Source organism: Trichosurus vulpecula, chromosome 4, assembly GCF_011100635.1.
Source record: "Trichosurus vulpecula isolate mTriVul1 chromosome 4, mTriVul1.pri, whole genome shotgun sequence".
Classification (NCBI taxonomy): domain Eukaryota; kingdom Metazoa; phylum Chordata; class Mammalia; order Diprotodontia; family Phalangeridae; genus Trichosurus; species Trichosurus vulpecula.
This window is the reverse complement of record NC_050576.1, coordinates 174,044,942-174,117,030: the sequence shown is the minus strand read 5'-3', so window position 1 is coordinate 174,117,030 and position 72,089 is coordinate 174,044,942. Positions and strand designations below refer to the sequence as shown.

The following is a 72,089-nucleotide window of genomic DNA, read 5'->3' as shown; positions in this document are numbered from 1 at the left end:
AAATATTTTATGCATTTTGGAGTTATTTTGAATGGAATTTCTATATTATTGTCTCCTGGGTTTTTAAATTAAAATATAAAATGCTATTGATTTTGGTGAGTTTACTTCATTGCCTGCAAGAAAATAATAGACAGCTAATTATGTTAGCACAATTAGCATAGCAGGGGTTAATTGTGTGAGTTTCTTTGTTTTTCCCCTAGAGTTTGCTAAGTAAGCCTTCAGCAAATCAGGATAGTTTTGACTTCTCTTTCTTTATCTTTCTTTTTTTTTTTGTCTTATTGCTATTGCTAGCATTTCTAGAACTATATCAAATAATAATGGGGGAAGAGATATTCTTATTTTATTCCTGTATTTGCTGAGAACACTTCTAGTATATCCCCATTGCATATAATGTTTACTTGTAGTTTTAGGTAGATATTTGTTATCATATTTTAAAAAATCCTTCTATATAAAAGTCCTACATTGTAGGGCTTGTTTTTTTTTGGAAGAAGGAAGGCAAGGCAATTGGGGTTAAGTGACTTACCCAAGGTCACACAGCTAGTAAGTGTCAAGTGTCTGAGGCCAGATTTGAGCTCAGGTCTTCCTGACTCCAGGGCCTATGCTCTATTCACTACTCTACCTAGCTGCCTCTAGGGCTTTTTTTTTTCTTTAGCCTTATCAAGTGCTGTATTTTTGTCAAAAATTTTGCTTCTTTTTTCAGTGAGACAATCATGTGGTTTCTGTTTGTTTTTAATGTGGTTAATAATAATAGGTAACATTTATATAGCATTTTGAGGTTTGCAAAGTACTTCACAAATATTATATCATCTTCTCTCTCGAACAACAACCCTGGGAGGTGGATGTTGTTATTATCTCTATTTTACTAATGAGGAAACTGAGGCAGAAAGAAATTAAATGATTTGTCCAGGGTCACAGAGCTACTAAATGTCTGAAGGAGAATTTGAACTCAGGTCTTTCTGATTCCCAGTTCAGCACTCTATTCACTGAACAACCTAGATGCCCAAGTAATTTTGCGGTTCTTTTTTTTCCTAAATTGAGGCATTTTTTTTTCATCATGGGCATAAATATAATGTGGTCATAATGAATGATTTTTTTAGTTAAAATTCTATAGTCTTTGCCAGAATCTTATTTAAAATTCTTGAAGTAGGATTCATTAATGACATTGTTCTATAGCTCTTTTTTTCTTTATCTTTTCTTCATTTAGGTATTAAGACACTATCACACATAAAGGGCTTAGCAACTAACCCTTCCAATTAATCTCCTGTACCTTCGTTCTCATGTGTCATATGGTGAGGACACTTAAGCAACTGCTGGGAAGGTTGCTTTATTCTCATTCCAAATCTTGTCTCCTCCATGAAGCCTTCTCTGAAATTTCCAGCCTACATTCACTCTCCTTCCTGTTTACCCGGAGTACTTGCTCTTTTGCCATCTATTTTGTTACATGATTATGTCACATAACAATGCTATGAGGGAAGCAGTACAAAGGATAAGTATCCCCGTTTTACTGTTGCCAGTACTAAAGGTCATATAGGCTAAGTGAGCTGCCAAGTGTCGCAGAGCTATTAAGTGGCAGAGTGGGGACTTACCTGAACCTAGTTTTATCCAGTTCCTTAGCCAGGGAACTTTTGAATGTGCTGCGACCTATATGTTGCCATTTGCACTTTCAAATTGTACCATGACCTTGATGTACTGTCAGCAAAGCTGCAAATTGATAAAGCCACCACAAAAAGAGCTGCTATAAATACTTTTGGTACAGCCATTTTGGAAAGCAACATAGAACTATAATTACAAAGTTACTAAACAGTGCCTACCCTTTGGTCTAGCCATGTGCCCCAAAGAGATTAAAGAAAGAAGAAAAGGTCCTATACATACAAAACTATAGTAACTCTTTCCTTAGTAGCCAAGACTCCAAAACTAAAGGAGTACTCTCCTGTTGCAAAATGCCTAAGTAAATATGGTACAGGAACGTAATGGAATAATATTATAGTATAGTAAATGATGAAATGGACTATTTCATAGGAAACTAGGAGAACATCTGTGAACTAATGTTGAAGTGAGTAAAATGAAGAGAACAATTCATACAATAGCAACATTATAAGAAAAAACAACATTGAAAGACTTAAAAATTCTGATCATTGCAATGATAAACTGTGAGTTCAGAGGACTGAAGATGAAACACACTACCTACCTTCTACCAGAGAGGTAATGCACTTAAAATGCAAAATGAAATATACATCTTTGGACATGACTGATGTAGGTATTTATTTTGCTGGATCATGAATATTTGTTATAAGGGTTTTCTTTTTATTTTCTCTTTAAAAATTGTTTAGAGAGGCAGTTGAATAGAAAGATTAGAAATGCATGTAAAACTAAATATAAATATTTTTTAAAAGAAAAATACACAAAAAATTAAGAGGCAAGATCCTTGCCTTAGAAAATAGGGAAAAGAAAATGAAGGAAGGAAGGAAGAGAAAGGAAGGGGAGGGAAGGAAAAGGAAGGGAAGGATCAGCTCAATAGGACACAAAGCAGACAATCGCTTAGAATCAATACATACATTGAATTTCCTTAGTATAAGCTCAAGGATTTAGAGGGAGAATAAGATTGTGTGCCAGGTACTAAATTCCTTGAGAAAGGAAGTGAAAATGACCCAGGAATTTTAAAAAATGTTGATGCTGGTGACTGATGATGATGATAATGATGATGATGTACTTTAAGGTACATTTAAAGTACTTGATGCTAGGGAGTATGAAACCCCTGATTTAATGCAACCTGTTGGTGTCATATCAGTGTGGCATTATGGAGTGAGTGAAAATGCAGAGTTAGAAGAGTCCTGAGAGGCAGGATGGGGTAATGGACAGTCAGGTGGCCTCAGAGAAGGAAAGACCTGTATTCAAGTTTCAGTTCTGACACATTCTAGCTATTTAACCTGGAGAAGTCAGTTCTTGTGACTCAGGCAACACTCTAAAATATATTTTAGACTTGGGTTCCATGGATCCTCAAGGAGGCTGTGAATAGCTTTTGGGGGAGGGGGCTCTGAACTTGAGTAAGGAAAAAAAATCTTTATTTTCATTAACTTTTAATGGAAATTTAGCTTTTCCTTAGTTACTCTGAGAAGGGGTCCACAGGCTTCACCAGACTGCCCATGGGGTCAGTGAGACATAAAAGGTAAAAACAGAAAACAAACAAAACAAAAAACAAAAAAACCTCCTGCTTTAAGACAATAAGTTGTCAGATAGGTGCCATCTGGCTCCTGGTGACAACTAACTGTAACTATTGAAGTCATTTAACCTTTCTGAGCCTCAGGATCTTTATCTGCAGAATGGGCATACTAGTAACTACTTTGCAGGGATATTATTGTGAGGATCCAAAGTGTAAAAGTCCTTGCTCACATTAAAGTGCTAAATAACTTTTGGCTATTATCAACATCGCTGGGATTTCCCACACTTCTGACACCACCAATAACATCAAGTGTATATTTAGTGATTTAAGGCTTACCCTCTACTGGAGTCCTCCTCTGATTCTTTGTTACTGAGGAGAGGATTCTCTAGGGTCATGGCCTGCAGAACATAAACTCTGACAGATCTACATATGTGTCCTTTGCCTCAGTTCCAGCCTGACTAAGTTTAGACAGACTCCTCGGCAGGTTGTCAAAACATCATTATTTTTTCATCCCTGGCAACTCTTGAAGACCATTAAAAGGGGTTGTAACCTATATTGGGGGAGGGGAGCCATGAAATGACAGCTCCTTGAAGTATCTGGAATTTACAAAGTTCCACATAAATTCTGGCTACAGAGACATGACCCTAATGAGATTTGGCCAAGAGCCTGGGGAAGTTCTTCTTTGGGGGAATGGTAGTGGCCCTGAGTTAGGTCCATCGAAGACACTCAGGGCATATTTCACATTCATGAGAAAGCCACTTAGGAATTCTGGCCTTCACCCCAGACTTCTAAGATGACTCAAGGATTTCAGAATAGGGTTGCTGGCATTTATGATGATTAAAATGAAAGGGCAAGTTGCCCTAGGCCAGGTATCATCAACAGAGTGTAACTCAAGACCCTCATTCTGCAGTGCCCTGCTCTGAACTCCTATCCCCTGAGACCGTTAGTTACTGAGACGGAAGGGGGCTGGGTAATATAATAGCTTTCAGCTCATCATTGGAATTCCCTGACTGGAAATGGATGGACCTTATTTGTCAGTCTCTTTCAGGAATCAAACAAGGTTGTGATCCAACCTTTTGATCTCGTTTTATATAGTCCCACCAAACATGCTTTGGAATATGCAAAGTCATCGATGCATCCTTTCCTGGCACTGAGATTTCATAACCAGTGCTCTCTTGTTTCATACTATCATGAATATTTAATACAGTCCAAGATAGCACCAGTGATCCTCAATCAGTTTGGACCTTCAATAGCCTGGGTACTCTTTAGATATACTATGCAATGAAGGGGTTATTTCTCTTTGCTTAAGTCAAATGAGGGGGCTGAACACTATCATCCCTTCCACCCCTCATAATCTAAGATTCCAATGTAATTCTGTCTTATTTCTAGCAGTGCTAAGTGTTATCTAACACAGAGGCAATATGAAAATAGTGATTAATTTGGAGTTAGTGAACTTTGCTTCAGATCCTAGTTCTATCACGTATGTCCGGTGTGAACACGGCCATGACACTTAAACTTTCTAGCCCTAGTTTCCTCATTTGTAAAATGAAAAGGTTTAACTAGTTGGCCTCCAAAGTCCCTTTCAATTCTAAATCCATGATCCTATGTTCCTTGAGTCCTTTGGCCCCTTATCAATAAATAGATATGGTCCTATATTCTCTGAGTCTATACCTTGTCCCTTTATCCATAAGAAATCCTATGTTTCTTGAGTCTGTGCTTTGTCCCTTTGCCAATAAATGGATATGATCTTATGTTCCTATGGTCCTATTTCCCTTGAATTTATATTTTGTCCCCTTATCCACAAATGATACGATCCTGTGTTTCTTGAGTCTATGCTTTGTCCCTTTATCAATAAATGGATATGACCCAATGTTCCTATGGTCCTGTTTTCCTTGAATGTATGCTTTGTCTCTTTATTCATAAATGGAAAGTCCTTGGTGGTGATGGATGGGGATTCAATCTTTTTCTCCTATCACCACCTATATTCTAGCACAGCACTGAATGCAGAATAAATGCTCCACAAATGCTGAAATAAGTAGAATGAAAATGTAAGTGAACCAAAATGAGTCTTGCCTTGAGAATTTATTATGACACCATTGAAAAAACTAGAGACACAAAGCTTGCCATAAAGTCAAGTCAGGAGTGGTTAGGCTACAGTTGTCGAACATCTAGATGAAAAGTGAAAAATTCAGTCTTCGAGACTAATATTTTGTCTATATACCATTCCACTTTATTTCTCATGTTAATCAAGATGGTTGGTGTCTTGCAGACACTGCCAGTTAGTGAGAATAGATTTCCTTTCAGCCTGAAGGACAGGGAGACAGGGACTAGACCTCTAATTTCCTTGTAGGAACTCCTTTTACCGATGAAGTTTGATACCTTTTCTGCAACTTACAGTCTTAGAGGGTTGCCTAGACAGACACAAATAGCCGTCTATGTCAGAGAACAGACTCGAATCCAGATCTTCCTGGTTTCAAAGTAAACACTTTAGCCACAATGCCATGATATTTCTAGCTATAAAGGGGTGTTTGGAACACTGACAAAATACTGAGCTGTTTTCTCTCCTGTGGTGTATGAAAAAGAGAAGGCATAGATAGCAACAATCAATAAACAAAAATACACATTACAAACCCCACCACCACCAAAATGATTATGCTTTAAGCTGTAAACTTTCAGCATTTAATTAAAAAATGTGTATAATTAATTGGTAACAAAAAATCCTGTTTTCTTCTGTCCCACTCTGAATTATTCTTTTTTCTGGATTTTGCCACTCATATTACTAGTTTTAGTCAGTGCTTTGTTTTGTTTCTGTTTTCTCCAGTCTATATTACTTCATTTCAGTCTTTGCTTTCTTTATTTTCCCTTCCTCTTCCCTCCCTTTCACTTTCCCTCTTCTTATTTTATTTCCTTTTTTCTTTTCCTTGACCAATAATTTCACCTGGGTACAGTCCTCCCTGGAAAGGAAACTCCTTTAACTAATACAGATTGTCAACTGTTCTGTAACTTACTAGTTAGGAACTTGCATGGAATTGTTGAGAGGTTAATATTATACACTCGGTATGTCTTTAAGGTAGGATTGAAATACAGGCTTTTCTGCCTCAGAGATGAGCTCTCTATTTACTTACTACACTGCCTCTTTTGCCATTTCTTATGGCCCAATAATATTCCATTATATTCATAAACTGTGTTTTATTCAGCCATTCTTTAATTATTTGACATGGTTTGTTTCCAGGTTTTTTTTGGTTCCTTAGTCTTAGAAAACTGAAAAATCAGTATTTTTGGAATAAAACCTATTTTCTAAATCCAGTGTGGAAGCCCATATTTGAAAAGTACTTTGACAACTCTTTTCTTTCCTTCTGAGAATTTGATAGCCAGGTGGTTCAGAGCATATTGCTGGGCTTTTGGCTTAGAAGACCTGAGTTCATAATCTTGCCTCAGACACCAACCACATGTTGGAACCTGGACAAGCCACTTAACCTATCTCAGCCTCAGTTGTGTCATCTGTAAAATGGAGATAGTAATAACTACCTCACAAAATTGTTGTGAGGATTAAATGGGAGAACATTTGTAAATTACTTTAAAAGCTTTAACACACTATAGAAATTCCAGATATCCATATTTTTCAGTCAAACAAGCCATGGTTTAGAGGGCTTAAATTAGATAGACTATTTTAAATAATTCAGTTATTTTTACTGGATTTTAAAAATGTTATTGTAGTAAGTGTCCTATCCATATCTCCATTTGGGGATCTCATTTTTCCGGTTGAGTGTTCTCATAAAAATTTGACTAAATGTGGAAAAAGCCAAAGGGATAGAGAGAAAATGACATTGGGTACAAACCCCACAGGATGGGGCAGGGTTCGGGAGTCAAAGGGAGGAACTGAAGCTGAAAGCACCTCCGTGCCAGACCCTTCTTTGTCCTCCATTGTTTTACTGGTAATGACAACAAAGTAGATTACCAGACAGGCTAGCCAATGAGGGAGCAAGATTGGAAAATGGTGCCAACAACAGAACTAGCAGTAGAAAATCAGTGCCCTTGTGTGGTAAAGAAGAGGGGAGACATTTACTTGTGCCTACTGGTAATGGCTGACAGGGACATAGAGACTAGATACCTGCACTGTCTCGAGCAACACAGTGTTTGGAGTGTACCCACGGACTGGTTAAGGGCTACCTATGTCTGTAATGAGTCTTGAGTGAGTAGTCTGACTTGTAGGCTTTTTTTAAACATATGAAGTCATGCAAAATATATTTCCATATTAGCCATAGGTTTTAAATTTTCTTTTGCTAATCCATCGTAAGTGGTTTTTAAATTTTACAATCTTAATTAACTTTTTAAAAGCTTTTCTTCAATTTTGAACTTAAATATAAAGAAACAAAAACAACAAAGAACATTTCCATGTATACAGTACAGCGTAAGAAGAGGATTTATTATAAGACCATGAATTTCCATTTCAAACTGTTTTACTTTTTTTTAAACTGTGTAAAAAATTCTACACATTGTTTTCAAAGCTGCCCTGCTTTTTTGTGCTTCCTTCTAAGTTTTTAAGTTGTTTTGATATATTGGGATAGGGACTGGACCGCAATTTGATTGGTATGGAGAACTCCTGGTTCCCTCAACTACTGCAAGTTAGAGCCTTCTCATCACATTTCAAAGCTCTTAGACAATCTCCTATTGCCTTCCTTCTTGGTGGAGGATGTTGGCTCCAACTTTTAAAAGGAAGAAAGAAAGAAAAAAAGAAACAAACAAACAAAAAAACGAAGGAAGGAAGGAGGGAAGAAAGGAAGGGAGGAAGGGAGTAAGGAAGGGAGGAAGGGAGGGAGGAAGAAAGGAAGGGAGGGAGGAAGGAAGACGGGAAGGAGGGAAGGAAGGAAGGAAGGGTCACTCATGGTAAACTCTCCTTTTTATCTACTTCATATTCTATACCTGACAAATCCTTTTAATCATTACTCTCAATTCCCTCCTTCTTTGCTACAACTTCCGATGAAGAGTAAAAATTTAAATAAACCTTGCCCTCCAGGAGCTTATGTTCTTTTAGATGAGAATGTGCATGCACAGGATTTACACAAAACAAATAGAAGATATTTTGGAAGGACTTGAGGAAGACCTCATACAGAAGGTGGTACTTAAATTTAAATTTTAAGAAAACTGGGACTTCTAAGAGGTAGAAGTGAGGAAAGAGTAAATTCCTGGCATGGGGAGTAGCCTGCCCCAAAGCAGAGTGATATGAGATGGAGTATAAAATGTAGGGAAAGGGGATAGTTTGGCTGGACCATGGATTATATGAAAAGGAGGAATGCATAATAATGCTATTCAATTCAATTTAGTAGACGCTTATGAAACACGTACTATGGTGCCAGTCTCTGGGCTAAGTTCTGGGAACACATATAAGAAAAAGAAAGACAGCCCCTGCCCTCAAGAAGCTTACAACCTAAGGAGAGAAGACAGCACACCAAAAGAAGCTGAAAAACCATGGGGGTGGGGAAAGAGACACCAGAGGGTACATGGCCCAGAAGCATGATGCTCTGTAGAGTCAAAACCAAACAGGACTATTGATGGTTAATGGAGAGTTCTGTTGTTCAGTCATTTTAAAGTTATGTCCAACTCTTCATGACCCCAATTGGGATTTCCTTTGCAAAGAAGGTTTGCTTTTCCTTCTCCAGCTCATTTTACAAATGAGGAAACTGAGGCAAACAGGATTAAGTAACTTGCCCAGGGTCACACAACTAGTGTCTGAAGCCAGATTTGAACTCAGGAAGATAACTTCCTTACTCTAGGCCTGTGCTCTACAGATTGGGCTACCTAGCTGAAAGTTCTGAATCCTCTATAAAGAAAGGTTCTGGAAGGGGTTTATTTTGCTTTACCCTCCAGCCACCTGATCAGAGGAGGGAGGCAAGTGAGGGAGTTAAGAAGGATTTGAGTTGTAAGGTTAATGGCAAATAAGATCTTCCTGCCCATCAATAGGCCTCATGTGGAGCCCACTAAGGGAAGCTTGCTTGCTTGTAGGAAGGCTTACACACCTTTTGTTAATTTCTAATTAGGCACTGAGCCTAAGGAGTATATATTCTGAGAGGCAAGCTTTTGTTTTGGTGCTTGCTTATGAAAGAGATATTGCAGTTCCCTGGTCAAGATTTTGAGTGGCCATATGTCCAGCACTCTCCAACTTCACAGAGGTAAAGCCTCTTTCAATTCAGTGGTGGATGTAAGGCTTTGATTCAGGAAGTAGATCCCTGTCTGTTTGTCTTTATTTCTCTTCTCTGTATTTTTTTTCTGTTTAATTAAAGGAGATTGTTGACCCCTGAAACAGCTGTCTTTCCTAGTAAAGCAGATAAAAGACCCAGTACTAGCAGCCATCCTGGGTATGCCAGTGTGGTTGCCCTTACATGAGTATGAAAAACTGAATCTACATACTTTCAGGTGATCAGCTTATCCTAGAAGAGACAAGATGTTCCCCAAAGACAAAGCAGAGAGGCTGATTAAAATTAGGGGCTTCGACTAGAAAGGTAGATTGGAGATGGGTAAATGTGCCACTGCCTGGGGTGCTGATTCAGAGATTTTGTAATCTATGATCTGAAAAAGAGCTGACCCAATCAAGTAGCAGATAGCAAGAAGAACCACAGATAGACAGCTTGATTACACTTGTGTCCATAAAGTATGATAAGGATTAAAGACCTCAAGTGCATTTTATGGGTCCTACACAGAATTTCTGGGATGGTATGGGTAAGAATCGAACAGGACAAGAAGCACTGTGAGTCATCCTGTACTAATAGATGATATCATGAATCCAAAAAAGTACAAAAGTATGATCTTTAACCATTCTCATCTTAAAGGCTCTAAAATATAGACTCATGAAGTCACCTTCAAAACACTGGATTTTAGAATTAAAATATGACGTCCTTTGTGAAATGCTCTTGTAAAAGCTGTGTTCTCATAAATGGGTACATTTCCTCCAATGCTGCAGCTTACAACCCATACATACCTCTTCATCATGGGGCACAGCTGTCCATGTCTTTATATATTCATCACAGTGGCTCCACCAAATGGGCCAATCAATAGACATTTATTAAGTGCCTACTGTGTACCAGGTACTATGCTAAGTGCTGGGGATACAAAAAGAGGCAAAAGACAGACCCTCTTCTCAAGAAGCTTACAATCTAATGTCAGAGACAACATGCAAACAGATACATACAAAGTAAGCTATATACAGAATAAATAGGCAATAGTCAAAAGAGGGAAAGCATTAGAATTAAGAGCGGTAAGGGAAGATTTCCTTGACAAGGTGAGATTTATAGGAAGACAGGGAGGTCAGTAGTCAGAGTGGAGGAGGGAGAGCATTCCAGACAGCCAGAAAAAAAATGCTCAGAGCCACAAAATGGAGTATCTTGTTTGTGGAACAGCCAGCAAGCCAGTGGCACTGGATCAAAGAGTACAATGTGTTGGGGAGTAAGGTGTAAGAATATTGGAAAGGTAGGAGGGGCTAGGTTTTGAATGCCAAACAGAGAATTTTGTATTTGCTCCTGGAGGCAATAGGAACACATTGGAGTTTATTGAGTGTGTGTGTTGAGTGTGTGTAATGTGATCAGATAAGAGTGTTAGGAAAATTACTTTAGTGGCTGAATGAAAGAGAGATTGGAGTAAGGAGAGTCTTGAAGCAGGCAGACCTACCAGTAGGTAATTACAGTAATCAAGGCAGGAGGTGATAAGAACCTGCACTAGAATGGTGACAGTGTCAGAGGTGTTGCCAAGGTGGAGGCCTAGGGAACAGCTTGGATATGGGGGGTAAGAGATAGTGAGGAATCCAGGATGACTCCTAGATTGAAAGCCTGAGGGACCGGGAAGATGCTGCTACCTTCTACAGTAAAAGGGGAGGGTTTAGGGGGAAAGATACTAATTTCTGTTTTGGACAGTTTAAGATGTCTACTGGATGTCCAGTTTGAGGTGTCTGAAAGGTGATTGGAGATGTGAGATTGGATGGCAGAAAAGACATTGGGGCAAGCAAGATAGACTTGAGAATCATCAACATAGAGATGGTAATTAAATTCATGGGAGCTGACAGAATGAAGTAGTAAAGAGGGAGAAGAGAAGAGGACCCAAGACAGAATGATGAGGGACATCTAGGGTTAGAGGTCGTGATCTGGAAGAGGATCCAACAAAGGAAACAGAGAAGGAGCAGTCAGATATGTAGAAGGAAAACCAAGAGAGAGTGGTATCCCAAAAACCTAGACAGAAGAGAGTGTCAAGAAGGAGGAGAGAGTGATCAACAGAGAATTGAGGGAATTTGTTTAGATCAATTATGCACATTTGTTAAAAGATATATATATATATATATGTGTGTGTGTGTATGTGTGTGTGTGTGTGTGTGTGTGTGTATGTATACAGAGAGAGACACACAGAGAGAGGGAGATAGGTATGTGTATACACAATATATTGTATATATATATATTTCTCCCGCCAATGGAGTAGAAGGTAGGAGAGATTAATAATAGATTTCTATTAATTAAAACAACTAAAATAGAATTGGGGGGGTCGCTACAGATGTAGAATGTTGCATGAGATCACTAAGATGTTAGTTTTACTTGTTTCACTTGGTTGAGAAGACCCCTCACAAAATAAGGATAATCTGTGAATATTTATAACATAAAAACAAACACATCAATAAAGCTTTTTTATCTTAAAGACATTCCAATTCTAACCCTACCTTTGCGACTATGGGCCTCGGTTTCCACATCTATAAAATGGAGACAGTAATGGTTGCACTACTTTCTTCACAGGATTGTTTTAGGGAGAGTGTACAATAAACTATTACAGATCTAAGGCACCTTTGTTTAGTAAAAGAAAAATGCATTGCCTATTATTTTATTTGTGAAATCAGTTTTGCTTGAAGATACAGTTTATTCATATGATAAGTATGAATTTGATGGCAGTTGCTTTCAATTTTTTTTTTTATCAGAAGAGCTTTTAGCTACCGAATTTTAAAAATCTGACTTCTCTACATTTGGCCAGTTGATGAGAACTAGACAATAACTTTAGAACAAAAGATGCCGCAAACTTTATAATAAAACAATGAAAGTTATTTGGGAGTTTGTCTTAGTTCCCATCCGTGCTTAAGCAGATTCAGAATGTGCCAGGATAATCAGAGATAAAAAAAATGAGAAAAAAAAAGAACTCCACTTCTCCCCAACTGGACCAAATAAACAAATACAGATCAGAAATGAAAAACAAAATGAGCCAGAAATTTGACTCTGCAAAAATAAAAGTAAAAGATATGTATACATATATGTATGTTCATGTGTATACACATATATGCACATATGTATATTCAGGCATGTATATGCATATATACACATATGAGTGCAAATAAAATATATAACATGTGGTGCATAGGTCAGTCCCTATCCCTATTTTTAGCACACTTAGTAGCTACTTAATACATATTTGCCAAATTGAATTATTTCCTATTCTTTCTTCTATTGTATAGTGCCTTTACTGTAAGTTAAAAGACTGTTGTGCATTAGTCTGAGAACCCAATTACTGTGTGTGATACTCTTGCTTTAGAAAGATGTTTTCTCTCTGTTCCAAACAACCAATTTGCAAATGAACTTTGAAAATCCAACCAATCTTTAAACTGAGAATAGTCATGTTTTCCCTTCTCAGCCACATTCAATGTGCCTTCAGGACAGTGATTAACACTGTTTTTACCAATCTTTGTATTTTTTTTTCAGTGCCTTAACAGACACAGTGCCTTGCCCAGGGGAAGTATATAAAATATATTTGTTGATTACTTGCAAGGCGGGACTCTGGCAGAATTTCAGTTATCATTAGGATGTATTTGTCACAGATGAAAATAACAACTCACTTTAAAAGCTTTCTGCAACAGCTGAACACATGACAATGACTACATAGGGCTCTTTAGGGAGCTTCAAGTAGGAAGGAATTTGTCCTAGGACCAATATATTATTGTTTTGATCCCAAGATATTACATCTTTTGAAAAAATTAAAATCCTATCACAACCCAGAGACATAGAAGGATGTATATGTAAGTACCTCTCAGGGTTCTGTCCTGGGGGCTTTTCTCTTCTCCCTCCATACGATTTCATTTGATGATCTTATCAGTTCCCATAGATTTATTTACCATCTCTCTGTTGATGATTCTCAAGTCTACCTTGCCTGCCCCAATCTCTCAGCTGACCCCCAATCTTACATCTCCAAATGACTTTCAGACATCTCAAACTGAATGTCCAGTAGACATCTTAAGTTCAGTATTATATACACACACACATATACACGTAAAATTATTCTATACATACTTCTATTTACCAATTCTTTCTCTGAATGCCTCTTCATACGTTCTTTATATATTCACTTTAAAATTTAAAGTGAATTTGGGTATTTATAATAGACAAAACAGCATTCACTTGAAGTCGTTCTTAAAACAATATTGCTGTAATCTATACAATGATCTCTTGGTCCTGCTCATTTTGCTCTTCATTATTTTGTGCAAGTCTTTTCATGTATTTCTAAAATCCATCTTTTGTTATCTCTGCTAATTAGGTAGGTGTTAAGTATAACCTCAGAGTTTTGATTTGTTATTCTCTTACAAGTAATATAGAACAATATTTCATGTGGTTGTCAAGGTTTTTTTTTAAGAACTTTTTGTTCATACACCCCCGTTTACCACCTATCCATTGAGGAATTAGACACACACACACACACACACACACACATACACACGCACACATTTGTGTTATTTCCCTATATGTCTTGGACATTATAACATTATCAGAGATCATAGAATGATTGCTTTGGAACTAGAATGGAGTTTAGAGACCATCTGGTCCAGGCCTTTCATTTTACTGAGACCCAAGTAGGTTAAGTAGATTGTCCACAACAGGTAATACGGGTTGGAGGTGGGATTGGAATAAAATCTTCTGACTTCAAATTCAGAGGTCTTCTACCTTCAAAGCCAGCACTCTTTCTACTCTTCCATTCTGCAATATTTGATGAAAAGAGTGACCCTGCCCTATCTAATATACTCTGTGACCTTCCCTAAACTCTCCCTCTCATTCTACTGTCAGTTCACAAATAGCGAAGGAAAAGAAGGGGACAAAGGATAGATAATGCCTGGTTTTCTCTTTCTCTACTTTTATCCCTTTAGACCTCCTTCATTTTCTCTCTCTTCCTTTTGTGCCCTGTCCTCTCTAGACTTTCCTCTTCTTCCTGTTCTTTCCACTTATTTTCCATCCTTCTGTGTCCCTCACTACTGTTTTCTCAGTATGTACCCTCCCTTTTCTCTTACTCTGTCTCTCTTCTCTTTCTATCCATTCCTCTTCAGTATTCCTCTTGCCTCTTCCTTTCTCACACCCTACTTCTTGCCCTTCTTCTAAGGCTCCTTTTCCTTCTTCTCCTAATCCTTCCCTTTCTCTAAACCTCCCCATCCTCATTTCCTCATTATCCCTCCTCCTCTCCATTATTTTCTTTGTTCCTTTTTCCTATCCCTCTATTCTCCCTTTTTATCTATTCCCTCTTCCATCATTCATTTTTCCTATCCCTCTTTTCTTCCTCTTCCATTCTTTATTCTTCCCTCTCTGTCCCACATTTGTTTTCTTTCTCACTCTCCCTTTCCTTCTTCTCCCCAACACTTGACCTTATTTCTCTTTCCTATGCTCTGATCTTTCCATTCTCTTTCTCTGCCACCCCTTCTTTGACTTGGTTCCATCCTCCTTCAACACTCCCCTTTCTCTTTTGTCCCAGCTCCTCTGTGTTCCTCTCCTTTTCCCATTTTATTTTCTCCCCTGTTATCCTTTCTTCCTTATTCTTCTTCCTCAGTTGCTTTCTCCTCTACTTTCCACCTAGCTCCCTATCCTTTTTTCTCCTTACTCTTTACTCCCTGCCTTTCCCCTCTCCTTCCCTTTACCCTTATTTCTCTGACCTTGCTACCTAGCCCCTGTTTCCCATTCTGTCTTTCTCTATTCTTCCTTCAGTCTTCTTCATTCTTTCTCCTTCCTTTTGTCCATTCCCCACTCTAGCCTTCTCCCTGTTCATCCTTACCTTTTCCATCTGTTTCCTTTGTATACGTTCTCTTCCCTATCCCTAGCTTCATCCTCTGTCTCCATCATTCTCTTTTTCTGTCTCTCATTTCTTCCTCTTTTGGTCTTTTAATTTTTTCCTCTAGCCCTCTCCCTCTCACTGTCTCTTCATCCTTTCCTCTTATACATGCCATAATGGATAGCGCATTAGGCCTAGAATCAGAAAAACCTTAGTTCAAATATAGCCTCAGACACTAGCTGAGTGTGACTATGGGCAATTCAGACTTTAATGACTTCAGGTTCCTCATCGGCAAAATGTAAAATGCTTTGTAAACCTTAGAGCGCTATATATATGGTAGCTTTTATCATGACCATTAGTTATTACTACTACTACTACTACTACTACTACTACTACTACTACTACTACTACTACTACTACTAGCCTCCCTGCCCCCCAGGTAATTTCTTCTTCTCTGTCCTGCCCATTTCTTTTCAACTCAGGCCCTTCCTCCTCATTCTCTTTAAACACGACTCCATATAATAAAAATGACAATTTTACCTAAATTAATTTATTTATTCAGCGCCATACCAATCGAACTACCAAAAACTTATTTTACAGAGCTGGATGAAATAATAACAAAATTCATCTGGAAGAACAAGAGGTCTAGAATATCTAGCGAATTAATGAAAAGAAATGCTAGGGAAGGTGGCCTAGCCATACCAGATATGAAACTGTACTATAAAGCAGCAGTCATCAAAACTAGCTGGTACTGGCTGAGAAACAGAGTTGTGGATCAGTGGAATAGGATAGGCACACAAGATGGAGAAGTCAACGACTATAGCAATCTACTCTGATAAATCCAAAGAAGCCAGCTTCTGGGCTAATAATTCACTATTTCACAAAAACTGCTGGGAAAATTGGAAAATGGTAGGGCAGAAACTGGGCATAGACCAATATCTTACACCATATACCAAAATAAACACGATCTCGCTCCCTCCCGGGCCATTTCGATCCCTTCCAGGCTCCTCCCTAGGCCCTCCCCCTTTCACTCTTCTACACTCTCCGCTTCTCAGCCCCGCCCCTCAGCAGCTGAGGTCCCCTCAGCTGCCTCTCTCCCTCCCTCAGCTCAGGCTCTTCCCTGCTGTTGCCCTCCCACCTGGGGCCTCAGCTGCACCCTGACAGGATGCAGCAGGCGGACCACTTCTCCGAGGAGGATTTCCGGGAGGCCTGCGAGGAGCTGGAGGCCCCAGCTCGGACAAGCCGGGGCTGGGAGACACTGGTGGAGGCAGAGGACTGCCATGTCTACCGGCGGCTAGATGAGGTAGGGGCCTGGGCGGGGAGAGTCTGCGACCCTAACAGTGGACCAGGTGAGGAAGTGGAGGGCTGGCTCTGATTGGTCAGGAGGACTGGGCTGGACGGCTAACCGGATGGGGAGCCGGCTTCACCAAGGGGGTGTGAGTCTACTAGCAGGATGAAGCACGGACAGGTACTGGCTGGGCAGGGAGATATATCATTTATATATGGATATGGCAAAAAGTTCGAGACTCAGAATCTTCTTTGACTCTAGCGGGGGAGGGTGGCAGGAGAGTTATCCAGGGACTGACTGTGGATGGTCATGGAGATTGAATAGAGGGTGTGTGTGTGCGTGCGTGTGTGTGTGTGTGCGCGCGCGCGCGTAGGAGTGGAGACTGAAGAAATCCGAGGTGCAGAGAAAGAGGTCAGGGACTGGGGAACGGGTTATACCCTATTCATCTCTCCTGATAAAGGTTATCACTGACCATCTTTGTGACCCTAGGCAAATCACTTCTCTTCCCTGGGTCGCAGCTTCCTCTTCCGTAAAGTAAAAGAGACCAGTTCCTTCAGTAACTTAAAGGTCCCTTCTAGCTCTGGTAGTCTGACTACAGGAGTTCTGTGACTTACTTTGCTCTCTACTTGGCCACCGGTTCTTATAGATACCCTCTGGGTTAGTTGTACTTCTGAAGTTTAGTTAGAAAGATAAGCTGATGGGTTGGGGAGAGGCACTATAGAGTTGAGAAAGGCAGGGTGGTGTAGTGGTAAGTCAGAAGACTGGGTTCCCAGCTTTGCTAATTGTTTACCTGTGTGATTTTAGGTAAGACATCTTTCATCTCTTCCTCCTAATTTCTCCGTCTATAAAATTAGAAAGTTGAATTAGATGATCTCCAAGATCCTTTGCAATTCAAAATAATAGATGTAGGAGGGACTTGGGAAAACAGGTGCCATAGCTAGTGCACTCTTCATGAAGCCCTGAAATGGACCAGCTCTTCTAGAACTAAATTTGGAACTAAACCTAGAAAGTTACCAAATTGTGTGTATCCTTTGACCCAAGTGCAGTATACCAGTAGCAGGTTTTTGCCCAAAAGAGATCAAAGAAAGAGGAAAAGGATGTATACGTTCATAAATATTTATAGCAACTCTTTTCATGAAAACTAAAAATTGGATACAAAGGTGTTAGCCTTCTTTTGGAGAATGGCTAAATAAATCATAGTATATGAATGTAATGGAATATTATTGTGCCTTTCAGAGGAACAGAAGATTTTGATGAATTGATGCAGAGAAAAGTGAGCAGAGCTTGGAGAACAATTTATATAATGATAACAATATTAAAGAGAGAAATATATTTGCAAAAACTTTAGAAATTTGACCAATGTAGTGATAAACCACAACTCTAAAAGAATGAAGATGAAACATACCACTGATTTACTAGGAGGTGTTCAACTTAACATTTTTTTGTCATAACAAATATTGGACTTTGTTTTTCTTTTTTTTTTTTGAGTTTTTTTACTCTTAGTATAATTTTGAGTTCCATGTTTTCTTCCCCACCTCCTCCCCCCCAAGATGGCATGGAATCCGATATATCTTCTATCTTAGGGAAAGTACATAATAAACTATTACAGATTTAAGGCACCTTTGCTTAGTAAAAGAAAAAATGCATTTCCCATTATTTGTTTTACATGTGAAATTAGTTTTACTTGAAGATATAGTTTATTCATATGATAAGTATGAACTTGATGATAGGTGCTTTCAATTTTTACTGGAAGAGCTTTTAGCTGCTGAATTGCACAAATCTGATGTCTCTTCATTTTGGCCAGTTGATGAGAACAAGACAATAACTTTAGAACAAAAGATGCTACCAGCTGTATAATAAAACAATGAAAGTTATTGGTTGGAAGTTTGTCTTAGTTCCCATCTGTGCTTAAGCAGATTCAGAATGTGCCAGGATAATCAGAGATAAAAAAATGAGAAAAAAAGAATTCCACTTTTCCCCAACTGGACCAAATAAACAAATACAAGTTAGAAATGAAAAACCAAATGAGCCAGAAATTTGACTCTGCAAAAAAAAAAGTGTGTGTATACACATGTATATATGTACAGATACATGTGTATATATGTATATGTGTATGTATACACATATGTGTATATATAATGTATAACATATAATAGATAGATGCCCTGGGTTCGAGCCCCAGCTCTGCCACTTGCTACCTGTGTGACTTTGGACAAGTGATTTCATCCCTCTGGGTCTTAGCTTCCTTATTTATAAAATGGCAGTGCCCCTTCAACATAGATAAAACCCATACATTTTCTTTGAGACTTGTGCTATAATTGTAATGCTTATACTCTGTAATCTACATGAGATCTGGCTAGAGCAAAGCAGAGTGGATCATTACGTCCCTTGTCCAGGATGCCATATCTTGCCCAGTACAATGTAAGACTGTATGAACTTTCTTGGCCATCATATCACACTGTTGATTCATGCTGAGTTTGTAGTCTGCTAAAACCACCCAGATCTTTTCTAGCTAATTGCTATCCAGCCACCTCCATATTGTACTTGTGAAATTCATTTTTTAAACTCAAGAGTAAGACTTTAAATTCACTCAAATTAAATTTCATCTTACTAGATTTAATCCAATCCTCTGGTGGCCTGTCAAGATGCTTTTGGGTCCTGACTCTCATCTGGTGTGTTAGCTATCCCACTTAACTTTGTGTGATCTGTAAATGTGATGAGCATGTTTTAGTGCCCTCAACAGTATGCTAACCATCCCCAGGCCAAATACTTGAAGCACTGCAGTAGACCCCTCCCAAGTTGACATTGACCCATTAATAACTGTCCTTTGAATTTGATGGTCATTTCACCACTTCCAAATTCATTTATCTGTACTTTAAATGTGTTGTCATCCCTGCTCATATCCTTCCATCTTAAAAACCAATAGAGACTAAAATACTTTGCTACTAAAATCTAAGTCAATGGTATCTGCAGTATTTCTGTGATCTACCAGCAAAGTGATGCTGTGAAAAATAAAAAGGAGCAGAGTGTCACTGCGTATGCATTTAGTCCTTGCTTCTGCAGAGGCTAGTGGATCACTTGACCTTGGGAATTCTGAGCTGCAACAGGACTAAAGCTGATAAGGTGTCTGTACTGTTTATCATTAATATGGTGAACCCCTTGAAGCAGAGAGGTATGGGGCTACTAAGGAGGGAAAAATGGGCCCAGACTGGAAAAATGGAAGCTTTAACCTGCTCCCTGCTGATTATTATTGGGATTGGGCCTTTGAGTGGCAACTGTACATCCATTCTGGGTAAGACAAAGAGAGATCCAGTTGGAGAAAATAAACAAAAAATAAATGGAGTTAGTCTTGCATGACCATTCTTCATGAAGCCATGCTAGATCTAAACTACATCCTTTCTTAGATGTTCACTCATCATCACTTTATTACTATTATATAGTATGTACTTTTGCTAGAAATCAAAGTCATGCTCACTGGCCCACTTGCTTCCGTTTTTAGAAGATTTTTTAAAATTTTCCTATCCTTTACTATTAGATCAAAGAAAAAATAGATTTACTTCTTTCTCTTCACCCCAATTCCCTTTTAGGGGATTTTCTTATTCCTTGGGAAACTGTCATAACTAAGTCATGAAATGTGGCTCTCTGCTCTTTTGACTCCTTACTTCCATTAGTTATCATCAGCAGCGAGTGTTATATTTACTCAGTCCCCACCAGTAGTGGTAGATTATATCATCTTTGCTGATGCAAGTTTCAAACCTTAATCAGTGAGCACAAATGCTTTTCCCCTGCTCCTGAAGAACTTACAGCCTACTTGGGATAACTAGATATACATGTGGTGACAATACAACATAAAATTATGTGTTAAAAGAAATCTATGAGCAGAATATTCTAGAAGTTTCAAGGAGGAGAAGATCATTTCCTGCTACAGAAACTTTCATTGAAGAGATGGTATGTTGTCTTACTGTAGTAGGGCAGGTAAGATTTCAACAGAGGTATGATGAATTGCAGCAGGGTGTTCCAGATATAGAAAAGAGCATGAGCTGTTTCTCAGAGATGGGAAAGCCTTTTTTAGCAAAGGGTGGGTAGTTTAGCTTGGCTAGGGAAAGCAAAATGTGTAATGGGAGAGTGATGTGATAAGGCTCCATTAGAACCCTCTTACAAGCTCCTGGTGTCAGAGATAACCATGTTTTTGGTACAGCATAATTTTGGCTCCTAGAATATTCTTATTTAAGAGCCTATGATGAAATGAGTAGAAATAAATACATCATTTACAACTTTGGGGGACACAGACACAGTGACAACAATATAAGTGGAAAGAACACCCACCGTAAAATAATGGAAAAAATCTTGGAAAATCATAAAGAAATAAGGTTGTCCCCAAAGAAGAGGTGAGAGAAGACCTATCTTCCCTCTCCTTTTCAGAGGTAGAGAGTTCACAGATATGGAATAGTGCATACAATGTCATCAATTTTTACCTCTTCTTACTCTTTTTCTTTTTAAAATTCTTTGCTATGAAGGAAAGCTCCCTGGGAGGGTGAGGAAATGGGACCCAAAGGGAAATTGAGGTAATCAATTAAAATTTATTTTAAAAAGAAATTGTTGTTCAGTTGTTTATGACTATAACCCCAGTTGGGGTTTTCTTGGCAAAGATACTGGAGTAGTTTGCCACTTCCTTCTTCAGCTCGTTTTACAGATGAGAAAATTGAGGTAACTAGGGTTAAGTGACTTGTTCAGGGTCACACAGCTAGTAAGTGTCTAAAGCCAGATTTGAATTCAGGCCTTCCTGACTACAGGTCCAGTGCTCGATATACTGTGCCGCCTAGTCATCCCTTCAAATAAAATAACATCAATTGTAAATAGGCAACCATGGCTTCCTAATAAAGTGTTGCTAGAGCATCTTTATTCTCTGTAGTCTACCTCTCTTTGAGGGCTAGAAATAATGGTGGGAGACAGAGAACTCTGTATTGGCCACCAAGCTACCTGGATTCTAGTTCAAAGGAGCAAATTATTTCACTTTTCTGATCTGTATCTGGTCACTGGATCCACATGGCTCTGGAGGAGAAAGTGAGGCTGATTACTTTGCATAGCCCTCCCTCACTTAAATCCAATTCACTTCCATGTCATGGCATCACCCCCATGATGTCATGGCATCACCTCCATGATGTCATGGCATCACCTCCATAATGTCATGGTCTTCTTTGAGAAGGAACAACAACAGCAACAAAATGGAAGAATTGGACCAACTGATGGTTTAAGGTCTTTTCCAGACAAAATAGTCTCTGGATCTCTATGTGCCCTTGAGTGGTACCTGAGACAATTGTTGGTAATGCTGTCCTGCTCTCCACAAGTACTACTCAAATTACTTTACCTCACTTTCCAATTCAAAAACTTTCTTCATTGACTCCCAATTGCCTTTCACACAAAATGCAAAATCAGCAGCCAGGAACTTTAAAACCCTCTAGAGTAAGGCTTACTTTTGTATTAAATATTCTTTCTCATAAGATGTAAGCTCCTTGAAGGCAGAGACTGTTTGGGGAGCGCGGTGAGGTTATTTGTTTGTTTGTTTTGTCTTTTTATCCCCAGTGCCCAGGAAGCAACATAAAGCAACATTATAATACTAGGCCAGGGAACCTGCTTCCTAGAGGCCACATGTGGTCCTCTAGGTCCTTAAGTGTGGCTCAAGTTTGGATCCAGCCAAAGGGCCTCACTTGATGACCTAGAGGACTGAATTTGGCCTTGAGGCCACAGGTTCCCTACCACCATACTAGTTAATAGAGAACTGGCCTTGAAGCTGGGCAGGGGGGAGAGGGTGGAACCTGGGTTCAAGGCCCACCTCTGAAACATACTAGCTCTGTGTCTCTGGGCAAGTCTCAGTGCTATAGGCAACTCTTTTTTTTCCCTTTTAAATAGTATTTTTTTTCCAATTACATGTAAAGAAAAATTTTTTCTTTTTCTTTTTTAAATTTATTTAATATATTTAGCTTTCAGCATTGATTTTCGCAAGAGTTTGAATTACAAATTTTCTCCCAATTTCTACCCTCCCGCCCACTCCAAGATGACGTATATTCTGATTGCCCCATTCCCCAGTCAGCCCTCCCTTCTGTCACCCCACTCCCCTCCCATCCCCTTTTCCTTCCTTTCTTGTAGGGCAAGATGAATTTCTATGCCTCATTGCCTGTGTATCTTATTTCCTAGTTGCATGCAAACACTTTTTTTTTGTTTTTGAACATCTGTTTTTAAAACTTTGAGTTCCAAATTCTCTCCCCTCTTCCCTTCCCGCCCACCCTCCCTAAGAAGGCAAGCAATTCAACATAGGCCACACGTGTATCATTATGTAAAACCCTTCCACAATACTCATGTTGTGAAAGACTGACTATATTTTGCTCCTTCCTAACCTATCCCCCTTTATTGAATTTTCTCCCTTGACCCTGTGCCTGTTTGAAAGTGTTTGTTTTTGATTACTTCCTACCCCTATCTGCCCTCCCTTCTATCGTCCCACCTTTTTTATCTCCTTTCTCCTTCTTTCCTGTGGGGTAAGATACCCAATTGGGTGTATATGGTATTCCCTCCTCAGGTCAAATTTGATGAGAGCAAGATCCACTCATTCCCCCTCACCTGCCCCCTCTTCCCTTCCTGCAGAACTGCTTTTTCTTGCCACTTTTAGGCAAGATAAATTACCCCATTCTGTCTTTCCCTTTCTCCCTCTTTCAATATATTCCCCTCTCATCCCTTAATTTGATTTTATTTTTTCAGATATCATCCCTTCATATTCAACTTACCCTGTGCCCTCTGTGTGTGTGTGTGTATGTGTATATACACACACACATGTATATATACACACACACACACACACACACACGTATATATTTATTCCCTTCAGTTACCCTAATACTGAGGTCTCATGAATCATACACATCATCTTTCCATGTAGGAATGTAAACAACACAGTTCAACTTTAGTAAGTCCCTTGTGATTTCTCTTTCTTGTTTACCTTTTCCTATTTCTCTTGATTCTTGTGTTTGAAAGTCAAATTTTCTATTCAGCTCTGGTCTTTTCACTGAGAAAGCTTGAAAGTCCTCTATTTTATTGAAAGTCCATATTTTGCCTTGGAGCATAATACTCAGTTTTGCTGGGTAGGTGATTCTTGGTTTTAATCCTAGCTTCATCGACCTCTGGAATATCATATTCCAAGCCCTTTCATCCCTTAATGTAGAAGCTGCTAGATCTTATGTTATTCTGATTGTGTTCCCACAATACTCAAATTGTTTCTTTCTGGCTGCTTGCAGTATTTTCTTCTTGATCTGGGAGCTCTGGAATTTGGCAACAATATTCCTAGGACTTTTCTTTTTGGGGTCTTTTTGAGGAGGCATTCTGTGGATTCTTTCAATTTCTATTTTACCCTCTGGCCCTAGAATGTCAGGGAAGTTCTCCTTGACAATTTCTTGAAAGATGGTATCTAGGCTCTTTTTTTGATCATAGCTTTGAGGTAGTCCAATAATTTTTAAATTATCTCTCCCAGATCTATTTTCCAGGTCAGTCGTTTTTCCAATGAGATATTTCACATTGTTTTCCACTTTTTCATTCCTTTGGTTCTGTTTTATAATATCTTAATTTCTCATCAAGTCACTAGCTTCCACTTGCTCCAATCTAATTTTTAAGGTAGTATTTTCTTCAGTGGTCTTTTGGACCTCCTTTTCCATTTGGCTAATTCTGCCTTTCAAGGCATTCTTCTCCGCAGCGGCTTTTTGGAGCTCTTTTGCCGTTTGAGTTAGTCTATTTTTTAAGGTGTTGTTTTCTTCAGTATTTTTTTGGGTCTCCTTTACAAAGTCATTGACTTGCTTTTCATGGTTTTCCCGCTTCACTCTCATTTCTCTTCCCAATTTTTCCTCTACTTCTCTAACTTGCTTTTCCAAATCCTTTTTGAGCTCTTCCATGGCCTGAGACCAGTTCATGTTTTTCTTGGAGGCTTTTGTTGTAGGCTCTTTGACTTTGTTGACTTCTTCTGGCTGTATGTTTTGGTCTTCTTTGTCACCAAATAAAGATTCCAAAGTCTGAGACTGAATCTGAGTGCATTTTCACTGCCTGGCCATGTTCCCAGTCAACTTACTGGACCCTTGAGTTTTTCGTTGGGGTATGACTGCTTGTAGAGTAAACAGTACTTTGTTCCAAGCTTGAGGGGATGCACCGTTAATTTCAGAGCTATTTCTATACAGCCAGCTCTGCCACAGCAGCACTCCTCCTCCCCCAAGAACCACCAACCCGAACCTGACTCAGATCTTAAGCAGGCTCTGCACTCCTGCTCTGCCACTTAATTCCTCCCACCAGGTCGGCCTGGGCCCAGAAGCAACTGCAGCTGTATTTCTGTAGCTGCTCCACCCTTGCTGCCCCTGGGGTGGTGACTGAACCACAGACTCCTTTCACTCTGTCCCTGCTGCTTTTCCCATTAACCTTCTGTGTTGTCTTTTGTGTTTGTGGGTTGAGAAGTCTGGTAACTGCCACAGCTCACTGATTAAGGGCCTGTTCTGCCTGGCTCCTGGTCTGGTTGGTCTGTGCCGCCCACACTGGGCTCCGCTCCCAGCTCCTTGTGCGATAGACCTCACCCAGACAGCATCCAGGCTGTCGTGGGCTGGAGCCCTGCTTCCCTATGCTATTTTGTGGGTTCTGCAGTTCTAGAATTTGTTCAGAGCCATTTTTATAGGTTTTTGGAGGGACCTGGAGGGGAGCTCACACAAGTCCTTGCTTTCCAGCTGCCATCTTGGCTCTGCACCGCCGCCCCCCGCCACCCCAAGACAATTTTCATTTATTTATTTATTTATTTATTTATTTACTTACTTACTTACTTACTTACTTACTTACTTATTTACTTATTTATTTACTTATTTATTTTTAGTTTACCACACACGGTTCTACATAATTTTGAGTTCCAGATTTTTTCCCCTCCCTCCCCTCTCCCTTCCCAAGATGGCATGGAATCTCATATAACTACCATGTATAACTTTGCATTGAATTAATTTATATACTAGTCAAGTTGTGGAGAAGAATTATGACAAATGGAATGAATCATGAGAAAGAAGAAACAGAACCAAAAAAACCCCAAAAACAAAAGAGAAGCAAAAAAGGCGAGCATGTAGTACGCCTCAATCTGTATTCAAACTTCACAGTTCTTTCTCTGGATGGAGATAGCATTCTCTATCATGTGACCCTTGGAGTTGTCCTTGCACCTTAGGTTGCTGAGAGGAGCGAAGTATGTCAGGGTTGGTCCTCATGGAATCCATATATCTGTGGCTGTGCACAACGTTCTCCTTGCTCTGCTCCGCTCACTCAGCATTATGTCATGTAGGTTTTTCCAGGTTGTTACAAAGTCCACATCATCTCCATTTCTTATGGCACAATAGTATTCCATCACCTTCATATACCACAGCTTGTTCAGCCATTCCGCAATTGATGGGCATCCCTTTGATTTCCAATTCTTGGCTACCAGAAAAAGAACCACTATAATATCCTTGTACATATGGGTCCTTTTCCCTGCTTGTGTGATTTCTTTGGGATACAACCCTAGAAGTGGTATTGCTGGGTCAAAGGGTATGAACATTTCTATAGCCCTTTGGGCATAGTTCCAAACTGCTCTCCAAAATGGCTGAATCAGCTCACAACTCCACCAGCAATGCAACAATGTTCCAATTTCCCCACATCCTTTCCAGCATTTATCATTTTCCTGTTTTGTTATTTTAGCCAATCTGACAGGAGAGATGTGGTATCTAAGAGTTGTTTTGATTTGCATTTCTCTAATCAGTAGTGATCCAGAGCATTTTTTCATTTGCCTATAGATATCTTTAATTTCTTCCTCTGAAAACTGCCTGTTCATATCCTTTGACCATTTCTCGATTGGGGAATGGCTTGTATTCCTATATATTTGCCTCAGTTCCCTGTATATTTTAGAAATGAGGCCTTTATCCGAGATACTAGTTGCAAAGATTTTCTCCCAATTTTCTGCTTTCCTCCTAATTTTTGTTGCATTGGCTTTTTTTGTACAAAGACATTTCAATTTGACATAATCAAAATTATCCATTTTGCATTTTGTAATGCTCTCTATCTCTTGTTGGGTCATGAATTCTTTACTTTTCCATAAATCTGATAAGTAGACTATTCCTTGCTTTCCCAAATTACTTATAGTATCAGCTTTTACTCCTAAATCATGAACCCATTTTGACTTTATTTTGGTATATGGTGTAAGATATTGGTCTATGCCCAGTTTTTGCCCTACCATTTTCCAATTTTCCCAACAGTTTTTGTGAAATAGTGAATTATTAGCCCAGAAGCTGGCCTCTTTGGGTTTATCAAAGAGTAGATTGCTAAACTTGTTGATTTCTCCTACTTGTGTACCTATCCTATTCCACTGATCCACACCCCTGTTTCTTAACCAGTACCAGGCAGTTTTGATGACTGCTGCTCTGTAGTATAGTTTAATATCTGGTATGGCTAAGCCACCTTCTCTAGCATGTCTTTTCATTAAAACCCTACATATTCTAGACCTCTTGTTTTTCCAGATGAATTTTGTTATTATTTTGTCCAGCTCAGTAAAATAATTTTTTGGTAGTTCGATTGGTATGGCATTGAAAAGATAGATTAATTTAGGTAAAATTGTCATTTTTATTATATTAGCTCGGCCTAACCATGAGCAACTGATATTTTTCCATTTATTTAGATCTGATTTTATTCGCATGAAAAGTGTGTCATAGTTATGTTCATATAGGCCCTGGGTTTGTCTTGGTAAATAGACTCCCAAATATTTTATAGTGCCTACAGTAACTTTGAATGGAATTTCTCTTTCTATCTCTTGCTGTTGGGCTTTGTCAGTAATGTATAGGAATGCTGAGGATTTATGTGGGTTTATTTTATATCCTGCAACTTTGCTAAGATTGTTTATTATTTCAAGTAGTTTTTTACTTGATTCTCTAGGATTCTCTAAATAAATCATCATATCATCTGCAAAAAGTGATAATTTAGTTTCTTCTTTTCCTATTCTAATTCCTTCAATTTCTTTTTCTTCTCTTATTGCTACAGCTAATGTTTCTAGTACCAAATTGAATAATAGGGGTGATAATGGACATCCTTGTTTCACCCCTGATCTTATTGGGAATGCATCTAGTTTATCCCCATTACAAATAATGCTTGTCGATGGTTTTAGGAAGATGCTATTTATAATTTTAAGGAAGGTTCCACTTATTCCTATGCTTTCTAGTGTTTTTAATAGGAATGGGTGTTGTACTTTGTCAAAGGCTTTTTCTGCATCTATTGAGATGATCATATGGTTTCTGCTAGTTTTGTTGTTGATATGGTCAATTATGCTAATAGTTTTCCTAATATTGAACCAGCCTTGCATTCCTGGAATAAATCCTACCTGGTCATAGTGTATTATTCTCGTGATGAGTTGCTGCAATCTTTTTGCTAATATTTTATTTCAAATTTTTGCATCAATATTCATTAGAGAAATTGGTCTATAATTTTCTTTCTCTGTTTTGACTCTACCTGGTTTGGGTATTAATACCATATTTGTGTCATAAAAAGAATTCACCTATTTTCCCAAATAGTCTACAAAGTATTGGAATTAGTTGTTCTTTAAATGTTTGATAGAATTCACATGTAAAACCATCTGGCCCTGGAGATTTTTGACTAGGGAGATCATTGATGGCATGCTCAATTTCTTTTTCTGATATGGGGTTATTAAGAAATTTCACTTCCTTCTCTGTTAGCCTGGGCAGTTTATGTTTTTGTAGATATTCATCCATATCTCTAAGGTTGTCAAATTTATGGGCATACAGTTGGGCAAAATAATTCCTAATTATTGTTTTGATTTCCTCTTCATTAGAGGTGACCTCACCCTTTTCATTTTTGATACTGGTAATTTGATTTTCTTCTTTCTTTTTTTAATCAAATTGGCCAAAGGTTTATCAATTTTATTGGTTTTTTCATAAAACCAGCTCTTTGTTTTATTTATTAATTCAATAGTTTTCTTGGTTTCAATTTTATTAATCTCTCCTTTGATTTTCAGTATTTCTAATTTGGTATTTAATTGGGGGTTTTCAACTTGATCTTTTTCTAGCTTTTTCAGCTGTATGCCCAGATCATTGATCTCCTTTTTCCCTATTTTATTCATGTAGGCATTTAGGGATATAAAACTTCCCCTAAGAACTGCTTTTGCTGCATCCCATAAGTTTTGGTATGTTGTTTCATTATTGTCATTCTCCTGAATGAAGTTATTAATTGTTTCTCTGATTTGTTCTTTGGCCCACTCATTCTTTAGAATTAAATTATTTAGTTTCCAATTAGTTTTTAGCTTATTATTCCATGGTTCTTTATTAAAAATGATTCTTATTGCATCATGATCTGAAAAGGATGCTTTGACTACTTCTGCTTTTCTGCCCTGGATTGTGAGGTTTTTATGCCCTAGTACATGGTCAATTTTTGAGTATGTGCCATGTACTTTTGAGAAGAAAGTATATTCCTTTTTATCCCCATTCAGTTTTCTCCAGAGGTCTATCATATGTGCCTTTTCTAAAATTCTGTTTACCTCCTTAATTTTTTTCTTATTTATTTTGAGGTTAGATTTATCAAGTTCAGACAAGGAGAGGTTGAGCTCTCCCAATATTATAGTTTTGCTGTCTATTTCTTCCTGTAACTCCCTTAACCTCTCCTCTAAGAATTTGTATGCCTTACCGCTTGGCGCATGTATGTTAAGCAATGATATTGCTTCTTTGTTTATGGTGCCTTTTAGCAGGATATAATGTCCTTCCTTATTTCTTTTAATTAAATCTATCTTTACTTTTGCTTTGTCTGAGATTAGGATTGCTATACCTGCTTTTTTTACTTTAGCTGAGGCACAATATATTTTACTCCAGCCTTTTACCTTTACCCTATGTGTATCCCCCTGTTTCAAATGCGTTTCTTGTAAACAGCATATTGTAGGATTATGGTTTTTAATCCATTCTGCTATCTGCTTCTGTTTTGTGAGAATGTTCATCCCCTGCACGTTCAGGGTTATGATTTCTATCTGTGTCTTTTTCTACATCCTAATTCCCCCTGTTTATGCTTTTATTTCTCCCTTTCCCCTTCTCCTCCTCCTTTTGCTTTAGACGGCCGCCTTCCTTAGTTAACCCTCCCTCTTTATTCCCCTCCCTTATCTTACCGTTTCCCACTTGCTACTTCTCCTCTCCCTTCTGACCACCCCCCTCCCTTTTTTCCCCCCTTCCCCTCCTACTTCCCGTAGGACAAGTTAGATTTCTAAACTTATCAGGGTATGTTATTCCCTTCTTGAACTAGATCAGATGACAGTAAAGCTCAAATACTGCTCTTCTCCCTCCCTTCTTTCCCTCTACTATAATATGTTTTTGTGCCACTTCATTTGATGTAATTTACCCTTTTCTACTACCTCCTTACCGCTTCTCTCATAGCCCTCCCTTTATATCTCTTACTTATATTTTATATCTTTACATCAGTTAATTTATACAGGCATTCACAACCTATGTATATCCCTTTCAATTGTCATAATAGCTGTACCATTCTCAAGACTGACTTATATATGCATATATATATATATGTATATATATATATATATATATATATATATATATATAAAACATACATAAGATAATATAATCCCACATAAAGATGTAAACAACCTGCCCTTATTGGTTAATAAGGTTTGTGGGGTTTTTCCCCCTGGTTACCTTTTTATGTCTCTCTTGAGTTTTGTATTTGGAGATCAAATTTTCCATTGAGTTCTGGCCTTTTCATCAAGACAATTTTTTTTTATAAATTTCTTTATTTATTTTTAGTTTACCACGCATGGTTCTACATAGTTTTGAGTTCCAGTTTTTCTCCCCTCCCTCCCCAAGACGGCATGAAGTCTCATATAACTGTCATGTATAACTTCGCATTGAATTAATTTATGCACTAGTCAAGTCGTGGAGAAGAATTTTGACCAATGGAATGAATCATGAGAAAGAAGAAACAGAACCAAAAAAAAAACCCAAAAACAAAAGAGAAGCAGAAAAGGCGAGCATGTAGTGTGCCTCAGTCTGTATTCAAACTTCGCAGTTCTTTGTCTCGATGAAGATAGCATTCTCCATCGTGAGTCCCCTGGAGTTGTCCTTGCCCCTTAGGTTGCTGAGAAAAGCGCAGTTTGCAAGACAATTTTTAATGTTCATTTTTAAATGAAATTTTGAGTTTCAAACTTTCTCCCACCCTCCCTCTACTACCCCCTCCCTACAATGGTAAGCAATTTGATATATGTTATATATGTACAATCATGTAAAACATATTTTTATACTAACTGTGTTGTGAAAGAAGAAACAGAACAAAAAGAAAAAAAACCATGAAGAAAATAAAGAAAGTGAGAACAATATGCTTTGATCTACAATCAGACTTCAATTAGTTCTTTCTCTGGACATGGATAGCAAGTTCCATCATAAGTCTTTTGGAATTGTTATGGATCATTGTATTGTTGAGAAGAGCTACAATCATTGCACGATGTTGCTGATATTGTGTACAATGTTTTCCTGGTTCTGCTCACTTCCATTTGTATCAGTTTATATAAGTGTTTCCAGGTTTTTTTGAAATCTGCCAGGCAGCTCTTAAGACTTAAACTAGAGACAGTGTTGTATTGTATCAGTATTGTTAGTCCATGCTTTCTGTGTCCATAAAATCATAGGTCAGTCCCTATCCACATTTTCAGCACACTTAGTGGGTGCTTAGTAGATACATATTTGGCAAATTGAATTATTTCCTATTCTTTCTCCTATTGTGTAGTGCCTTTATCTCTACTATAAGTTAAAAAAGACTATCGTGGGTTAGCCTGAGGACCCAACCACTGTGTGTGATACTCTTTCTTTTTCTTTAGAAAGATGTTTTCTCTCTGTTCCAAACAATCAATTTGCAAATGAACTTTTAAAATCCAACCCATCCATAAACTGAGAATAGTCTGTTCATGTTTTTTCTTCTCAGCCACATTATATGTGTCTTCAGGGCAGTGATTAACAGTGTTTTACCAATCTTTGTATCTTTTTCAGTGCCTTAACACAGTGCCTTGCCCAGGGAAAGTATATAAAACATATTTGTTGATTAATTGCAAAGGAAAAAACAGTTAGGCTCTGGTAGAATTTCAGTTATTGTTAGGATGTATTTGTCATTGGTAAAAAATAACAACTCACTTTAAAAGCTTTCTTCAACAGCTGAACACATGACATGTGACTGCATGGGGCTCTTTAGAGAGCTTCAAGTACTGTCCTAGGAACAACATATTATTTTGATCCTAAGATTAAAACTAATATTACAGCCTTTGAAAAAAAATTAAAATCCTATCACAACCCAGAGACATAGAAGGAATCTCTAACCCATCAGAAATATGTATAAATGCCTGTCAGGGTTCTGTACTGAGAGCTTTTCTCTTCTCCCTCTATACTATTTCACTTGATGATCTCATCATTTGCCATGGATTTATTTACCATTTCAATGTGGATGATGCTTAATTCTACCTGGCCTGCCCCAATTGCTCTGGTGACCTCCAATCTCACATCTCCAACTGCCTTTTGGACATCTCAAACTCAGTACGTCTAAAACAGAGCTTATCTTTTCCCAGCCTAAACCTTTCCCTTTTACAATAGAGGACAACCTCATCTTCTCAGTCCCTCAGGTTTGCAACCTAGGAGTCATCCTGGACTTATCACTATCTCTCACCCCCTTCCCCATATCCAAGCTGTTGGCAAGACCTTTGTATTTCTCCTTTGCAACATCTCTCAAATATGCTGCCTTCTCTCCTCTGACACTGTCACCACTCTAGTCCTCATCACCTCATGCCTTGATTATTGCAAAAATTTACTGGTAGATCAGCCTGCTTCAAGATTCTTCCCACTCCAATCCTGTTCTCCATTCAGACACCAAAATGATTTTCTGAAAATGCAGATCCAATCCTGTTACTCCTCCCCCTGCCAAACTCCAGTGTCTTCTATTGCCCCCAGGAGCAAATACAAAATGATTTGTTTGGCATTCGATGCTCTTTATAACCACTCCTACCTTTCCAGTCTTCTTACACCTTGCTCCCCAACATATACTCTTCAATCCAGGGACTCTTGCTTCCTTTTTATTCTAAAAACAAGACACTCCATCTCTTGGCTCTTAGCATTTTCTTTGGCTGTCCCTCATGCCTGGAAGGCTCTCTCCCTCCCCTGCTCAGATTACTGACTTTCCTGGCTTCCTGTAAGTCCCAGCTAAAATTCTACCTTCTACAGGAAGCTTTCCCTAACCCTTCTTAATTCCAGCACTATCAGTCTTTTAATTATTTCCAGTGTATAGCTTGCTTTTTATATATTTGCACATTGTGTCCTCTATTAGACTGAAAACTCCTTGAGGACAAGGACTATCTTTTGCCTCTTTTGGTATCCCCAGCACTTACCACAGTTCCTGGCACATAGTAGGTGCTTAATGTTTATTGACTAATTTATTGAAATGTATTAAGAATAGTGTATAGTTATTTAAGCATTACATTTTTTGCTTGGGGTGTGTGGTTTTAAAAAAATGATGATACATTTTTATCTTGGAACAACAGATATTTCCCATCAAATACCCAAATTAAACAGTTTTCAAAGTACCCACCCTTCAGCCTAACTAGTTAAATTACTGATTTTTAACAGGAGAGATAGATTATTTAACTTTTCCATAGAATACAAAACACTAACCGTTGAGATTTAACCAAAGGGGTTTTTTTGCTTGTTTTGCCTTTCCACGTTTATTTATTTACATTGTTACAGTCGTTTTGGGCCCTACTTTCTTTATTCTATATCACTTTGTACAAGTTGCTAATGTTTCTCTGGATTCCCCATTTCCCCTCTTTCTTATGATGCAGTTACATTCCTGTATGAGTATCTTGTTCAACAGTCCTCAATTAGTAAGCACATATTTTGTGTCTTAGATTTTGTTATTGTAAACTGCTGCTATGAACATGTTTGCATACATGGGTCTTGCTCTGACAATTATCTTCTCGGCATATTTAGCCCAATAGTGAGATTCAGAAACTTTTTGTATAATTAGAAATTGATTTCCAGAATAGTTGGACCTATTCACAGCTCTATCAGCAATGAATTAGCAAGTTTATCTTCGCATAGATTCGCCAATAATGAGTTTTTTCTCTCTTTTAGCATCTTGATTAGTTTGATGGCTATGAGAGAGTACCTCAGGGTTATATATGCATTTATGTGTGTGTGTATATGTGTGTGTTTGTGCATGTATGTATCTACATGTGGTATAAGTATGCTCTGTCTCATTCTTTGAGAGCCAGGAAAGCTACATTCCCCCCTGAGGGCTCTTGAGTACCCTAAGGAGTTTGTGTGTGCCTCTCTTCTCTATTACCATCAGTTCAAGTCCCTACTGTACATGTTCCCCCCATCCCTCACACACATTGTTAGGGGCTAATGAGTAGAGCCCCAGTTCCATTTAACCATTTAAGATGAATTGGCTTTTATAAAGGAATATTTACTTCAAAGATATGTTAAGAAGACACAGATATTTTCCCCAATACCTCTGGGACTTATTCATGGCCTATTTCTTATATAATATCAGACCTAGATGTTCAAGTTAATATCCAGATATGGTCTGATTTCCAGGTGAGTCCTTCTTTCAGCTTCTAGTGGCCTGGGTTCCAAAGATCATTCCTTTCTTCTTGAGGCATCAGAGATAGGCTGGCTGTAAAACCTGGCTGGGTCTCCAACTTCCAGAATTTCTGCCTCATTCTCTGGACCTCCAGATTAATCACCTTTACCTAAAGCAGGAAAACAAAAACAAAAACAGAAAAACAATGGCAGAGGCAGAGGACTGAAGCCCCTTTGTAGGCCCACAGGCCCTCTTTCTTCACAGTACTATCCTTCACTGAACTCTGGGAGCAAGGGAGTCACCTTGAGAATGTGTTGAGATGAATGAGGTGAAGAGAGATGATGGAAGCCTACTAAAGTCTTTTAAATGCCTTCACAGATGACCAAAGAGCATTCATAGCACAAGTGAGCTGCTAGAAACAGTTATAGAATATCTAGCCATGCTTATATTTCTCCAAAGTATTTCCATTCTACATAGTTGAGACTCCTTGAAGTAAGTTTCTCAGCTCTTCCTGGAAAAGATGTCATTCCAGGAACTTTGGAAATGTACCAGACTCGGTTACATATGCATATGTGTATATATACGTATACATATATATTTGCACATATTATATATACATATATGTGCATATATACCTGCATATCTATCTACATATCTATATACACACCTACATCTACCTAACTATCTATCTATGACACATACACACACTCTCTCCCTCCCCTGCTCAGATTACTAACCTTCCTGGCTTCCTGTCAGTCCCAGCTAAAAACAGACAGAGACAGATAGACAGACACAGAGACAGACAGGACAGACAGAAAAAGACACAGCGGCATGGTATAGTGGGTAGAGCTCTAGCCTTGAAGCCAGGAGGACTTAAATTCAAATCCTACCTTTGATATAGACTGACTGTGTATCCCTTGGCAAGTTACTTGATCTCTCAGTGTTCTAGACAAATCTTTAAGAATAAAAGTCACAGAGAAAATGCCAGCCTGCCTTGGTAGAAGAAGTTTCCTCACCTGGGAGCTCCCTATATCAATGAAATCCCAAGTGCAGTCCCTATTCCACATGTATGTGTATGCATATGTATATATTTATATATATACACGTAAACACACATATGTATATGTATACACATATGTGGAACAGACACTAGACCTGGGAATAAGATAGCTATGTTGGATACATGTATATATGTATACTCATATATACATATATACACATATATATGTATATATATATGTGGATAGATAGATAGATAGATAGATAGATAGATAGATAGGCATATATACATGCATCCTAATCTCAGGTCTCGCCCCTATTCTACACATACACACAAATATGTGTGGTCACACCCAAGTATATATGTAATATATGTATGCATGTATAGATACACATGTATATATGTGTAAGATATGTACGTGTATAATAGAGACTTTCTTTTTCTCCTCCTGAAAGTATGATTTAAGTCGTCAGTGAAGACCTCTAGAAATTCTTCTTTCTGATTAGTGGTGTTTGGATTAAAGGGTTATTTCACCATTGCCCGCTCTGATTTACAACTTCTAAAACTCTTGTACTCTCAGACTTTGAGAGTACTTGGCTGTCATTGAAGCAGTTGCTAATTATTTGGCCAAACTCAGTACTGAATCTAGCTGGCTCAGGATGTGAAAAATAGCTCCTTTTGGGGCTTCTACAGAGCTGAATTCTGAGTTTATTAGACTGAAAAGGAAGCAAAGATCTTTCAAGAGACTGACAGGTTTTTTTTTAATGTGGAGGGTGGTGAGGAGAGAAAAACAAATGCTTGTTAATTGAAAAAAAAATTTAAAAGGCAAGAAAGACAAGGCATTTGAAGAAGTAATAGCATTTGAAATCAGAAGTGCCCTCTTTCTTTCAAGTCCAGCTCCCTGATGCTCTCAATTAGTTGTTATTTGAGGGTGAACCCTCCTCAGATGAGTTGAGGTGACAATTTTCTCTAACAGAGAAGAAAAAGGATGAATTAGAACAGTGAGCTGCACTAAAAACCTTGACTTTGGCTTTGGGCTGTGTTAATATTATAACAGTTATTTCCACGAAAAGTTAGAAATTCAATCCAGTAATTTGCCTTTTCTATTTAGGAAACATTGGATGCTGTCTTTTATGACATATGTGAACAAAGTTTGGATTTTTTCCTTTTTTAAAAAATCCAGATGTCTGGTATCATGAAGACACTGACTAAATCCTGTTTCCATCCTTTTATTACTTTAATCCAAGATGTGAGAAGAGAAAACAACATTTTCCCAGGGACTGGTTCTATCTCTCCCATGTAGTTGGCCTAAAAATTCAAGGCCACTGAGGAGGAAAGTATTCAGGAGGAAAACCATTTGCATTTGTGTGGGCTGTCTTGTCAGAAATTCAAATAATGAGGCTCTTGCAAAGATGAATTTGAGAACAGCACAACCCAGAGTAGAAAAGGTTGTGAAAAACTGCAGTTTGCTCTTTTGCCAGGTAAAACTGTCATTCTGTTCATCATTTAGCTATGACATATCTGGTGTTCAACAGCTCTTAGTTTTCTCAACATGGATTAGCCACTTAATAGATATGTTTAAGCTCAGCCTGACTTCCTTTTTCCCTACCACCCAGTATTTTTCTGGACTCCTTTGCCTTGATTAGTTCTCAGGGATAAGTACAGAGTTAGAGCCTAACCTTGAATTTCATTGTATAGGAAATTCCCAGGTACAGAAATCCCCCTCACCATTTCCTGCGACTTATGGCTTTAGAGAGTTTCTTAGAACACAGGAGTTGTGACTTGCCCAGGGTTGCACAGGTTTTGAGGCCTGGTATCCCTGGCTTCTAGGCCACATCTCTATGCATCAGGCCAAAATGCTTCTCAATGAGCACTAATTTAAGTAGTAAATATATACAGATTTTAATAAAGATAAACTTGCCCCTACTCTACAACATAATGCATTCTAACAACAACTAGGAATGATTTGTAGATTATTCATTGTTCTTCCACTATTCACATCACTGGCTCCTTCATTAACTTGAATAATGATAAACAGTCTGAGTTCTCAGAGTAAGTCATTTTCCTTCCCACTTTTGCTCTTATCTGGAGAGGTTCCATTTCCTCCAAGATTTTCTTTCCTGAGAGGAATAAATAAATTAAAAAGACAGCTTGATCACTCAGGTTCCTGGGAATGATGATGTTGGGATAAAGTGGGAATGGGGAGGAAGAATTCTCTCCCATGGGAAACGAACTAAGACCTTAATGACCATCTATACATTTATCAGGGTGGTCTGTATCTTGTGTATGTGTTGGGAGTGGGGAGGGGGAGCTGGTCACTTTGCTGATGCATTTCCCAGTGATTTATATGATTTGGAATGATTGGCATTCAGACATAGCAGGATAGAGATCAGTTCTCATAAAATAGGCTGGGGGTGGTGGTGGAGGTGGGCAAGTGGGAACAATGGGTATGGAGATGAGGGTTGACGTGGGTGTTCTTGGCCAACCAGTCACCTTACTGCTGATTCCAGGCTCAGAGTTTTCAGTCCTTCCTGTTATTGGGAACAATCATTGCACCAGGAAAAAAAATTTCCCCCTCTCTTCACAGAAATGGCACAAATGGGAATGGGTTAGTTTAAGGAAAGGAAAGTTTCTGTAAATATGTTCCTGGCTATTTGAATAACAATTCTAACTTATTAGAATTTACAGAGTTCATTAGGGTTTGCCAAGCACTTAAATTAATTAACATTTAAAATATTTTTGTTATTGTTTTCTTTTTGTTGTTATTGTCTTGCTCTCCAGCAATGCGAATCAGTTAAATCATCTGAAATGATAGTCTTAGAACATTTGTTTAAGGCACTGAGAAATTAAGTTACTTTCCCAGGGTTACAAAGCTAGTCTAGCAGAGGTAGGACTTGGCACTTGGACTCCAAAACTGGCCCTTGATACTGCCTCCTGCTATCACATTTATTATCCTCATTTTACAGATGATCAAAGTATGGCCATTTTTAGTCATGTAGCTGGTAAGTGCAGCTAGGTGGCACAGTGGGAAAAACCCTGATCCTGGAGTCAGGAAGACCTGGGTTCAAATCCGATCTTAGATACTTAGTAGTCATGTGACCTTGGGCAAGTAACTTAATTTCTGTTTGCCTCAGTTTCCTCATCTGTAAAAGGGGGATAATGATAATACCTACCTCCCAGGATTGTTGTAAGGATCAAATGAGATAATACTTGTAAAGTTAGCACAATGCTTAACACATAGTAGGCACTATAAAACATTAGCTGTTATTAGCTATTACATATCTAAGGGTTATTATTAGTTGACTCTATAGGATATTTTTATAGAGGGAATATTCATAACCTGCACACATGAAAAGATAACTAACAATACAAAGCTATTTAATGAAAATGACAAAATAAGTAATATGGATGCTCTGGAAGTATAATGGGGAACTGACATATGCAGATCACCTTGAACCCTATTTCCCATATGGCTGAGGCTTGGTAGGATGCTTGGAGAGAGTATTATGTGTAACAGAATTGCCTTGGAGAGACTTTAGAAAATGGGTGGGCTCTCCAGACCTGGGTCCCTTTGGCTAACTGCACGTGAATGGGAAGTTTTTTGATTGGGTGGAGAGGCATTGACCAGGACAGTAACTGACCAGAGCTTTGGCCATTCCCTTTGGTAATTCTCTTTCATGATGGATCCCTGCTATTGGTTTTTTCTCCTTCAACAATGGCATCCAGTAAGAGACAATGTTACAGCAGAGAAGTTTTGGGCCCTCCACCTCTCTCTGAAGCCTCGTATGGTCTGCTTTCATATAGGCTCCATTCTGTGCCTGCTTTGGCATTTGTTCTTTTGATTTTGGTGAAGTAGAATAGTCTATAGGCTCTGAACTTGTGGGGTTCAAAAAGTCAGAAGAGTACATCTCCAGGAGTCTGGGAAATGGTGGGTTTTGCAGCCAGCTCAGCATGAATTCCCCAGTTGCAAGGAGAGGCTGAGTAACTTGCCCATGATAACATAGGTAGTAAGTGAGAGAGATAGAATTTGAACTAAGGTCCTCTGATTCCAAAGGCAACACATTTTCCCCTGGATCATAATACCTTCTTTCCAGCCATAGATCTTTGATCTTATTATTCTGTGGATAAGCTGTGCCATTGCTATATTCATTTGTTCCTTCTTTCATCCATTCAACAAAGACCTATTAAGTATCTTTGATTTTTGGTGCTAGGTGTTGGGGAAGGTAAAAAAGACAAATAGGGCATGGCCCTTTCACAATTTTAAGTTGCCTGGATGCCCTGATCCCTGGTTTTATTTTATTTTTTATTTTAAAAAAAATTTTAAAATTTATGGAATAAAACAAGAATTTCCATAACATAATACAGTAAAAAAGATGATTGTATATGAACCTGCAAATCTATTATGTACAACTTGCTATTCCTTTTGAATATATAACAATCAGATAAGTTTTTCCCCTTTTGTCTTCCCTCCCCTCCTCTGCCCTAGAGGTGGCTACCATTAGACACAAATAGATACACACACATACAATTATTCTGTATATGCTTCTATTTATCAGTTCTTTCTCTGGATGCAGATAGCATCTTTCTTCATATGTCCTTCATAGTTGATTTCGGTATTTATAATAGTCGAAATGACTTATTCACTCAATATCATTTTTAAAACAATATTGCTGTTACTGTACAATGTTCTCGTGGTTTTTTCATTTCACTCTTCATTATTTCATTCAAGTCTTTCCATGTTTTTCTAAGATCATCAAGTTCACCATTTCTTATAGCACAGTAGTATTTCATCACAATCATATACCACAACTTGTTCAGCCATTCCCCAATTGATGGGCATCCCTGCAATTTCCAGTTCTTTGCCATGTTTTTATAAAATTGTGGCCTTGGTTGTAGAATGGCTGTGGGGGATGGGAATATTGTGGGAGAAGATCTTTTTTCGCTGACACTCCTTAGAGACAGAACAAACACAAAGGTATTTGTAGATCCCAAGTATTGAATTGGATTTAACTAGACTTTGTAGTTTGGGACCTACTGCTCTATGGCAGGGACTGGATTAAGGTCGTTAATTAGAGATGCTTCTTTTCAGCCCAGAAACACTTAGCTTTCTGTTCTGTGTATCTTTTACTCGTCCAAGTCTCTAGAAACTTGGAAAAGCTCCAGAAGAGAATAATAAAGATGACTCTTGTCCTGCTAGTGGAATAGGAATGACTTGTTCTAAGACAAAGGGAATTCAATTAAGGTTTCCTGGACCACACGCAGGAGTAGAGAAGGGTGATTCACCGTAACATAAATGCAGATAAACCATTGAAATGGAAGGAAATCAGCAGTGATTTTTTTTTTCAGGGAGCTACAGAGGATTATTTGTAAGGGGAAGAGTTGCAAGTGCCAAAATCAAAGGAGATTACATTTATAAGAAAGTGTCAACTTTTCCCAAATTGGCTCCCTTTTAGGACTATCATGTATAAACCTAGCAATAAAATTTCTCTAAGTAATTGCTAAATCACCATTACGAATGAAATACACAGTACTGTCTCTTAGTGTTTTAGATAGGATAAGGGTATTTCACTTCAACCCAAATAATGATTTTGTGGGGAGGTGGGAGGCAATTGGGTTAAGTGACTTGCCCAGAATCACAGGACTAGTAAGTGTGTGAGGCTGAATTTGAACTCAGGTTCTCCTGACTCCAGAGCTGGTGCTCTATCCACTGTGCTACCTAGCTACCCCTAATGATTTTTTAAAAATGCTGCATTTGTGAGCGGTTTCATCATGTATGAAGATGGGAGAAGTAAATGGAGACTATTTTTTTTAAATTGAGAAGTGTTGTGGTCTAATGAATAAAAAAAGACTCAGGTTCAAGTCCCACTGTTGAAATATACCATGACTGTGTGACTCAGGGTAAGTCACTTAATTAGTGCTTTTGAACCTAGGTTTTTCCAACTCTCAGTTTTGCTCTTTAGCTATCCCTCTGCATTCCCTCTCTTTAACTCAGACTCTGTGTCCCAGGCAACTCTCTAAGACTATAAGTGAGACAGGCTGCTGACTTTCACATTTGTAGAGGTGTGTTTTCTCATCTGGGAGTTCCTTATGCCAGTTCAATCACAGTCTTGACCCTATCCCTAGGTTTAAAATTATGAGCCCCTAGAGAAAGCACTGGGTAATTAGATGCCATTGTAGATAGAGCACAGGAGCTTGGAATCAAGGAGACTCATCTTCCTGAGTTCAAATCTGGCCTCAGATACTAGCAGTGTCACCCTGGGCAAATCACTTAACTTTGTTTGCCTCAGTTTCCCCATCTGTCAAATGAGCTGGAGAAGGACATGGCAAGCCACACCAGTGTCTTTGCCAAGAAAACCCCAAATTGGGTCATGAAGACATGACTGAAATGATTCGACCATAACAAAAGGGAAATCACCTGGGCAGGTAGGTGGCACAGTGGATAGAGTAGTAGGCTTGGAGTCAGGAAGACTCATCCTCCTGAGTTCAAATCTGGCCTCAGACACTTAATAGCTGTGTGACTCTGTACAGGTCATTTAACCTAGTTTGCCTCAGTCTCCTTATCTATAAAATGTGCTGGAGAAAGAAATGATAAACTACTCCAGTATCTTTGCCAAGGAAACTCCAAATAGAGTCATGAAGAGTTGTACACCACTGAAAAATGACTGAACAAAAAGGAAAACTCTCTCCCTTATGTGTTCTCATTTGGGACTCAGAACAATCTTGTGAAGATTGGTAGTGTATTATTATCTCTGTTTTGCAGATGAAGAAACTGAGTCTCAGGACATGATTATAAAGTGCCTACTATGTGCAAGATAACTTGTTAAGCTGTTGGGAATACAAAGATGAAGATTAAAAATCATTCCTGCCCTCAAGGAGTTCATTTTCTACTTGCTATGAACTGAAAAATACATAGGATTTCAGCTGAAAGAGCTTCAAGTCTCTAATGAGTCCCTCCTATAGTTTTAAGGCTCTGGGACAATTTGTGCCTGGGATACTGGAGCCTCATGCCAGCTAGCAGGATGCAGGTTTTGGCCTATGTGTGTCTTAAGTGAAATTTTAAAATTATTTCTTATTTTTATGTTGCTTGGAAACCTGACAGGAAACAAGCACAGTATAGTGCTTTAACTTTAACTTAATACGTATGTGGCTCTGGGCAAATGAATTAACCCTGATTGCCCCCCCCCAAAAGGAAATAAAGCCTATAAATATCCTTGTTTTTTAATCTTTCACTTGTGATCTAGAAGAATGCAGGAGAAAGTCAAGGGGCAAAATTGATAGACCAATGTACTTGAAGTCAGAAAGAACTGAATTAAAATCCTGCCTTAGATACTTAACTGTATGACCCTATATATTCCACTTAATCACTATCAGCCTCATCCATCCCACAGGATTGTCATAAGATTCAAACGAGATGATCTCTGTAATGTGCCTTACAAACCCCAAATTGCTGTTATAGTGGATCAGAACTTTTGGGAATCATTTAATTGTTGGTAGCAGGAAGAGGGAGAGTGATGGAGAGGGAGATATCAGCATGGCAAAGCCCTCTGTGAGCCATATGCTGCTCTTGTCTTCTCAGCATCAAAAATTTATCTCTTTTATCTCATTTATCTCTTCTTGTTCTCTTCCACTCTCCTGATTACCTGCCTTCCAAACACTTCCACATGGTGAAAACAGTGTGATTTATGAGTGTGTACAAGGTATTTTGGAGGTATTAAAGGCAGTCAACTAGCATTTGCTAGGTGCCAGACACTGTGCTAAGTGCAGAAGAAATAAATATAAGCAAAAAGAAAGTTCCTGTTGTAATGGGAGAAGATAACATGAAAATAAATTGTAAAGGGGATGATTGTGGAGGTGGGGGTGAGGTAAAGGTGACTGGGGGTGATGAATGGTGTTGAAGTCTGAAAAATCTGCCCAGAGGGGAATGAAGATTGGCCAGCCACCTTGGGCCCTTCCAAAATGGAGACCGGGGGAAGAACTCAACAGGGGGTGAAGGGAAAAGGGGGGTGGGCTCAGCAGAGGGATATTCCAGGGTGAGCTTGCAGCTGAGGCATGGTGTTAAAATCTAGGAGGTCAGAGACTCAGCTGGGAGGTATTAAATGTTAGACTGAACACTGTTCCCCTACTAAGAACATTCTTGCTGGAGCAGAGGCCTTTGAAGGCCTTTTAAACAGAAAAAAACTTCAAAGATCTCCATTCCTTTCTCTCTCCCCCGACAATAGTTGTACAATTGGTCTCTATTGATTGAAGACATGTATAGTGACACGTTTGGTGCACAGATGGTTTCCTTGACCCTTCACAAGAAGTCTGAGGGGCATGTATGTGCGTGTGTGTGCGTGTGCGTGTGCATGTGTGCATGCATGTGTGCATGCATGTATGCATTGCTGGTGGGGAATGGTCAGTGCCCCACAGGTTGGGAGCCATTGCTCTAAAGAGAGTTTTCTCTGACTCAGTGGTGGTATAATTGAAACTCTTGTGGACTCTTTATATCGAATGATACTTGTGTATGTTTATCTATATCATCTATAATACCGATATTGATATTGATCTAGACTTACATGTATGTATATAAATATAAATATAAACACACACATACTCTCTATTTTTTCTATCTATGTGTGTATCTATCTACACAAATGTTTAAGAATCCTTAAATCTTTTTCGTGCACATAGATCTGTCTCCTGATTGTATTTTGTATTCTGATAGGCAGGAACTATCTTAAGAAGTAGCTTGGCAGACAGGTTAGAGAGCTAGATTTGCAATGGGAAAGCCCTGAGCTAAAATTCTACTGAAGACACTAAACAACAGCAGGTCCCTGGTCCAGTTGCTTAACCTTTCAGAGCCTCAGTTTCTTCATATGTTAAGTGCCGATAACAGTAATACCTACTTCACAGGATTCTGGTGAGGGTTAAATGAAATAATTCACATAACATCCTGTGCAAAACTATTTTTTTAAACCAGACCCATGATTTTATTCATGTGGGGAGTTCTCAATCAATCAATAAATCAACCAACTAATATTCATTAAATGTGTATGTTCCAAGCAATGTACTAGGCACTAAATTTTACAAATAAAATGAAAGAAACAAGTCCTATTCCCAGTAGGCTTACATTCTAACTGGGAAACTAATGAGGTATTTCCTCTGTCAATAGAGATCACCACCTTCTCTTTAACTTATATTTGAGGGAGTGTACACCCCAGATTCACTGAGATTTTTTTTTATTTTTTAAATTAAAAAAGTTTTCTTTATTTTAAAAATATTTTTAATTTTAGACTTAAATACTAGAACTTAAATACATAATAAGAAAGGAAAAAGAAAGAACATAAACTTAAATATTAAAACAAATATAAAACAAGAAAAGAAAAAATATCACGTGCACAGCAAAATATGAGAGGATTCAAAATACATAGCAATAAATTTCCATTTCAAGAAAGCCTATGCAGTAAGAAGATGTTCTTTAGCTACTATTCTTAATACTCTATTTCTAGAAATTCATTTGAGCTAATTACATCTTCTAAAATTTTTTTAATTCTTTTTTTTTTTTGGAGAGAGGAAGGCAGGGCAATTGGGGTTAAGTGACTTGCCCAAGGCCACACAGCTAGTAAGTGTGTCAGGTGTCTGAGGCTGGACTTGAACTCAGGTCCTCCTGACTCCAGGGCCAGTGCTCTACTTACTGTGCCACCTAGCTGCCCCTAATTATATCTTCTTAACTATCAAAGGTAAATGCATTCATAGGGCTTAAGTGCTATAATTTTATATGTAAAGACCCAGAGAGTGCCCTGACCTGATAGACATTTCCTTACATGACATAACCTATGATTGCCAGTTTGGGGAGGAAGTTGAGAGCAATGGTGCTACATATGGATGTAAGAGTCTGTTGTAATAATTCTGAGATCCCACAGGGGTCCACTATGTGCAGACTGAGAATCACTACCCTAGTCTGACCCCCCTCATTAAAATAATAATAATAATGATGATGGTGATGATGATGATGATGATGATGATGAAGCTGGGACTCCACGAGGGGAATTGACCTGGCCTAGGCTCCAAAGCTTTTCATTAGAATCCAGGTCTCCTGCCACCCACTCACTCTATTGTTCTTTCCAGTACATTACCCTGCTGTCTTCTTGAAGGAGTTCAATTACACTGTTTCTCCCTGCCTCATTCACTAAATGTCAGCATCTGCAAACAACATGGCCTATTGGTATGAACTTTTATATGGAGATTAGGTTTCTATATGGTAGAAGTGTAAACCCATGAGGATGTCAGCAAGGGAGAGATTGGGAACAATGGGATATTGCCTAGAAAGTATAATATGCTGGATAACTGACTCGGAGCTAGGACATTGGCAGATACAGCCCACAAAACACCATGACTAAATATAGGAATCCTGAAGACTCTTTTTTTTTCAGGGTAGCTAGGTAGCAGTGGATGGAGCTTTGGAACTGGAGTCAGGAAGCCCTGAGTTCAAATTTGACTTTAGGCTGTATGATCCTAGGCAAGTCACTTAACCCTTATTTGTAAAATGAGGATAATAATAGGCCCTATCTTCCAGGGTTGTTGTGAGGATTAAATGAGTTTATATTTGTAAAGTGTTTTAGTACAGTGCCTGGCACATAGTAATTGCTAAATAAATGCTTGCTTTCTCTCCCACCTTAGATTATAAGCTATTTGATGGGAGGGACTATCTTTCGCCTCTCTTTGAATCCCCAGCACTTAGCATAACACCTGGCACATAGTAGGCACTTAATGTTCATTGATTGATTTATTGATTGTTGCTCCAAAGCATATAAAATATTGATACTCTAAGCTCTCTCAGTAATCAAACTAGTTTGAGTGATTTGGGGCCAATATTTTGGACTTCACTGCCAAAGAGTACACCTGGAAGTCCAGAGAAATTGATGTAGAATGGTGGGATTTGGAGTTATGTAAAATAAAGTGGTGGTCTCATCTGCTTCACATTTACCTGTAATGTTTCCTTCTAGTTGCTTCCTATCCACTTAGAAAGCTATTTCATTGGTTTGGGAAGCTTCGTCCTGCTCCCCTAGGATTGAATTCTTATTTCACCTAGGCTGGATGTTCTGTGGCCATTTACAGGCCTGGTCCCACTGCTCATTGGCATGGAGGATTTGACCTGATCTGTTTCTGATATTTGCCCCTCCTCAGTCACCCTGGTAGCAACATTCCTCTCCCAGCCATTGCTTTTGGAGGACTCACCATAATGGATTTAGTTTGAACACCAGATTGACACTATAATTCAGAACTTCTGAATTCAAGTGATCTATCAGCATCAGCCTCCCTAGGATCAAGGATCACAGGTGTGTGGCACCATATTTGGTAGGAAGCATTTTGGTAGTGGCAGTCTGTTCATTTATTTTATCTTATTTTATTTTTTAACAGCAAAGTGGACTTTATGAGTATAAAGCCTTTGGTAGTTTCAAGAATTGCCCTGCAGCCCTGTGTGCAGATGTCTATATGGACTTGGAATATAGAAAGAAATGGGATTCATATGTTAAAGGTGAGTGGAGTATTCAGTTTACTTCAAAACCACTCCCTAAAATAGTTTACTTTCAATTAACCACACCAGTGGAAGCAAGCTTTTCTGTATATACATATATACAATGGCAGACAAATCTAAGAACTCTTTATGTTTGCTCAGGAAATACAGTATATTTCATTTTTGAGGGGTGAGGCATAGTTGTAACTTTATCATTTTTGAGCTCAAATTTATATTAAAAATGAGTATGTCTTCTCTGAGGGCATGCTGGTTATTAAGGGATGGGAAGGGAGAGGAGAGAAGGGACATGGAGTTAGGGAGAAAACAGAAACATCCCACGCTGTAATCTGGGTTTCTTTTGAGGACTTGCAAGGTAAATTCAATTCCATAAGCTTTTTTGAGCACCTACTACCTGCAAGGTGTTGTGTTTGGGACTGGAAATTAAAAGACAAAAGAAAACAGAAAAAGTTCCACATTTGTAGTGCCTTTTCTCTTCTTTCTCTCTCCTTTTCCTTTCCCTTCCCTTCCCTTTACTTTCCTTCTTAGAAATTTTGGATATAGGACTGCTTTTGTGTGAAAATTGGATTAAATTTTAGGGCTTCTTGGTGGCTTCCTTTGTAAAGGAAAGCCATAATGAAACTTCCTATAAACCAAGTAAGTTTCCCTCTGATTCATATTACCCAAATCTGGATTTTCATGTGGCAAGTTGCTAAATAGGAAGGGTACACTTGTACACTGTCCATATTCCTGATCCAGGGTCCTTCCATTTGCTTGGTGGTGGGCCAGGGTGAACATTGCATTGTTTAGTAATTGTGTAGTTGATTCTTTCCCAACAATCGAAGAGTCAAAGGCATGAAGAATGCTATGATGGCTTGGTATGGCCCTCTTCTGTAGTTTGTGTGTTTCCAAGTATGGCAAGGTTTAAAAGTATAATCTTGTTCCATGATTCCCAGGTTTTAAGAGTCATTGTGAGATGGGGTAACAGTTTTGAAACATCTTATGGCATAAGATCAGATAAGCTGATTTGCTATTGGCTCAGAAACCACATCATTTCAGCCTAAATCATAATAGGTTATTGAGAACTCAAACTTTTTTTACTCAAATTCTTGAACTGGGAATGATGGACTGAAAGGTACCTTTAATTAGGTTTACATTTAAGACTTGCAAATTGTTATCTCCGTGTTCTTCTTGTTCTTGTTCTCATTCTCCTCCTCCTCCTCCTCCTCCTCCTTCTCTCTCCCTCCCCACCTCTACCCACCCCACCCCCCCGCCCTCTCTCTCAGTCAGGAAAACTTGGACCCAAATCCCACATGAGATACTAATCATGTGAACCTGGGCAAGTCCTTAGCTTTTTTGTGCCTCAGTTTTCTTATCTGACAAATGAGAGAATTGGACTAGATGGTCTTCCTAGCATAACTTTAAGCTCCTTTCCAAGCCTATTTCAATAAGCAAGTATTTATTAACAAATGCTTACTATGTGCCTTGCCTTGTGCTAAGTGCTGGGGATTGCTTATAGCTCCAAATCTGTGGTCCTGTGATTTTATGAAATTACTTTGATGGATCTGTGATCTCATTGAGGATGGTACTCCCTCCATCAGAGTACATTACACCTTATTCAGTCCCTCTCATTCAGAATGACTGTAGCCCATGTCCTTTCACATGTTTTCCATAGAGTATGTAAGGCTATATAATGGAGGCTTTAATTATTTTGTGCATAACAACATAGCCCTGGCTGTCTATCTCTCATCTTTCATTCTTCCTGAACAGCTAATCTTTTTCCTTTACTGCTCAACATCTTTGATGAAACCTGTTCTACAAAGTCATTATTGGTAATAAATTGCATTCCACATGTATTAACCATGCCTGTATTCAGTGCCCACTGGGTCACCTGAAATTTTGATCCTTTTCTATTTTATTGTTTGTTTTATCACAAAGCCAGCTCCTAATTTTATTTATTAGTTCAATTTTTTTACTTTTGTATTTAATTTTTAGGACTTCCAATTTGCTATTTAATCAAGGATTTTTCTAGTTTTTTTTTAATTGTATGCCCAATTCATTGATTTGCTCTTTCTTTATTTTATTGATCTATTTAGAAATATAAATTTTCCCCTAAGTACTGCTTTGGCTGCATCCCACAAATTTTGGTACGTTCTCTCATTATTACCATTCTCTTTAATGAAATTATTGATTGTTTCTATGATTTGTTCTTTGACCCACTTATTCTTTAGGATTAGATTATTTAGTTTTCAATGAAATTTTTAATCTATACTTCAAAGCCCTTTATTGAATTCAATTTTTGTTGCATTATGATCTGAAAGGGATACATTTAATATTTCTGCTTTTCTGCATTTGTCTGTGAGGTTTTAAAGCCTTAATACACAGTCAATTTTTGTGAAGGTGTTATATGCAGCTGAGAAAAAGGTGTTTTCCTTTCTATTTCTATTCAATTTTCTCCAAAAAATCTATCATATCTGACTCTACTAAAATTCTATTCCATCTACTAAACTTCTTTTTAAATTTTTGTTTAGATTTATTTAGTACTGAGAGAGGAAAGTTGAGGTCCTCCACTAGTGTAGTTTTACTCTATGTTTGTTATTTATATTACTTCGTTGCCTATGGTACCTTGCAGTGGAATGTAGTTTTCATGTTTATCTCTTTCAATTAGGTCTATTTTTGTTTTTTTTTCTTTGTCTGAGATTATAATTGCTACTCCTGCCTTTTTTGACTCAGTGGAAGCATAGTTGATTCTGCTCCAGCCCCATATTTTTACTGTGTGTGTCTTTCTGTTTCAAGTGTGTTTCTTGTAAATGATATATTGTTGCATTCTGGTTTCTAATACATTCTGCTATATATTTCCATTTTACGGGTGAGTTCAACCCATTCACATTTGCAGTTATGATTACTCTGTATTTCCTTCCATCCAATTTCACCTCCCCTGTGTATTATTCTCTGCCCCTCCCCCCCGTCTTTCTCTCTCCTCTTTTTACCCTGTCCTTCCTCAAAAGTCTGTTTTGCTTCTGACCTCCCTTAATCTGCTCTCCCTTCTATCACCTCCCCCATTCTCTTTTCCTCTTTCCCTCCTACTTCCCTGTTGGCTAAGATGAATTTCTACACCCAACTGAGTGTGCAGCTATTCTGTCTTTGAACCAGTTGCTGCCTGTACTCCACCATCCTAGCTCTACTTTCACTTACTTTTTCATTTGTTTAAGGATAAGTGACTCTTTGTTTTTTATTTAGGCTAAGACTCTCCCTATCCCATCTTTAAAAGCCATTTCAATTAATTAATTAATTAATAAGTACCTATTAAACACATAGGATATGCTAGACAAGTGTGTTTAGTTCTGGAGCACGAAGACAAAACCTGAAAACAGTTACTGTCCACAAAGGAACTTACATTGTAACAGAAGAAACAAAATATACAGATATGCATTAGATTTATATGACATAAACAAAGTAGATACAAGGTTATTTTAGAAGGGAACCTCAGCAGGGACGTGAATAGGCCTCCTTTAGAAGCTGTTGCTTGAGCTGAGTCTTAAAGAAAGCCAGGGATTGTAAGAGGCATTTTTGAGAGGAGAGAGAAGTTCAGGCACAGGTGATAGTCAGACAAAGACATAGGGACAGAATATATATACATATGTATATATGTATATATATATATGTGTATATATATGTATATATAAATTTTTATATTTTCATGCATACTTATATACATATACACATGTGTATGTATGTGTATATATGTATATGTGTATATACATATACAAACAGAACAGAGGCCAATAAGGCTGGATCATAAAATAGGTGGAGAGTAATAATGTGTTAAAAGACTGGAAAGGTAGGAATGGTTCAGGTTCAGGTTGTCAAAGGCTTTAAATGCCAAAATGAGAAATTTAAATTTGACGAAAAACTGAACTAGAGTGGTGAGCTAGAGTGAACTAGAGTGAACTAGTGTGAGGAGAGAGAAGGGTACATATGATGCAAGAGATATGGTAGAGATATGTAATGAGATTTTAGCAAATGATTGAATATATGGGATGAGAAAGAGAGGGGAATCAGGGCATGCTGCCAAGGTTGTGAACCTTGGATATCTTAAAGTATGATGTTACCCTCAACAGTAGTGGGGACATTTAGAAGAGGGGAGAGTTTATCTGATCCATGTGATGACCAACCATAATTCCAGAAGACTCATGATGAAACATATAACCCACTTGAGACCTGTTTGGACATGACCAATGTGGGAATTTGTTTTGCTTGACTGTACATGTTTGTAACAGAGGTTGAGTTCTTCTTTCCTTCTCAAGGAGGGAGAAAAGGCAGATTTTAATTGATGGAAAGAAATAAGATTTAATTATAAAAAGAAAGGAAGATTTAAGGGAAGAAAATAATGAGTTCTGTTTTGGATAGGTTGCATTTGAGATCCCTATGGCATATTCATTGTGAAGTGTTCAACAGAAAGTTCATGACTTCAAATTGGAATTTAAGAGAGAGGTTAGGGCAACATATGTGGGAATCATCTCCATAGAAATGATCATTGAACCCATGGGAGTTGATGAGACAAGCAAATGAGACCATATAGTGGGAAAAGAGAAAGGGATTAAGGACAGAACCTTGGGGTGGAGCCACAGTTAGTGAGCATTATACGAGTGGAGAACCGGCAAAGGAGCTTGAGAAGGAACAACCAGAGACAGGTAGGAAGAGAACCAGGAGAGAGAAGCATCATAAAATCCAGAAAAGAGAGCCTATCTAGGAGGAACCAATTGACAGTATCAAGTGCAGCAGAGAGTTCTAAAAGGGTGAGGACAGGAATAGATTAGCCAATAGATTAGAACCAGGGTTGGCAAACCTGTGGCCTTTTAGGTCCTTGGGTGCAGCCTTTTGACTGAGTCCAAGTTTTACAGAACAAATTCTTTTATTAAGGGGATTTGTTCTGTGAAGTTTGGATTCAATCAAAAGGCCACACTTAAGGACCTAGAGGGCCACATGTGGCCTTGAAGCTGCAGGTTCCCCACCCCTGGATTAGGCAAGGAAGAGATGGCTGGTAACTTTTGAGAGAGTCAATTCCATTGAATAAAGAGATCAAAAGCAGAGCACAGAGGATTTAGAAGAGATTGAGAGAAGTGGAGACACTGAATGTAGTGGCTTTACAAAAAGTTTAGCTGAGAAAGTAAACAAGAAATAAAAGTTAATAGTCAATGGGGATGGTAGAATCTAGTGAGGATTTTTTTTGAGGATAGGTGTATTTGTAGGTAGCAGGAAAAGAACTAGCAGATAGATGCTGGAGATTACTGAGTGAGTGGGATGATAGTTGGAGGAGTAATCTGTTGGAGAAGAAGGGAGGAGAAGATCAAGGACTCATATAGAAGGGTTTGATTCAGCAAGGAGAAGGGCCAATTCTTCATCAGAAACTGGAGTAAAGGGAAAAGTAGGATGAGGTGATTGATGTCAGATGAACGTGAGATGAGAGGAGGTGAAGCAGGAACTCATGGCATATGACTTTCGTTTTCTTAGTGAAACATGAGATAAGGCCCTTAGCTGAGAGTGGGTGGAGGAGGCTTGAAGAGATAGGTTTCAGAACAGTTGAGGTGAATGAGTGGTATAAAGAGTCCATTAGGACGATTACATTAATTCAGAGGAGTAAAAGGATTGCCTTGCTGGAATGAAGACTAATTAAGTGACTTGCCTGAGTCCCTTGGGTGCACAGGAGTAGTATAGTAATATGCTTGAGTCCTGGCATCTTGACTCCAAATCCAGATTCCTTCCCCATCTACCACTCTGCCTTCAGCACATGCACAAAAAGATAGCTAACAATACCAGACAAGGATATTGCCGAGAAGATACATGGGATCACAGAGCTGATGGGGAACTTTGAGCTCATCTGATCTGCATTATACATAAGAAGACTGAGGCCTACAAAGGTGATGGGTAGTAAGGAGCAGAGGCAGGAATCTGGCCCAGCTCTTCTAAATGTAACGCCCTTTTGGAGATAGCTCTGCAGGCATTAAGTGACTATTAATACCCTTAATATTTCCATTGTACCACATTGCTTCATTTATCAGACTAGATGGATTGGACCAGATGACCTTACAGTTCCTTCCTCCTTTAAGGATTCAGTGATTCTAAGTTCTAAATCAGTGATACAGACAAGTACTTATTAAGTACCTACTATGGGGCAGTACTATGATAAGCCCTTCATATGTATCAACCCATTTCATCCTCAAAACAACCCTGTGAGGTAGGTGCTATGTTATCTTCATTTTTTACAGGTGAGAAAATTGAGGCAAAGGTTAAGTGACTTGCCCAAGGCCACACAGCTAGCAAGTGTCTGAGCTTGGATTTGAACTCAGGTCTTCCTGACTCCAAGCACAGTACCTTCTATTGTCACTTAACAGCCTGAATAGAATAAGTACTTATTCTCAAAGAATAAATATTTTGGGAAGTCAAAGCAGTAATTAATAACAACAATAATAGCTCATAATATGTATTAATGTTTTTAGATTTACACAAGGCTACTTACTATCTATGAGGTGTCTAATTAGAAAAGGAGATGTATCAGTTATAAACAGATGAAGGATACCATGAAGTGAGAAGGAACCATAATGGATGGATATCCACCTTCCCACACTGTGTATACCAGCCTAATTGCTACTCCTAGAACTTAGGGCTATACCTCTTGCCTCCATGCCTTTGCATGGGCTGTGTACCCCACTCTATGACTGTAATGCCCTCTGTTTTTACCTCTGCCTTTGAGAATCCTTAGGTTCTATCAAGGTTCAGCTCAGGGTGCTCTTCCTATGGGTAGTTTTTTGGGACCCCAGTAATTGTTAGTTTTGTCTCTCTTCTCAAATAAGTATGCATGTGATTAGGTTGGCGGGTCACATCACATCTATCAGAATGAAAGCTCTTTCAAAGCAGAAACTTTGCATCTCCACTGTGAAGAGTGGTGCCTCACACAAAGAGATAGAGAGTGGATCGGGGATTTCGTTGGCCTAAGGACCTCTGGGGAAAGGAAATTCCCTCTACCAAAGCAAGTTTGCATCTCTCCTATAACTTAAAGTCTTACAAAGTTGCCTGGGGTGGGGTTTGGAAGCACTGAGAGGTTGCTCCTTATTCTTAGCAATACACTACACTTCCGACACAACAACAGCCTTTTCATCAGTTGCTCACATCTGCCGAGATGTAAACTATGGCTGACCGATCCGCAATCTTCATGCCAACGGAGCCTCCATATTCTTCGTATGTTTATTCTTACATGTCGGATGTACAAAATAAAGGCTCAAAATATTTTTATTCAATTTAATTTAAGAAACACCCAGTTTCTAGTCCCTGGAAAGTGTAACGACCAAAGCTGTCTCTTATTTTCTTCTCTCCCATAACAGTTCTTAAAAATTTACTAATTTTAATTGAATCAGTATACAAAGGACTCCATGTAAATAATGGTGGAATTCTTATCATTTCTCTCATTTTCAATGATGCACCAGTAAAACAGGTCTCCTCTAGCACATTCCATTTGAGTCTGAAAATTCATGATTCTGCTCAGGTTCTGAAAGGATGAGATTTGCAGTTGGTGTAGCTTGTTTAAATAATAGATTCTTGAAGTATTGAAATGAGGAATCATAGTATGTGCTCTACCACTGTAAAAAAAAGTTTATCAAAGGCTTTTTAAAGTCTTGATGTGAAAGTAGAGGCTCTTTTATCTAGAGGCTAAAAGAATTTTGTTGGTATCTTGTTTCATATTGTATATATGTAAGTGGGTTTGAATTAAAGAATGAAAGTTATGTAGCTATCTAGTATGGTAACTATGAGCAAGGTACTCTGTGATAACATTTACAAGTATCTCTGTATATTTTCCCAGATTTGCATAACAGCATGTTTCATTTTGATTAAAAGCTACCAAAGGAGCTTTGATCATGACATAAGTGTTTAAGCAATACTTTTCAGAAAATACTAAATTTATGTAATTCAATTTTGCGCACAATTAAATCCCCTTTTAAAAACATGCATTGTTTAAAATGTGACATCTTATGGATTTTCGTATTAAAGTCCTCATTCTTTCTCCAGGCAAAAAAAAAAAAAAGAAAAGAAATGAGGAAGTGAGTAGAACAAAATACAGATAGGCCTCAATCAACTAGTTATTTTGGGTCCAAATGCAACTGCTTTTTTTTTTTTAAGTTTTCAACATTCATTTCCACAAGATTTTGAGTTACAAATTTTCTCACCATCTCTCCCCTCCCCCCACTCCAAGATGGTATGTATCCTGATTGCCCCTTTCCCCAGTCTGCCCTCCCTTCTATCACCCCACTCCCCACCCTGTCCCTTTTCCCCTGACTTTCTTGTAGGGCCAGATAGATTTCTATACCCCATTGCCTGTGTATCTTATTTCCTAGTTGCAAATGCAACTGCTTTTAACTGGTGTCCAGACAACGGGAAGTCGAACTATTTGGGTAGTTTGCTTATTCCAGACTTGGCTTTTAGCTTACTGGGTGGGATATATGTTATCCCACTGCTATCATTATCTGTGTGATCTTGGGCAAGTCATTTAACTACTTTGAGCCTCAGTTTCCTCATAGGTAAAATGGGGGGAGGGGAGACTAGAGACCTCTGAGGTGTCTCCCAGCTCTGAGTCTCTGATCCTGTGATTGCATTGCCTTTGAGGTCTCATCCAACTCCAGGTCTTTGGTTCTGTTGACAACTTGGACCTTCCTTTCAAGGAGCTTATACTCTAAAAAGATACATGCTTGTGCATCTGGGGCTCTTTCCACAACATTTGAAACAAGTTCTTTGTCCCCAAAGACCTACCTGAGTTCACTTAAGGTACACTGCATATTCCTTTCTCCTCTCCCCTTTTTAACTGTTGACGTTCTACCTTCTTCTTCAAAGATGTCCTTTCCTCCTTCAAGGACTTATAAGGTCCTTCGCTCTGTGTGGTAGCAGGTCTATTGCCCTGCTTTGTCCTCTCCTTCTTTCCTCCCCTACCAAAACATTATATGATCTCAGTACAACCTTGTTCATTTTCCAGCAGCTTCTCTCTCTCATTCCATGCCAAAAAGATATGTTCTTATATTTTCCTTAAAATAACCCCCAAGTTCCTTTAGGCCCTTATAAAGGAGTTTTTGAATAGAGGGTAAATTTGGGGCAAGTTGGCATAATGGAAGCCAGGAGGACCTGAGTTCAAGTCCTGCTTCTGACACATACTGGCTGTATGACGCTAGGTGAGTCACTTAACACCTGTGTGCTGCTAGAAAATTCTCTAAGATGGCAATACTAGTGTTGGTCTACATTGGTAGAGAGGGGTTTCCTAGTGGATAATTCTGTATACTAATAAAATCTCAGTTTTTGTCCAAACAAAACCAAACAAACAAAAAACTCCCATTAACTTATATATTTACCATGTAACATTGTTTATTAGTGCTTTCTGTTCGAGTCATATCCCTTAACAAACTGTCAGCTCCTGAACTTAAGATCCCTGAAGATAGGAATCCAATATCTGTCTCTACCTACTCTTTCTCCTACCAAAGCCACCATCTAGCTTAATATTCTACACACACACACAGTAGGTGCTTAATAAATGCTTATTGAATGAGTAATCAAACTGTTGGCTCTACTTAATTTTTCTAGTGAATACTTTTACTACCTGTGTGACCCTAGGCAAGTTACTTTAACCTCTGCTTGCCTCAGTTTCCTCATTTGTAAAATGAGGATAATGATAGTATCTTCCTCCCAGGGTTGTTGTGAGGATCCGAGGAGATAATTATAAAGTGCTTAGCACAGTGCTTACCGTCTATTAAGTGCTATAGAAATGTTACTTATTATTATTGTGGCCACTACTATTCTCAAGTGATTGTGGACTGCTTGGCATCTCAGTCCCCGCCTTGGGAAGTAACATAGGGCTCAGCTTTGAGAAAAGGCAAGCATAAATGTAAACACTAAATGCTGTGCCTCCTCTCCCCATAGTCCTCTGGACCTCAGCTCTTGTGGCACCATCTGTAGTCTCTTGAAACACGGGGACAATGATTCTGGTTCTGATGAGCTTTGCTCCAATGGGAGAATGTAATTCTTTATGTTTTAAGCTCAACATCTGTCTGGCTTTATTATCTCTTCGAAACTTTGAGGGCCTTTGCTTAACACTCAGACTCTCAACTACAGGAGAGTCACTCATTTTGTTAGCAAAACCAAACTGCCTGTGATCATGTCCACTAGAAAATATTCCCTGACTATCCTCCCCCAAGGGAGGGCAGGCTTTCATACACAAGTGAAAGAGTGTTAAGAAATGTTTGAAACTGAAAGGAAGGAAAACTCCCTGAAGTAAAAACATTGATGCTCTGGTGACCTCTGGTGGAAATCGTGACATTTTTAAAAAGAAAAAAAAATACAATTTTAGTTTTCTATAGCTGAAACAGTAGTCTAGGTTGAAAAGTGGGTCTGCAGCATCAAAGATGGTCAAGTCTTATTGTTGCTTTTTTTTGGTGGGGGGAGGATGGGAGGGTGGGAGAAGGGCAGTGAGGATGGTCCGTACCTGTGATTTCTCTGGTGTGGAGAAATCCCAGTGAGGACATTCTGCCAGCCAATCAATAAACATTTATTAAACACCTACTATAAGCCCTATCAGAAATTCATCTACCACATAAGTCTTAGAGAGACTATATTGGGCAGTGGGAAATTAAATGACTTGTACATTCTTTGCTTTTTGGCTTATTTCTTCTTCCCCATTCCCTCCCCCCGCCCCATCCCATCCCATCTTCATTGTTACCTGTTCTCTTAATGACTTTTCTTGTGGTGTAATTGATTCAGTGCTTTCTAGAGTTCCACAGCCATAGATCATTAATTAGGCTGGAGAGACCTTTGAGATCTCTAAGACATGCCTTCACCTTGACAGGTACTATTACTGCCTTTTCCAAGAGGTGTACCCAGCATTCAAATGCTTTTCTCTGTTATTGTTTATTATTCTGTGCAATGTACTATATTTGGATTCAGGAGACGAGTTTGAATCTGAGCCCCTGCTATGCAGTGGTTGTATGACCTTGGCAAGTCCCTTTATTTCTGTGAAATTCACTTTCCTTCTCTCTCAAAGGAGGGATTTGAACTAGGAGATTTCTAAGGTCTCCATGTTCTTAAGGCTTATAATCTCATAACTTTTATATGTCTGCCAATTGGGAAATGAGACCAAAGAGTATTCTTGACTTGTTTTCTTCCTTTCCTATCTCACAGAACTCTATGAAAAAAAGATCCAAGGGAAGATGGTTGTCTATTGGGAAGTGAATTATCCCTTTCCCATGTACAACAGAGATGTATCCTTTTAAACAGAATGCCAAACAACCTCATTTGTGATCTGGTTATAAGTTCTTTTGGAGTCATCAGATGCAGTTATGACCATGGGGACTTCTCAGGTATAGATGACATTTCTTTCCATCCTTCTTGAAAGGCAGACTCTAAAACCTTGGGAAACAGAAACTTTTATTTTTGTCTTTCTACAATCTAGCAAGATAGCTCAGTGTGTAGAGAGTTGGCTTGGCTTCAATTGCCCCCCATCCTGGCTGTTGGCATTGGGCAAGTCATTTAAAGCTCTTTATGCCCTCAGACAGTCCCCTGAGACCATAAGTTCCTGAATAGCTGATGATTTGCTTTGATGGAGAGTTTCCTTGACTGGGAGTTTTCTATGGTGATAAAATCATAGGTGGGGACCAAAAAAAAAAGATCCCTAGTGACTACCATGTTTCCTTTCTTATTTGTTGTTGCTCAGTCATTCAGTTGTATCTGACTCTTTGTGAACCTGTGGGCTATATAATGCCAATATTGTCCATGGGGCTTTCTTGGCAAAGATATGCAAATGGTTTACCATTTCCTTCTCCTGTGGATTAGGGCAAACAGAGGCTAAGTGACTTGCCCAGGGTCGCAAAGCTAGTAAGTGTCTGAGGCTGGATTTGAACTCAGGTCCTCCTGACTGCAGGCCTAGTGCTCCATCTGCTGAGTTACCTAGATGCCACTCCTTTCACATAGTAGGCATTTAATAAATGTTTGTCATTGCATATGTTGTATTGAGGATGCCTCTGCTGAAACTGTTCTAAGTGATGCGTCTGGAGACTTCAGCTACCAACCCAGAAGATCTGCAGCCTCAGCCTCAGGGTAATAATTAGGAGTGGTTTCTGAGAAGCCTTCTCATGGGATTCATGCCCCTTCCACTCTGCTTGGTTCTTTCCTTTGTGTTCCCTCAGCACTTATTCATTCATCCATTTGTTCAACATTCAACAATCTTGTATGAAGCTCCTAGGAACGTGCAAAAGATTCTGCTTGTATGTATGGGAGTGTCAGAATGGATTTTTCTTGAGGGCAAAGATTACTTCAGTTTTGTCTTTATAGCTTTACCATCTGGAATGGTACCTTGTCCATAGTAGATGCCTAAAAAATAAATTGAATTTTGTCCTGAATGATAACGATGATGATGATCAACGAATCAGCAAGCAAGTTTTAAGTACATGTTCTATGCCAGGTGCTATGCTAGGTACTAAAGGAAAAAAATGAATCAGTCCCTGCCCTCAAGTAGCTTACAATCTTGTGTGTATATGTACATACATGTATAGATACATGTGTATATATCAGTATGTAAATATATACAAAATAATTATAAGGTATTTCCCCCTATGGTTTGGGGGAGATACTAACAGTTGAAGGGATAAGGAAAGACTTCATTTAAAAAGGTTGTGCTTAAGCTGAGCTTTAAAGGAATTCACAGGCAGAGGAAAGGAGGGAGCACATCCAGGCATGGGGGACAACCTGTGCAAAGTCACAGAGATGGGAGATAGAAAAGCATGTGTGAGGAATAGCTAGCAGGCTAGTTTGGCTGGGAGTAGAGGGGAGTCATAGATAGTAAGACTGGGAGGGTAGATTGGAGCCAGGTTGTGATTGCTTTAAATGCCAAGCGAATGAGAGCTGACATTTATTTGAACTTTTCAGTTGATACAGCTCTTTGCCTATACTATCTCTATTGATCCTTACCACAGCCTTATTAGGTGGGTATTTTCATTTTACAGATGAGGAAATTGAGACACCAAGAGCTAAAGTGACTTTTCTGAGGACACTTACAAAAAAAGTGGGGGTCAGAGCAGCATTGAAACCCAAGTCTTCTGATTTCAAATCTAGTGCTCCTCCTGTCATGGGATAAAATTGTTTACTATTAATTATGTGTGTGTGTCTTGTCTCCCTAGTATAAACTATAAACTTCTTGAGGGCAGGTGTCATCCTCATCATAATTCCATCCAACAAACAGTTGATAACCACCTACAATGTACAAGGCACTGTGCCAGGTACTAGGAATAAAAAGACAAAGACTAGAAGGCCCCTTGCTCTACTGGTACTACATAGCACTTGGGAATTGACAAAGATTGATTATTGCACTCAGTCCTCACACCGACCTTGTGAAGCAGGTATTACTGGTTGTCAGCTACCTTGTGGCACCTCCCCTAAAGGCTTATGGGTAGGGCAGTTCCTCAGTGAAAGGCTTCATTAATGTATGAATGGACAAAAGAGAGTGTGCTGAGATTCTGTGTCATCAGTGGCAAGCTACCCTACAAAAGGCTTTATCATTCTTGGTGAATAAAAAAGGAGTAAAGATAGAAGATCAGTTTTTTCCATTCATAAACCTTTCTCTGTGTATAGGCCCCAGTCATTGAGGGTTGAGGCTTTGGAAAGAAACAGAGGAGGGGTTATAAGCATTTATTACACAACTAATATGTGCCGAACACTGTGCCAAACGTTTTACAAATATTATTTCATTTGATCCTGATAGGGAGGTGCTATTATGATTACTAGGGCAGCTACATGGTACATTGGATAGAGTGTTAGGCCTGGAGTCAGGAAGACTCATCTTCCTGAGTTCAAATCCAGCCTCAGACACTTACTAGCTGTGTGACCCTGGGTAAGACACTTAACCTTGTTTTCCTCAGTTTCTTCATTGGTAAAATGAGCTGGAGAAGGAAATGGCAAACCACTCCAAGTATCTTTGCCAAGAAATCCCCAAAGGGAGTCAGGGAGAATCAGACATGACTGAAAAATGACTTAACAACAACAAAATAGCTATGTGTAGAGTACTGGTAGCAAGGACTTAAAAAGAGAAAGAAAAAAGAATGAGACAGCATCCTTACCCTCAAGCAGCTTATGCTCTATTGGGGAGACAAGTTATAAAAGAAAAAAAGTGATTAATATGAGGAACCGTGTCTGGAACATCAAAATGCGCTAGCTTTGGAGTCCAAAGCCCTTGCTGTGGAGAACTTTAGGAGACCTGAGCCTCATCTACTGACTTCGCATTCTCGTGTATTTACAAAACTGGAGAGGATGCTTCTCCTTAACCCGGGACACAGTATGTGTATGTTCGGGGCCGGAGGGAACTGGATTTAAATGGGCGGACAGTCCATGTGATATTGGCTAAGAACTTCTCCACAAGTGAACTTCCAGAGAAAGATGGAATCGTCCGGGTCACCGATTACAAACAAAGCCTTATGATTGAAAGTGATGGCAGTAACGGGTGTAAAGGTAAAAACTTGTGTCTTTCATGTGGCAATATACAGTAAGAATAAAAGAGATTACAATCAAAGCGTGAATGTCTGTTACCTACTTGTTTTAAGTGCATATTAAATATAACATATGATAACAAAATTAATGTTTATAATCCCTCGAGAATTTCTTTGTTTTTTAATGGTGTATTTTATATGTTTTATTGATGTCCTTCATCCCCCTTTTACATGTCCCCCTTTCTCTCCATATAGTGAAGCAAAGCAAAAAAATTTCAGATATTGGACATGTCTGAAAATGCATGTCTTATTCTGCACCCTAGTCTACCATCTTCTACCAAGAGGTATATGACATTTATAAATATGTATCACATACCATTAGCATATATACTTAGGGAATTTTTTTTAGGATGAACATTAATGAAATAGTCAACCATGAAAGACATTACTTTTATTCATTAAACAAACGAAACTAAAACTTAAACTTGATTTTTAAAAGTTGACAACTGAACTTTACTTTAAAATTTTCTTGTTGTTATTCAGTCATTTCCATCACATCTGACTCTTTGTGACCCCATTTAGGGTTTTCTTGGCAAAGATACTGGAATAGTTTACCATTTCCTTCGCCATCTCCTTTTACAGATAAAGAAACTAAGGCAATCAGGGTTAAGTGACTTGCCGAGGTTCATGCAGCTCATAAGTGTCTGAGGCCAGATTTGAACTTAGGAAGATGAGTCTTGGGGGCAGCTAGGTGGTGCAGTAGATAGAACACTAGGCCTGGAGTCAGGTAGACCTGATCTAGTCAAACTCCTTTGTATAAAGTAGAAAGCTGAGACCTACGAAAGTAAAGTGACTCACCTAGTCTCACAAGCAATAAGTAATGTTGCTAGAATTCAGGCCCAAGGTCTCTGAATCAAGGTTTACCTTTTTTTTTTTTTTTTTGCTTCTATATCACATCACTACCAGATTTTAGCCCCAGCAAGGCCTACATTACAACCCAGGCTAGGTCTGTTTCCATTTCTGCTGGCATCATTCCTCAGGTCCCAGAGTGAAGATAAGGCTATTAAGGGGATGTGAATTAGAATTATGCTAGATTTTCCAAAATGTTATTGATTGATTATAACACTGATTACAGCATGGTCGAATATAAGGATTGTTAACCTTTTGGTGTCATGGATTCTTTTGGTTGTCTTTGAAGTTTCTAGACCTCTTCTCAGTATGATGTTTCTAAATGCATAAAATAAAATACATAGGATTATAAAGGAAATCAATTATACTGAAATGTAGTTTTGTATATATCTATATTTATCTATCAGGCAGCTAGGTAGATAGAGCGCTGGTCAGGAAGACTCATTTTCCTTGTTCAAATTGGACCTCAGACACTTACTAGCTGTGTGATCCTGGGCAAGTCACTTAACCCTGTTTGCCTCAGTTTCCTCATCTGTGAAATAAGCTGGGTACTCTAGTATCTTTTCCAAGAAAACCCCAAATGCAGTCATGAACAGTTGGACATGACTGAAACGATTGAACAAGAACAACAACATATCTATCTCTCTTTATATTTATGTATCCTTGTGTCTATGTATTTATCTGTGTACGTATATATGTATATATATGTGTGTGTGTACATATATATATGTATATGTATATATGTGTGTATATGTCTATATGTGTGTGTATGTGTGTGTGTGTATATATATATATATATATATATACACACACACACCTACCTATCTTTCTTTGTATGTGTACATGTATGCAGAGTTTGAGGACTTGACAGGACTGGCCTTGATATCAGGGAGACCGGGCTGGACAAGTTCCTTAGCCTCTTGGCATCTGAGGCACCTCTCTAGGACTGTGTTTCAGATTAGTCTTGATTAGACTTGTTGTCAGGAGCTTAGACATAATGAAATCAAACTAGGGGGGTGGTAGGGAAGAAAACAGACATCTTGTTTCTTGTTGCTCTTTATTGAAGAGATGGAACTTAAAACTCATATGATAGAAAAGTTGGGATGCTCTATGGAGAGCTTGGGTCCTATTATTCAGTGGAACTTTCTACATAATATTTTTGAGATAATATTGCATGTAACTGTTACACTGAGTCTTTTGAAGCAATTGTGTAATTGGATTGTAATTCTTAATGTACTCTCCTATTGTAAACTTCAAAGAAAAATCTTGCTGAATTTTTCCCCTTTAAATTTTTTTTATAAATTGTTTACAAAATATCTACTTTGAATTAAGGCTCCATATTTTCCTATTGAAAATAAAGAAATGTTTTTCATTCTTTAAATTAAAAAAAATCAAACTAATGAAATCACACTAATGAAATCACAGGTCCAAACCAGACTGAACTAATGACTCTTTTTGTTTGTGTATTTGTTTTCTTTGGGGGGGGGGTAGCAGGGGAATGTGATTAAATCTGTGGTTTTATTGGTAGAGGGACCTCCCCTTGAGGAATCTCCCTCTACCAATATAGGTCTGCATTTCTTCATCTGTTTTGAAACTTAAAGCCTTAGAGAGCTACCTAGTGGCTCGGAGAGATGATGTGATTTGTCCAGGGCCATGTACCAGCGTGTGTCAGAGGTGAGACTTGAATCCAGATCGTGTTGATTCTGAGACCATTTATAAAGACTAACTTTGGAAAAAACTATTGGAGAGCAATCTCCATCCCTAGATGTTTCCTTCCTTCACAATGTTGGTGCCCCTTTTGGATAGTCATATCTCAGGTTTTTGTTTCTGTATTTTCCTCTATTTTTCTTGCCTTTCTCAATTGTTCTCTTTACTTCCTTCCCCTTTTCCCCCCTTCCCACCCAGTTTCCATGTTCTACCATGATAACCCTGGAGGCAGCATTCCATCCTGGCTTATCAACTGGGCCGCAAAGGTGAGCCTCTAAGATGCAGGAGGGAAAATGTTCAACAAGCCCAGGCAGTCTTTGAAACCTGAGAAAACTGGTCATCTTCAACTCAGGGAGACCTTTCTGTGAAGGTGTCCCTTGTAACGAAGGTCAGAGTACAAGTTGGTGACTGCTGTAGTATATGTATGCATTATATGTGTGTGTATGTGTGTGTATGTTTGCATGTTTCCACTAGGGCAGGTCACATACAATTAAATATAAAATGCAAACCTTTATTAAGTGCCTACTATGTGCTGGGCACTGTGCTAAGTGCTGGGGATACAAATAAGAAAAAGATAGTTCCTGCTGCCACTGCTCCTGCTGCTTTTGTGAGACCAAAATCTGGGCCAAACTCATTTAGGGCATAATTAGGCATATATTCAGGGTTGGAGGATGGGATGTAATAACACTTTGAATTATAAGAAGATGTTTAATCCCCCCCTTTCCCTCCCTCTTTGCCTGCTTCCCTCTCTCCCCCCCCCACCAGATTTGGACAAATCTAACAGAAAAAAAAATAAGCAAAAGGGAAAATTTAGAATTCAACAAATTTTCTGGAGAAACTAAATAACTTATGTCATCTTCTTAATGGGATGCCAGAGGAATATATATTTTTCTCAATGCCAGTTGGAACATTTACCAAAAAACTGACCATCTATTGTGGTACATAAATACTGCAATAAATGTGAAAACACAGCAACAGCAACTACAGCCTTTGTAAAAATATTAATTAGTCTAGGGAACACAAACAAAACACAAAAATCAGGAGACTTAGCAATGAAGCTGCCTCTATCCCTTGTTTGGTTAAGAGTACATCACCCACTCATAACTGTGAAAGGCATGTGATCTGCTTCATTTTAACTTATTTTATGGCATGATCTTTAATATTTAAGTCATATCCATTTTGAATGAGTATATAACATATACCTATATATATATGTATATACATACACACATACACACAAATTCACATGTGTATGTATTTGCGTGTGTGTGTGTATCCAAAAACCATTTCCCAATACATAGATTGTAAAGGGATAAAACAGCTCTCAAAAGCAGAACTGCAAACTATCAAAAACCATATGAAAGAATGATCCAAATCATTAATAATAAAAAAAACAAAAATAAGAAAACCTGAGGTTTCACCTCATACCCAGTAACTGTCAAAGATGACTTAAGATGGGCATGCTGGATGGGTTGTGGGAAGATAGATACACTAATGCACTCTTGGTGAGTTTGTTAAAAGGTAGAACCATTTTGAATAACAATTTTGCATTATGGAAAAATGATTAAAATGCTTACATCTTTTGACCCAGATATTCTTTTAGTAGGCATATACCCCAGGAATTAATAGATTAAAAAGGAAGTCTCCATTTACATTGAAATATTTATGGTAGAATTTATTTTTCAGAATTTTTTGATGTATTCATTAGCTTTGCTGTTTTTTCTCTTTTTCTTTTCTTTTATTTAACATTTGTTACATGAGATGAGTCTCAGGAATAGGGAAGGAGAGCGATATAGGAAGAAAGGCAATGTAACAACAAAATATAAAAAAAATTCAAAATTAAAATAGCTTTGATTTTAAAAAAGACTAACAAAACACACACACGTATGTATGTATGTATCACACCCCTATACTAACAAAATCAGCACACTGTTAGCTAACCTAATCCAAAAAAGAGAATAAAATCTAAGTAATAAAATAAAAATTAACTTGGTAATATCACAATAAAATTTAAACTAACAATGGAACCAATTATATATAATTTTATGCTCACAAAATCAAGAATTTAAAGGAAATAGATGACTGACAAAAATATGAAATATTCAGATTAACAAAATCAGAAGCTGAGATCTTAAATAGTCCAGTTTCAGAAAGTAAAATTGAATAAGCCAGAAATAAACTACCTGGAAGGTGTGTGGGGGGAGAGTTGGGCATAGTAGAACTATTGCACAGATATTTAAACAAGTAAATTCTATCATGTGCTTAAAGAACCATCAATACATATGTTACAAACTTATTCTCAATAACTGAGAAAGTACTGATAATCACCAACTGATGACATCTCCAGCCTTCTTTCTATGAAACAATTATGATCCTAATACCTAAACTTGGAAGAGATAAAGCAGAGAGAGTATTATAGACCAGTGGTTCTTAAGCTTTTTTACATTCTTAAAAATTACTGAGGGCTCCTAAAAGCCTTTGTTCATATGGGTTATATTCGTTGATATTTACCATATCAGAAATTAAAGCAACTTTGTATCATTACGAAAATAGTCATCCTCATAGTCACCCTGAAAGGCTCTTGGGGGCCCCCAAGACCATACTCTGAGAACATTACTTATAGACTGATATTGCTAATGAATTTTTTTGTAGCATTATTTGATAAAATTCTAGCAAGAAGACGATAGCATATATCCAACCTCCTCAAAGCAAAACAAAAAACCTCACTATAATAAATTAGAGTTAAACCAGGTATGTGAATACTATTCAACATTAGGAGAACAACTAGCATAAGTAATCCAATTTAAAACAGTAATCATAACAAAAATGATAACAATCTGGTGAAAATAGTCAGACTTTTCAAAATATACTTCTTAGAAGCAATTGGATGACTCCTTTAGCCAATAGATTGGTGCCAACAAAGCAGACTGGGCACTCCCTATAATACTTGGCTAATAGACCAGTTTGCCAGAGTTTAGGTGCATGTTGCTCCCTTCTGAAGTTTTACCTATTGAGTCATATCCTTAGGACGATAGGGTCATAAACTTTAGAGCTGGAAGGGATTTTCTAAGTTATCCAGCCCAACTCTACCATTTTAAAGATGAGGAATTGGAAGCTCTGAAAGTTTCTGTTTTGTCTGCTATTCCAATAGTAAGTAGCAGTCCAGGTCCTCAGACTCCAAGTCTATGATTTTTCCATAGTGCTTTTACCATATTCTGTGGCCATGTTCTGTTGAAATCTCTCTACTGGGAATTTTTGCTTCATGTAGCCTTTGGGTCTTTTTTGTAAAAATCAGAAGAATTGTATGAGAAATTAAGCTGGGTGTGTGAGAATGCGAAATTGATGAGTTTAATTTTCTTTTACAGAATGGAGTTCCAAACTTCTTGAAAGATATCCTGAATGCCTGTAAAAACTACCATAAGAAAACATAGACGGAGGCAGCTTGAGTCCCATTTCCATGAACACCATTGAGTGATCAGGTCCTAGTGACACCACATCAACCTTGGCTGTTTTCTTTCTCTTTCAGAGAACTGAAAGCACTCTCCAGCATGTCTTCCCTATTCATGCTAGTCTTACGCTTGACTTACAATACTTACTTCCTTTCCCACTCTCCCCACCCTAGCAACAATTCCCCTCTCCCACAGTTGAATCTAGGTCAGATCAGGAAAACTCTGCTTGTTTATATTTCAAAAGGAAAGTCCTTACTAGGGAACACAATTGGTCTATTGTGCCCATTAGAAAGGAAGAAAACAAATCAGAAAAAAAAACAGTATCCACACCAACCCCTGTCTCAGGAGGTAGCTTCTTGCTGAGCACATAAGGGCTGGGGAAAGATTCATTTCATTCAAAATTGGCTTTCCTTGCACTGGAGATTGGCCAACCTGGACCAGAATACTTATTGCTCTATAAATTGGCTTAGGAGAGGATTTGAGATTGTCAATCCACTCTGTCTCATACAATCTCATTCCCTCTTGGGGAAGTGTGAGATCTTCTCATGGTGTCAAAGCAATACTCCAACTCCCCATATTTTACGGATTTCTCTCCCTGTCCCCACCCTTCTACTTCTTTAGCATTCATCTATGAGAACTCTGCCTGGTCTTCCAGAATGTATTTGCTAGTGTTAGTGTCCATAGCTGACACTCCCTAGCTAGGGATCGTGTAAATTGATCCCTTACACTGCATTCTGCTGAAGTGTCCTTACAGGTGGTCAGCTCTGAGGATATTTATGGAGTCTAGGAGCTGACCACTTAGCTTACTCTCAGGACCAGTTAGATCTATGGCCTGGTTCACTTTAAGCATTTTATCTCAGGGAACCTGCCAGAGTTGACTGCTCTTCCTCTCACCAGAAAACCTTATGAACTCTGATTTGACTAACCTGTGCCTCAAAGTTGGTTCCCATCAGAACCATACTCAGTTATTAGAGAATGAGAAGGAAAGATAGCAGCAACCTTGGTGATTTTCTCAGGGGCAATATCTACCTAACAGAATCCTGATTGTTGCTCGTAGAAATCCAGGATTGTCTGTGTTCAGAATTACAGGATGCAGACTGCCACAATATCTCAGCTTATGTGTTTCTTCTGTGTGAAAGGGAATTGATTCTTTGAAGCTTGAATTAAAACAAATAAACAAGTAAACAAAACATGTACCCTTTTTCTGGGAGTAACTTATTGCTCTCGCTTTTGTCTACGTGGGTCCCTTTACATGAATTAAATCACTCATCCAATAATTTGACCGTTAGGTGAGGCTACAGGACCCGGAAAGGGAGTTGAGTTAATTGCATTCCAAAGACCTACTTTGAATCAATGATTTAAAAGCCTGGCATCTGTGTACCTTGAGTGAAGTTGATTTTAGCTACAAGGCTCATTACTCACACATTATGATTCCCAGAATTTAATTCCACTCATGAGGAAGTTTCTTATAAACAGAATCAAAAGCATGTTCAAAATTTAGCTCAGTATTCGACACATAGTAGATGTTTAATAAAATATTGTTAGATTATTCTGCAATATGGCTGGCCTTTTTTGCATTTGAAAAAATGATGTCTCAATGGAAGATGCCATCTCTGTCAGTGAGAGATTTCATGTACCACAGGGCCATGTTCAGTTCTGCGGCATTGGACTTGGTGGCTTTTGAACAGAGAATCACCATACAATAATGTAATGTAAATTATCTCTTTGTTTTATGTGGCTATTTCATTTTGTTTTTTAATTGTTTCGTTAGCTTTATTGTTGTCTATTTTTACATTGTTATCCCCACTTAATTTCTATGCTCACACGCACCCTTCTACCATCGAACTCGCTTTTGTATAAAAAAACGTGAATGATCTGATAGAGAGACCTTACCTAACAGACATAATCAATATTCCATACTCCTGAACTGCTAGGTCTCTGTGGCAAGGAGTGGGTCATCCCCAGTTCTCCAGGCCTGAGAGGGTTTATTGAAAGTAATCATATTTCTACTGTGATAACAGTTCTACTGGCATTCTTTTCATTATTATATCCATGGTCAATACTGTTTTCATTGTTTTTCTTGTTTCACTTCATACACATCTTCCCAAAAAGGCATCTCCAGAAGGATGACAATCACTCGACAAGTATGCATTAAGTACTTACCAAGTGCAAGGCCTGGGGCCAGGATCTGGGGAAGCAAAGACAACACAAAATATATCAGCGTCTCCCCTCAAGGAGCTTACATTCTAATGGGGAAGGCAACATGAACACTTATAAGTATACACAGAATAAATCCACTGAAGTTATAAACTGAGTGCCCTATTTGTGGGAAAATACTTTGACAAACAACGGCCAGAAATCCTTACAATATGGGCTGAGACACGGATTTTAAGCATGTATTTGTATATCTTGACTAAGGGAAGTTTTATCTTGCTTATTTCAAAGAACCTCAGTTGAATCATAACTTCACGTAGGAAGGGCATGGTGTCCCAAGCAGGTGGGAGAGGCCAGAGACATAAAAATAGGACCGATGCTTTAGTGTCAAGGTGTGTTTTTTATGGGAGGGCCAAAGATCATAGGATTTAGAATGGATAGAGATTTCAGAGATCATTGAATTTAATCCCTCAAAGGCAGCTAGAAGGCAATGAATAAAACCCTGGGCCTGAAGTCAGGAAGACCCGAGTTTAACGTCGATGTCAGACATTAGCTGTATAACCCTGGGCAAATCTCTTGTCCTATGCCTTAGTTTATGGGAAGCTGGGTGGTGCAGTGGATAGATGCTGATCCTAAAGTCAGGATGACTCATCTTTGTGAGTTCACCAGCCTCAGACATTCATTAGCTGTGTGACCCTGGGAAAGTCACTTAACTCTGCCTCAGTTTCCTTATCTGTAAAATGAGCTGGAGAAGGAAATGACAAACCACTCCAGTATCTTTGCCAAGAAAAGCCCCAAATGGGGTTACAAAGAGTCAGACATGATTGAAATGACCAAACAACAACAACGTATCAGAGTCCTCAACTGTAAGATAGGGACAGCAATACCTATTTCTCAGTGTTGTAAGGATCAAAGCACTTAGCCTATCACGGGGGTGAGGACCCTGCAGCCTCCAGGATACATGTGTCCTTGGGTGAAGACTTTTGATTGAGTCCAAGCTTTACAGAACAAATCCTCTTATTAAGGAGATTTATTCTGTCAAGTTGGGATTCTGTCAAAGCACTTGAAGACCTAGAGGGCCACATGTGGCCTCAAGGCCACAGATTCCCTACCCCTGGCCTAGCACACAGTAGGTTCTTAATAAATGCTTATATCCTTTCTTCATTTTACACAGAAGGAAGCCAGCCTGGAGAAGAAATATGTTTTGCCTATGATAATTCATACTAAATAAGTAACAGAACCAAGATTTGAATCTAGCATCCTGGACTCCAAATGCAGTACTCTTTAAGTGCTGATTTTCTCTTGCTACTCATTGGCTCATACAATCATTGATATAAACCTGGAAAATATCTCAGAGGCCAGCTAATCCATCCAATCCTTTCATTTTACACTTAAGAAAAGTAATGCCAAAAGACACTACTTAATGTTATTTATATTATTAATTAATAATACTAATTGATGTTAATTAACTTGCATAGGCTTGCAGTTAGTGAACATCAATGGTAGAATTCAAACCCAGGTGTCTGATTCCAGTGCCAGTAGGATTTCCACCCTATCACACTGCCTCCTATATGCCTTCCATATTTTATTCTTTTGTCTTTCACAGGACCATTGGATTAGAACTTTAAGCAGGAGTGTGCCAGGAAATGCTTAACTCCCCCTCACCCTCTTGGCAAAAAAAGCATGTAAAACATATCTTTAAGTTTAATCTGCATTAATTAACATTTCCCCATAACTTTGTTAAGCATAGACAATCAAGAAAACAGTAAATCAAGCCTTGATATGTAGAGTTTGCCTATTTCTGAGGCATAAATGCTTACACTGAAAATTTAAAAAATCCAAACATACCCTTGATTTTAAGGGTCCTTAGGAACCTGAGTTCTTTTTTTTTTTTGGAGGGAGGAAGGCAAAGCAACTGGGGTTAAGTTACTCGCCCAAGGTCACACAGCTAGTAAGCGTGTCAAGTGTCTGAGGTGGGATTTGAATTATGAATTCAGGTGCTCCTGACTCCAGGCCTGGTGCTCTACTCACTGTGCCACCTAGCTGTCCTTTTAAGGAACCTTAATCCCTCTTCATTTTGTTTGGTTGTGTTCAAGTCTCCATGACCCCATTTGGGGTTTTCTTGGCAAAGATACTGTGATTTGCCATTTCCTTCTCCAGCTCATTTTACAGATGAGGAAACTGAGGCAAACAGGGGTAAGTGATTTGCCCAGGGTCACACAGCTAGTATAAAGTGTCTGAGGCCATATTTGAACTAAGGAAGATGAGTCTTCTTGACTCCAGCCCCAGTGCTCTATACACTGTGCCCCCTAGCCACCCATCTTTATTTAATGGATCAGATTATTAGGCTCAGAAACATTAAATGACTTGCCTAAGGTCCTGATAGAGATGGGATTTGAACCCAGCCTGCTCACCGTTATCTATGGTACCTCGTCTTTAATCTGACTTGTTGAGCTTCCAGCTCTATAGAGGGGGTTCTTCATAAATATTTGAGAGAAATGCACAAATCACACCAATCTAGGAAGTCAAACCAGTTCAGGTGGGAACATTAAGCTCCAAGGATTACAGGATCTAGAACTGAACGGAACCTTATAGACTTTCTCTTCTGATCCTGTTATTTGACAAATGAGGAAACTGAGTCCCAGGGAGAATTTAAATGCCATGACAAAGCTCTTGCAGATCATGAGTGGCAGAATTTGGATTTGAACTCGGGTCTTTCAACTCCTGATCCAGCGT

At 38.6% G+C, this 72,089-nt stretch overlaps 1 protein-coding gene across 1 annotated transcript; it reads left to right on the top strand.

Annotated features, from left to right (window-relative positions):
* Positions 1 to 16,261: 16,261 nt before the first annotated feature.
* Positions 16,262 to 68,391, top strand: LOC118847526 (phosphatidylcholine transfer protein). The gene is made up of 6 exons (XM_036756037.1): positions 16,262 to 16,505; positions 46,534 to 46,651; positions 57,839 to 57,918; positions 60,985 to 61,156; positions 63,949 to 64,016; positions 67,116 to 68,391. The coding sequence occupies exons 1-6, from the start codon at positions 16,368 to 16,370 to the stop codon at positions 67,179 to 67,181; spliced, it is 642 nt and encodes a 213-aa protein (XP_036611932.1). The 5' UTR covers positions 16,262 to 16,367; the 3' UTR covers positions 67,182 to 68,391.
* Positions 68,392 to 72,089: the final 3,698 nt, after the last annotated feature.

Excerpts from the sequence above, each read along its gene's own strand:
- LOC118847526 (XM_036756037.1), top strand. The coding sequence starts at position 16,368 with ATGCAGCAGGCGGACCACTTCTCCGAGGAGGATTTCCGGGAGGCCTGC. Across the intron at positions 46,652-57,838 it reads ATGGGATTCATATGTTAAAG|AACTCTATGAAAAAAAGATC; the intron begins GTGAGTGGAGTA and ends CCTATCTCACAG. Across the intron at positions 64,017-67,115 it reads TTATCAACTGGGCCGCAAAG|AATGGAGTTCCAAACTTCTT; the intron begins GTGAGCCTCTAA and ends TTTCTTTTACAG.